The following is a 72,089-nucleotide window of genomic DNA, read 5'->3' on the forward strand; positions in this document are numbered from 1 at the left end:
GCTTTTCAATTCATTATGTTGTTGACTTTGGTATCTTTTCCTTCCTGTTGTGAAAGGTACTTTACAAAATTAACTATCATTTGTTGAAATAATATATAGGTTTTTTTGTGGTAATGTGTTTCGGTTAAAGTGATGCTTTTTTCCTTCTAACATATTACGTTAACTCGATATGTATTTTTAAAAAGAAATTTAATCATTTTATGTTTAAAAAAAAAGGTTTGTGCAACTCGGATCTTGTCTATTCTGTAAACCAGCCGCGGTAGATTATAATACATGAGAATTATCTGCTGTAATCCGGTCACTTATTGATCGGCCTGATGCAGGATAATTTTTGCACAATTATCGATCAATATGTTTGTCGTTCCTAATGATTTAAACAATTGTTAATATAAATCCAAACTTAAAACTCGTTTCAGTTTATTCCGTTAAGGCTCATTACGGGCCGCCAGAAGGCGGTCCGTTATTTGATATACATTTAGATATTGTAACTGCGTTTCTGCGGGATAGTTATTTTTTTCGTAGAATTAATATCATGCTTATTTTTTTATGAATTAAAATAAATTTGCATGTAGAAATGTGTTTTATGCCTTTAAAAAATATAACATATTTTTTGTTCACTTGTAAATGTAAAGTGGTCATAAACTGTCGTTTTCGAGACTCTAATATATTCGGAAAATTTCGGAGTTTGTCATTCTATCGGGATCAGTGTACGGGACATACTAAAAACCTGAAACACTAAAGAGCTGAATGACGTGAACTATTATACAAATGATATATTTGGATTTCTATGTTCTGCGTCAAATAAAATGGCTCTTGTGTGTATTTGTTATATTTCCATGTGAAATGTGGTAGAAAAATATCATGAAATGACATCCATAACAATATTATTTACTCAAAAATATGATAAATCTGAAAATTGTAGCTGACCTGATTTATTTTTAATTCCTTTGAGAACCTCATGCAATTAAATAACCATGATTACCTTCATAAACTAAAGTGTAAATAAGATTTGTAATTCCATCTGGGGAAAAAATATCCGGTTTATTTTTTACTTTGAATTGTGCAGTTCTAACGGATGAGCACGATTTTACATGTACCTTTAACATAATACATTTCTATTTTATTATGTGGTCTCTTGAAATCATATTAACTGATGCATTAAGTTTTTATTTAATACAATGCAACACAAAAAGTGGTTTAATACATTATCTTCATGAAAATAATGATGAGTTGAACTTTGTATTTGAATAATGTACAAATCTATTAAAATTTACCTCCAAAATTAGTACTGTATAACAACCAACTCGTTATTCTTTGTGGTGTGTGTTAATGTAAACAACTAATGATGATTCATACAACAATCATTTGACGCTTGCGGCCAATTTGACGCTTGCGGCAATTATGTCTTCTAGTTATAAATACATACACATTTTTAAGCCAAAGTTAAATCAAAAGGACGTTGCGTATTTTACTTCACCCCGAATTGTTTCGGGCCGTGATTCTGGATACCGCGAGAGTAAGACTGCCGATATTGTTTGTAATGCGTGTTGTATGGTTACACTAAATGCTCCATTTTTTAATCAAATTTTCCTTCATTTGATATTTATCAATTGTTCCCTGCATCAGAAGAGTTCTCGCAATTATGAATGTACATCGGACTTTTCGTGCTGGAACTTCCGGACTTTGAAAAGTGTTCACGTTGTTCTCTTGAAACTCCGAGATTCGGTTTAAATTAGAATACCATATACACTTTTTCCAGTACAACTTGTCGATTTTTTCATTAGTGTTGGAGTTTTGATTCAGCGGTTACTTGGGTGAATATAAGAAATTGTTTTTTAGTCTGAATTCATCATATACATTTTGAAAACATATACATTACAATTAACAATATAAATCAAACATAACAAACGATCGAGAATGCTGGGTAGTATTTTTGTAGAATTACCATATCCATCTTACCGGGTGAACTACAATTTCACAGATAAAATATCAAGCTTAAACTTTAATGATAAAAGGTTTTTTTGGAACCGTAAGTGTCCTAAAATAAAATCAGCGTATCTATTCCCAGCAACATGAAAATAAGCATTCTACTATTCTTAGTTTTTCAGTACTTCGAGATTGTTTTATTTAAGCGTCGCCAATTTGTTGCAGTAACTTCATCTAAAACGTTCATCAACTTTCATCAAATCAAACTTAGTTATACATGTATTGTCAATTTCTTTTCATTTTTTTTTCTCAATTCAAAATCAATTTCAAATTCAAAAAAAAAAAGTTTAACTAATTTCAAGTGCAACAGGGTTATAATTCTCTTTGCGTAATGTTTTATAATTATCCCACTGTGGTAACCACTTGAATCTTACCATTACTAGTATGATATCGTATTTTTTTTTAAATTATGCCAACGTTATATTTTGATCAATTTGATCTTCTTCATAATATTAAAACAGTTGATTAAAACATCTTAATTTACTGACGGTATTTAATGGACATATTTTATTTGGTTGTATGAAATGCATTCATTTAGAAAGAGATTAACAAAACAAAATAAGACCAAACCACAATAAATAATTGCATAAAAAATACCCTGATAATCAATAACAAAATACGATTTTGTATATATATGACCAGAATAACTGAAGTAATGGAAAAAAAAAACCATGTATACAAACGTCATTGGTTTGTCATTTAACCTCATTTAACTCATAGGCCACATCGCTCACCTGAGGAACAATATTCTTATGTTTATTATCATTAGTCCCTTTTTTAAAGATTTACTCTATACATTCCTATTTAAAATTAAAATCCGACCCCCCCCCCCCACCTATTGTGGTCCCACCCTACCCTTGGAGGTCATCATTTTCACAAATTTGAATCTTCACTACCTGAGCATGCTTCAACAGAAGTTTCAACTTTCCTAGCTGATAAGATTTTAAGAAGATTTACTCTCCATATTCCTTTGAAAATTTTACCGCCCCGCTACAATTGTGGTTCCACCCTAATTCCGGTGATCATGATTTTCAGAACTTTGAATATGCAATACCAGAGGATGATTCCACACAATTGTCTTCTATCCTTGCTGATAAGATTCTGATAAGAAGATTTTCAAAGAAATTACTATATTTATTTCTATGTAATATGTTACCCCCCCCCCCCCATTGTGGCTACACCCTACCCCGGGGGTTATGATTGTCATAACTTTGTATATACACTTTCTGAGAAAACTCACACATACATTGTACCTTTCAGCTTTTCTTGCTGAATATTTTCTGAGAATATTTTTAAAGATGTATTTTATATTTCTATGTAAAATGTTGACACCCTCACTTCCCCTCATTGTAGGCCCATCCTACCATGGGGGTCATGATTTTCAGAACTTTGAATCTACAGTACGTGAGGATGCTTTCACACTTTCAGCTTTCCTGGCAAAATGGTTGTTGATAAAACAGATGTTTTTTTAAATATGTCTAAATTGTTTTTCAATAATTCGTTGTAATCTTCCCTTTTAAAAAAGCGCGATCCTAAATTTTCACAATTCCCTTAACCTACGAATGCTTTTTACAAAGTTTAATAAAATTGGCCCAGTAGTTTTTTCAGAATATGTTGGAAATGTAAAAGGTTTACAGACAGACGGACGGACGACAGACAAAATGTAATATAAACAACGCACAGTATCATAAAATAAAACACATAAAAATACAGAGAATATGAACAGAAAAGTGATGTTTAATCACAAAACAGTTTAATCATAAAAACTGTTTTCATTATTCATTTACCGTTAAATTGCAAGTTCCTTTAAAAAAACTTATTTCTTTTTGACTGGTCAGTTAATCTGATTTGAAATCATATTATATAATTACATATTACTATATAAAAATATTAATACATCTAAAGTAATGTCAATGAATGTAAACAAACTACATTATCTTAAATTTGATTTCCTCTAAAAAAAAGCTCCTCTTTAGGTTCAATATATCTTTAAATCTCTAATACACAAGTTACCATCAGATAAAACAAAGGGTTGTTTCTTATTAGAAGGGTTGTGTTTAAGGGTGCACAAGACACAAGAGCAAATTCGACCAGTTTAAATATAATTTATCACGAAACATGTCATTGAGTACTCTGAAATTTCCACCTGATTTGGACATTTGTAAAGACAATTTGGTAGACTTATGCCTGCAAAACATAAGTACGATAAAATACAAATACTAACATTTACATTCATTTAAAAAAATCAATTGCTATATATGCTTACAAAATGTATTATTATCTTCATTTCTCTTTTATTTTGCGGCAAACGTTCCAGAAAAAAAAATAAAGTATTTAAAAGGATTCATCAACATATAGCTATTATGATCATACGAAACAGTTTCATAATTATTTGTAGCGTTAACATTTTTGTAACCATACAACTGCTAGATTAAAATTTGCTGAATATCAAATGCGATTGCATGTCATATGTTTCTTTAGATGTCCCTAAATGAACTCAGTACTTTTGAATGACGTCAGTATGATTCTTTTTGCTCGGGGGGTTTATGAACTAGTCTTCTTTGGGCTTTGTCGAGGAATTATAACCTTGGACTTTCCATCTGCATTAGACCATAGTAGAGATATATCGGTATTGTTATTCTTGCATGGCATACGTACACTTATCAAAAAGCAAACACATACTGACACATACAATTTAAAGAAACATAAATATAGGTATATACTACACAATTTATAAAAAATCTCAATTGTCTTTTTTTTTTCTTTCGCCGTAAAAGTTCCATTTAATTTGTTATTCGTATTGCTCTTTTTCTAAGTAAATTATATATAATGTTCTTTTTTCGAAACACTATTATTCTCAGTAACTTACTTGCTATTCTTTATATGGTAGTTACTTCTTAGGATTCCTTAAAACAACGTTTTCATATCTTCACATATATAAGACACCTGGTCTCCCTGTAAGCAAATTGCAAAATGTGTCAGGTAAGAAAGAGGAAATGATCACTGTTCCTATAATTAGGTTAGATTAAATTATGATTCTTGTTTAAGATATATTACGGTTAATGATAAAATCAGAAGATTTCATTTTTGTAAAAAAAAAAAAGCCATTACCATCCGGATCCAAAAATATTTCCTCCGATTCAGACGATCTATGCTTTTATATCAGATCTTATATCAGTGAATATATTTCTCTCATGTTCCGGTCACTCAGACTATTTAAGTACATATTAACATTTATCCATAATTGATAATTTTCAAAATAGACCATTACTGCATATAGCATTATTTCTCACTCATGAAATAATTAACCTCTATCCGTTCAAAATTGAAGTACATATTAACATTTTTATTTTCAAGACAAAAGACAAAATTTGGAGAAAAGGAAATGATTCACATAAATGTGAACACTCGTTATTGCTGTTACAGAAGATCGTTCAAATACCTACTATTGTCAACAAATTCATCTGAGAAAAAAGAATAGATAACAATAATTTGAAGTCTATGGTAAAAGTGGTAATTGATGCATTGGGGGGAATTTACACTAGTTACGCAGTACGCTTAAATCCGCTAAAAAGATGTAGACTGGGTCAAAGCAAATACTATCAATTAAACAATACCATCCTTAATTGTCAACAAGTCACATTTGATATCACATTATAAAGGTATCCTCACTGTCTAATATGTACCGAACATATCAATTTTGGTTTTGTTTTGTTACCTTTGACAACCTACGTTTTAGTCATAGTCTGTACAGTGCTCAAAATGATATTTTATACGTGCGTATGTGCATCTTTCAAAATCCCTTTTAATTATCAACATATAATATCATTCCTTCCCAAGTATCACTTTCTATCTGATCATGCTGAGAAAAACATCACTTACCATACATTTCCACTAACTGCCATCATTCAAATGATATCAGCTAATCTGTTGTTAATTGTTACATTGCGCATTACATGCACCATTCACGGTCTTCTCCTCCTTTTTTTGCTTTTTAATTGTACACGAAATATACAGTACGGTTTGCAAAAACATCTTAAAATAATGAATACCGTAAGTTAAATTGATTCGTATATCAGCGACATGAAGTAAGATCGGATTAGAGATTGTAAACATTCATTTATATCATATACGTACTTACCTGCTTTGAGGACGATAGATAGTTTATATTTCCCCAAATCAGAAACTAATTCACCCGGCGACGTCGAGAAAAATAATTGCTATCGAGGGATACATTAACTATCCATTGTCCGGATAGTCAGAAAATATGTCGTTTTTATTTATTATGAAGATAACTTTATTTGTCATCGTTTCATGTTTATATATTAAACAAATAAGAGTAATCGAACTTTGAATTCAATAAAGCAACTTGAATTACACCAGGCGTGTTCGTATATTAAAATCTAGAGAAATCAAATGTTGTGGGCGTAAAGTTTCGATAACTATACACCATGGGCAGAGAGCATGGAAACTTTTTATGATTAGATCAAGTAGCAGTTTTTTTTTCCTCGTAATTTTTCGTAAAGAACATTCACAAAGATTGAATGGATATTAATGAGTCAAATCACTCAACCCTGCAATACAAGTGGTGTTGATAAAGTGTTGAAATCTAACATTAAAAAAACACACAGTATAACTCGTTATAATCCAAATACGATAAAACCAATGGTGTGCAACTTACGTTGTTTGATTTTGTTTTGTTTTTGTGACCTTGATAAAGGTATATTACCCAAAACAAACACTACAGATACATGTATCATGTAAATTTCCGTTCTATTCGACTTACCTTGATTTCTCTGCACCTTCTTCCTTTTCTATTGACAATTTGAAATTTACATAAGTATTAACAATGCGGTGTAAAACATATAAATAATCTATCTATCTATCTATCTCTCTCTCTCTCTCTCTCTCTCTATCTATCTATCTATCTATGCATACTTTCAGAGATATTCTATGTACTCACGTATGTTACACAATTCTCTTCGATAACATTTTGTCTCATACAGTAAAGCATGTTCCATTTATACGGAAGTACTGACTTACGCTATTACAATGTATGTTTGCCGCAAGTAAAACGTAAATATTTTTATGGCTTTACTACTCGTTTGTAATCGCATCGCGTAATTCCAAAAAAAAAATACCAAATTTTTTGTTTTAGTATGATTTTTAAAGTAATCTGTTCATATAAATACGTTGCTAGTTTCGTCTGTGCCTTTGTGTTTGTCTACTCACGTGATTTACATAAGTCCCCATTAAAACCAGCATCACATCCAGTCAAGCAAGAGCCATTGACATTGGAGCATTGTTTTACATCACGACAGTGTCCGCATGTTTCATTACATTCAAAACCATACGATCCTTTGTCACATTCTTAAACGGTAAAAAGGAATATAAAGATATTACTGAGAATATTGTTGGAACAATGCCTGATGGCACACAAACAGTATCTTGGGTTTAATGTTCCGTAATGCATACAATGGTCATTATGTACATGTACTATGTGATTTTATGCGTTGCTATAGAATTATCATGATATGCTATGGAAAATGCTTTGATAAATTGAATTAAGAACGACGAACCAAATTCACGTTTACAATGGTGATTTTCACAAAAATCGTATATAAGTTAGAAATTCTACAGATTTATTAAAATAACATAAAAATCTAACTAGATTTTCTTATAGGGACCATTTCAAAACTGTGTGTGTCTTTTTCATTTAAACACAATGGGAAAAAGCGTTCTTGAGGGAGAAAATATATTCTTTTAAGAATTATTCAATAGATTTTCTATTCAAATTAAATTATTGTTACGTGATATTGAGATTTCAATGTTCGTTATAATCATACCTTTTAGCTGTGTGATATATCTGCGCAAATATAATTGGTTCGTCGTATTTAAATACCCAATGACACTCGATGCTATTATATGCAACCATATTTAACCAAAAACACTTTCGATTACAAAGTTTTAAACATTTCCAGGTAAATCTTTAAAATAAATTAACATTAATCTGCAATTAAAAAAAAACTATTTTTTGGAAACATCCAAAAATGAAAAAAAAAGTTTACCAAAGTGGTAATGAAAAATGACAATAACAAACCATGAACCATCTCAAAAATCCATTAAACAAAATACAAATTCAAAGCAGAGGAACACGAACCTCCAAATAGATAGAGGTAGGATTAGGTACCTAGTGTTTCTTGTGTTACCTCTCTTTTTCAATTGAACATAATGGGAAAAAGGTTCTTGTGAGAGAAAAAATATTCTTTAAAGTTGTAAATGATACATAACATGTGTTTTGATGCAAATAATTTCTTCCAAATATACCAGTGTGGTCAATTATTATCAACATGTTATCTGTTCTTATAAATGAAGACATTTTCAAATAAAATTGGAAAATGTCTGCACTAGAGTAACTACTTTACATGTGGTATTTCAACACGAACTATAACTGAATTATAATTGATGGGTGATGATTGTTAAATCAATTTAAAAAAAAAACATTCAAACTTAAATAACACAACCTTAAAAAGCAAAAATGCGAGTAAAGTGGTGACTATCCTTCGGAACACAGTCAATAGGGGTTTGTTACAAAAGTGTATGCTTGCAATGGAATAATGTCGTATAACAACGTTAAGTATTAATATATTAAGCATGGATTCATTTAACGTATACCATGAATAAAGATTTGACAATTTTAAAATAAAGGCCAATGCGGGTTTTTAATGTAGCTTTTTCTTATGTACAAAAATATAATGATAAATCTGTCTAAAAAGAATATTGTATAGTGGATATAGAGCGAGAGTGAATAGAGGAGTAGGATATGTTGCATGATATGGAATATAGAAAAGGATAGTGGTTTTTTTTTTTCAATTTTGTTATGTCAGCATTTAGCTGTGGATTTCTTTTCCGATCCCATTGTGAATGCAGTTACTACCTGTTTTAGTAATTTGCCCTACGGCATGTATTATTCTGATCAATACCTTTATTGCAGAAATATCCTATCCAGCCAGGTATACAACCATAGTCACACAGACCATTGACATCATTACATCCATTGCATGTGTCGATGCATTTCTCAGAGCAGTCTCGTCCAAAAAATCCACGTTGGCAACCTGGAGAAAACGAATAAAAGCATTTTTGTTTGACAGTAATAACATACTAATTACATTTGATCTTTTTTATGTATCCTGTTTTTTTACTTGTCCATTTACACATTAGTATATATGATTGATTTATAGTTACATTTGTACTCACGTTTTTGACACATATCCCCCATATAACCAGACACACATCCAGTTAAGCATGTACCATTAGTGTGGTCACATTGTTTTAAATCATGACAGTTTCCGCATGTCTTTTTGCATGAAACGCCAAAAAATCCTGTATGACACTCTGAAATGAGTATTGTTCTAAAATTTACATGAGTTGTATATGTGAAATTTTTTGTTCAAATTGTTTATAAGTTCCTTGAACGATCCAAAAAAACCAACACTCGTATTCTAGATATGACACATTTACCAACAACAAATCGTAAAAAAAAACCACATATGTAAAAAAAAAAAGGTTTAATTTATGATTTTCAAAATTTTAGTGAACAAAAACGAATGGTGCTTAAAAAAATGTTATGTATAAAAATGGAATAAACACAGTTTTGTATACGTCATTGTGACTTGTGTGCTACAGTGTAAAGAAATGTTTCAACTATAATTGAATAAAAAAATAAAAATAAAAAAATAAATAAATAAAAACCTTTATATTTAGTAGCATTTATTTTCAAAGTTTGTTCATTAAGAAATAAATAACTGATTGCTGAAATTAATTTAAGCAACTGACAATATGCAGCTATCGGAAATGTTTTACATGCATAGTTGTATTTAGCTTAAGCGAAACAAATATTGAAGACAGCGAAAAACTAGAAAACTGACCAGTCAGGAAGGGCCCCGCTATGACAATTAATATAGAAAAGTGAAAAAAAAAACTTTGAATTCCATCCTCTTTATATTAACAATGCCCGGCATAAGATGTAAAGAACTGCAAGATCTCATGATTTGTAGTTGGATATGATTTTCATCCAACAATTAAAGTGTTTTTTTCTTGAGCCTTAGTGAGGGGATAAAACACACAAGTTGGATAACAATCATATTATACTACAAATCATATGAGATTCTATTTATCCCATGTTTTATACACCACAATCAATGTTTACACTGTTTAGAAAACTCCACATTATTTTACTTCATTATGCCTACGCAAATCCCGTTGTAAAGTCACAACTGTGGGATATAAAAAAAATCCAATGAGTCATATCCATGGGATAAAGGGGGTTAACATGGGATGAAATAAAATTTGTTATAAAAACAAGAATTGATACCAATGCAAGGCTTTGCCTCAACTTCAAACAAACATCACTTGCAGACACAGGTGTACTGTAATACATATAACAGATAAAGACAGACCTTAGATTTTTTGAAACAGGCAAGATAATTAATCTCAGGGGATTAGTTATCCTGCTCTCATCCATTTATTGAATTTAATCAGGGCCTACAGAAGGAACATTTTCAGGTACTATTCTTAAGTTTCCTTTAATATAAACATAGCAACCAAAAAGAACAACACCAAAACATCCATTAAAAAGAAAAAAAAGAATAAAAAAACTGATATCTAATAAAAAAAAAATTGTAATTTATTGTTATTCATATTTTTATTTTTTTTTTTACAGAATATAAGTATTTGGACTAGAATGAAATATATTTTTTATCAAATACCATCCTTTAAACTGAGGGGTAAAAATATTGGGGTGCAGCTCATGGAATGAGAGTTTAATTTGCTTCAAAACAAACATCAGTGCAGACAAAGGTGTTCCTTAATCTTGATATGACAGAGATAGAGAAAAGCCTCTAAATTTTCTGCAGCAGGCAAGATAATTAATCCCAGGGGATTAATTGTTCTGCTCTCTCATCCTTTTCTTCTAAATTTACAATAAGATTTTATTTCATAAATGACAGAATTTGGTTATTATCTGATTACCTGTTAAAATTAACAGCATTAAGGCAGAAAAAAATAAAATAAATAATTAAAAAATGAAAAAGTGTGGAAGGTTAATTAATCCCAAAGGACAAATATTGCACAGCCTTCCATGTATACAATGGTAACATTCTCAGCAGTTATCTCTTTTTGCCCATTCATTCTCAGCAGTTATCTCTCTTTGCCCATTCATTCTTATGCATAGTTAGGAATCTACCCCACCACCCCACCTCCAAACTAGAAGACATAGAGAACCAAACTTAGCATCAAAATATGTATTTCTGCCTAATGAACTACCATACAAAATTTGAATTTGATTGGGCAACCATAAAAAAGTTATTAGAAAAAAACATGAAATTTGTGGACGGAAGACTGACAGACGGACGGACAGAAGGGCGGACGGACAGAGTGGTTACTATAGGGCACCCGCAAATCCTTGCGGGGCCCGAATAAAATCAACAGTTAGTAAATTCAAAAAATGTACCTTTATCGCAAAAGTTTCCTATCCAGCCCGGAAGACACCCAGCAGCACATAAACCATTGACATTAATACACCCTAGACACGTTTCCGTGCATTTCTTAATGCAGTCTTTTCCAAAAAAACCAAGTGGGCAAGCTGGTGTTAGAAAAAAAAAACAAATCAGTAATTGATCATACCTATAATTGTTCATTGAAACGTTCACCAACTTCTTTAATGTTAACGTTACTCGTTATCATCTATAAACTTTGTTTGGTTTCATATTGATTTATGCATACATGTACTTGTACTCACGTGTTTTACACAAGTCTCCCTGGTAACCATCAGCACATCCAGTTAAGCATGTTCCGTTTGTATGAAAGCATTGGTCAATATCACGACAGTTTCCACAAATGTCTTTGCAGTCAACGCCGTATAAACCGCTGGCACAGCCTTTTTTAATTACAGTAATGAATTGTTTTATAAATATTGATGATAACGTATAAAAATGTTACATGTATATAATATATCACAAGAAACACGCAAATGCATTTATTATTTACCAGATCGTGTAATTCAAACTAAGAAGTGTTCTTCAGCTACTTCAGCGTTTACTTTGACATTGCATGCTTACTTGTTCTACATAAGTTTCCTTCAAAACCAGCATCACATCCGGTCAAACAAGTTCCATTGAAATTTGAACACTCCTTTACATCGCGGCAGTTTCCACATGTTTCATTACAGCGAGTGCCATACGATCCTTTTACACATTCTGAAACGGTTGAAAAGTATGTGATGCAAATTACATTGACATCTCATAATTTGCGTTCAGTTGAACTGGTACAGACAATTTTTTTTACCGATACCTTGCCGGAGAAACGATTTTTATACAGTATATTTTCCTATTTGATAGAAACATGAAATATCGCAAAAATGAATATTGTAAAAGTAGAGAAAAAAGTGATAAAAACATGAAATTTCCAGGGACAGACAATAGCAAAAAAGATCCGGACTCTATTTTGATTATTATGGGTTTTATTTCAGGAATTGGTGTTAAGTTTTATTCAAGAAACCCGATATAACTATTCATGTAGGATAAAGTCAAATATTCACCCTAGTTAAAATTGCAATAGTGCACAAACTTGCTGAGAAAATGCTTTGTTTTATAAACATTGCTTTAATCATACTATTAATCCTGATTCTAATTACATGTAAACAGTCTTTATTGATGCCTTAAAGTTGATTTGGAGTATATAAGGAATTGGAAGTCTTATGATTAATCAAAATACGCCTCCAATTTAAAAGACTTGTACAGGCATTAGCAAGATGCTAACTTTGCGATTATTAGAGTAATAATTTAAAAAGAAATATGTATATGCAAACTTCAACAATGGAATTTACGAGAAATCATAATAATAATAAAGAACTCATACATCAGTATCAATATTTCTGTATATCTTGAATTTTGTTTATTTCCTAATTACATGTTGATATCAATACAATGATCATGCTTCATGGCATGCGGATATATTACAAATAAAAAAAACCAAGTGGGCAAGCTGGTGTTAGAAAAAAAAACAAATCAGTAATTGATCATACCTATAATTGTTCATTGAAACGTTCACCAACTTCTTTATGTTAACGTTACTCGTTATCATCTATAAACTTTGTTTGGTTTCATATTGATTTATGCATACATGTACTTGTACTCACGTGTTTTACACAAGTCTCCCTGGTAACCATCAGCACATCCAGTTAAGCATGTTCCGTTTGTATGAAAGCATTGGTAAATATCACGACAGTTTCCACAAATGTCTTTGCAGTCAACGCCGTATAAACCGCTGGCACAGCCTTTTTTAATTACAGTAATGAATTGTTTTATAAATATTGATGATAACGTATAAAAATGTTACATGTATATAATATATCACAAGAAACACGCAAATGCATTTATTATTTACCAGATCGTGTAATTCAAACTAAGAAGTGTTCTTCAGCTACTTCAGCGTTTACTTTGACATTGCATGCTTACTTGTTCTACATAAGTTTCCTTCAAAACCAGCATCACATCCGGTCAAACAAGTTCCATTGAAATTTGAACACTCCTTTACATCGCGGCAGTTTCCACATGTTTCATTACAGCGAGTGCCATACGATCCTTTTACACATTCTGAAACGGTTGAAAAGTATGTGATGCAAATTACATTGACATCTCATAATTTGCGTTCAGTTGAACTGGTACAGACAATTTTTTTTACCGATACCTTGCCGGAGAAACGATTTTTATACAGTATATTTTCCTATTTGATAGAAACATGAAATATCGCAAAAATGAATATTGTAAAAGTAGAGAAAAAAGTGATAAAAACATGAAATTTCCAGGGACAGACAATAGCAAAAAAGATCCGGACTCTATTTTGATTATTATGGGTTTTATTTCAGGAATTGGTGTTAAGTTTTATTCAAGAAACCCGATATAACTATTCATGTAGGATAAAGTCAAATATTCACCCTAGTTAAAATTGCAATAGTGCACAAACTTGCTGAGAAAATGCTTTGTTTTATAAACATTGCTTTAATCATACTATTAATCCTGATTCTAATTACATGTAAACAGTCTTTATTGATGCCTTAAAGTTGATTTGGAGTATATAAGGAATTGGAAGTCTTATGATTAATCAAAATACGCCTCCAATTTAAAAGACTTGTACAGGCATTAGCAAGATGCTAACTTTGCGATTATTAGAGTAATAATTTAAAAAGAAATATGTATATGCAAACTTCAACAATGGAATTTACGAGAAATCATAATAATAATAAAGAACTCATACATCAGTATCAATATTTCTGTATATCTTGAATTTTGTTTATTTCCTAATTACATGTTGATATCAATACAATGATCATGCTTCATGGCATGCGGATATATTACAAATAAAAAAAACCAAGTGGGCAAGCTGGTGTTAGAAAAAAAAACAAATCAGTAATTGATCATACCTATAATTGTTCATTGAAACGTTCACCAACTTCTTTATGTTAACGTTACTCGTTATCATCTATAAACTTTGTTTGGTTTCATATTGATTTATGCATACATGTACTTGTACTCACGTGTTTTACACAAGTCTCCCTGGTAACCATCAGCACATCCAGTTAAGCATGTTCCGTTTGTATGAAAGCATTGGTAAATATCACGACAGTTTCCACAAATGTCTTTGCAGTCAACGCCGTATAAACCGCTGGCACAGCCTTTTTTAATTACAGTAATGAATTGTTTTATAAATATTGATGATAACGTATAAAAATGTTACATGTATATAATATATCACAAGAAACACGCAAATGCATTTATTATTTACCAGATCGTGTAATTCAAACTAAGAAGTGTTCTTCAGCTACTTCAGCGTTTACTTTGACATTGCATGCTTACTTGTTCTACATAAGTTTCCTTCAAAACCAGCATCACATCCGGTCAAACAAGTTCCATTGAAATTTGAACACTCGTTTACATCGCGGCAGTTTCCACATGTTTCATTACAGCGAGTGCCATACGATCCTTTTACACATTCTGAAACGGTTGAAAAGCATGTGATGCAAATTACATTGACATCTCATAATTTGCGTTTAGTTGAACTGGCACAGACAATTTTTTTTACCGATACCTTGCCGGAGAAACGATTTTTATACAGTATATTTTCCTATTTGATAGAAACATGAAATATCGCAAAAATGAATATTGTAAAAGTAGAGAAAAAAGTGATAAAAACATGAAATTTCCAGGGACAGACAATAGCAAAAAAGATCCGGACTCTATTTTGATTATTATGGGTTTTATTTCAGGAATTGGTGTCAAGTTTTATTCAAGAAACCCGATATAACTATTCATGTAGGATAAAGTCAAATATTCACCCTAGTTAAAATTTCAATAGTGCACAAACTTGCTGAGAAAATGCTTTGTTTTATAAACATTGCTTTAATCATACTATTAATCCTGATTCTAATTACATGTAAACAGTCTTTATTGATGCCTTAAAGTTGATTTGGAGTATATAAGGAATTGGAAGTTTTATGATTAATCAAAATACGCCTCCAATTTTAAAGACTTGTACAGGCATTAGCAAGATGCTAACTTTGCGATTATTAGAGCAAAAGCATGGACACATTCATATTTTGAAAGAGTTGTTCATCATGTAATTAAAATACTTATAGCTAACTTGTTCTACATTTCAGCTTCTGTATACGTATTGTTTTTCTTCATCACTGCGTAGCAACCCCTGCATTGATGTAATTAAGCCCCGCACATTAGATTCACAATAGCATGTGCATTAAATTCACAAAAGCACGTGCAATTATTTACGTAAACCCATTAAACTGTTCCCCTTATCATTTTAGAAGATGTATATTTCTGCTCATAGACAACAGTTATTCGATGCATCGAAACAGAAAGTCTAACGACAACAAGCGCTGAGCTATCCTAAATAGCATAAATAACATGTGCAAAAAATGAAACCAGAGGGTTCTTTAGACAAAACGATATACTAAGAAGCTCACATAATGTAAATTATCTCATATCTCTACAGTTTGATCTTTCTCTTTTGTGTATCTTTATTTTTGTTAATACAGCACAGATCTGTTATTCTTTATACCCCTTTTTAAATGAAAAAAAAAATGATAAAATTTGTAGATTAAATAGCCTACATGTAATATTGAAGACAAAATGAAAAACAAACTAAAACTAAGCAAAAGAATCACAAAAAACTTAGTTGTATTCTTCAAACACATTTTTTGAAGAAATTGAAACCCGCGGTAAATAAGCTGCTATGAGAAATATCAGCTGAAATGAATGTACTCGAAAATCAGTATGCTCAAAACAAAATCTAATATTCTGATAGAATTGGCCTTTAGTCGTCAATTGGAATGAAATTAGAAAACTCATTTTATAATTTCAAAAGAAATATGTATATGCAAACTTCAACAATGGAATTTACGAGAAATCATAATACTAATAAATAACTCATATATCAGTATCAATATTTCTGTATATCTTGAATTTTGTTTTTTGTTTATTTCCTAATTATTTCCTAAATGTTGATATCAATAAAATGATCATGCTTCATGGCATGCGGATATATTACAAATAAACAAAGAGCTATTGTTAAGGTTGAGGTTGAAGAATACGTGTCCTTATTGAACTATTTCCATTGCTAAAAATCACCCATACTTTTATTGCAGAGGACACCCGTCCAACCAGGGATACATCCAGAGTCACACAAACCATTGACATTATTACATCCTGTACAGGTGTCTTTGCATATATCCGAACAGTTTTGCCCAAAGAATCCAGAAGGACAAGCTGGATTTTGAAAAAGAAACAAACTTACTGTATTTATCTTAATGTTCTTTAATTATATACTTTTAATAAATCATCAATTGTGTCGTTGTCAATATCTTTAATCCTATACCAATGTAAACGTCCATATGCATGTTTATGTTGTAAACTATCTGGTTACAAATTAACGTACGTGTTTTACATAAATCCCCCATATAACCAGCACTACATCCTGTGAAACATGTCCCAGTAACATGGTCACACTGGTTTACGTCACCACAGTATCCACACGTAAAATTGCATGCAGCACCATAGGATCCTGAGGGACACACTGAAATAAATATAAAGAGTATATGGATGCTATTTAAGAGAAGCATGTATCTTGATTTGCCAGTTCCCACTGAAATGGTCATGAAACAATGCATGATTTAGATCATGAAGACGGTCACACAATGTAAACTAACTCATATCTCTACAGATCGTAGTCTTTATTCCCCTTTTATGTATCTTTCTGTTTGTTTTTGCGGCAACTAAATCTTTTTTTCTATATACATATTTATAGTCCTTCCCTTTTATGTATCTTCAGCTTTGTTATTGCAGCAACTAAATCGTTTCTTCTATATACATCTTATATATGAATAAAAAGAAATACTGATGAAAATTGTTGATTAGAAAGCATAAAATGTCAGATATTTTGAATTTAGAAAGAAAAAAGACCCCACCCCCTCCCCCCGAAAAAAAGAAAAAGAAAGGTTAGACTAAACACAAATGCAAAAAAATGCTTAGTGTTATTCTTCACACACACTTTTTTTTAAGAGAAATTGAAACCAGTAGACAATGTGCCATTAGTAATGTCAGCAGTAATGAATGTATTCAACAATGAGTATGCTATATACAAAATATAATATTTTCATAGCATCGGCTTCTAGTTGCAAAGGAAAACATATAAGAAAACCCATTCTATAATTTATAAAAAAAAAAATAATATGCAAACTTTAAAAATGGAATTTACGAAAAATTATCGAAAAAATAAGAAAACATTTATCAGTATAATATATCTGTATAGTTTAAATTTTGTTTTTTTAGTTTATTTCCCAATGTTATGTTGATATTGACTTAATGATAAAATGCGGATATATTACAGATAAAACAACGAACTATATTTAAGGTTGAGGTTGAAGAAGACGCTTCCTTATTGGACAATTTACACTGCTAAAAATCACCAATACCTTTATTGCAGAGGTCACCCATCCAACCAGGGATGCATCCTGAGTCACACAAACCATTGACATTATTGCACCCTGCACAAGTGTCAATGCATTTCTCCGAACAGTCTTTCCCAAACAACAAACGTGGACAGGCTGGATTTTGAAGAAAATAAAAAAACAACAACATATGACTGCACATTTCTTTAACTGATCAATTATTAAGATTTTTGTTTTAAGTAATTAAATGTAAAGAATATCGTGTTTTTGTAAATTCTAACTTCTTACTAAATCAGCATGCATGTAAACATGTACAAGGAACTGGGGTTAAAACAAAATCTGCTTACATATATACTCACATATGTTACATAAATCCCCTATATAACCAGCAACACATCCGGTTAGACATGTTCCATTAACATTGTCACACTTGTTTACGTCACGGCAGTTTTCACACGTTGTATTACATGCAACGCCATAGGTTCCTGAGGGGCACTCTGAAATGATTATAAATATGACAAATACATGAAACATTTTTATCTTAATTGTCGACACGTTCTACGTGTTCAGATTTACATGTACCAGCCAGGTCTTATTATAGCAAATGATACATGTATGTTCTTGTTGTCTGCCCAATGATTTTTCTAAAACTAATATTGATTTTACAATAATTTGCTATATACCTTTTATTTTTGAGATCGTTTATAAATGTAACAGGATATTTTTTTATTGCTATGTCAATTCAATGTTACTTTCTTCAGTCCCAATTTACTTCTTAAATAATTTTTGTGATAATTTTTAACAAAAACACATGTGGTTTTGTTAAAAATGTGCCATATCTTGTAACAAATAAAAGCTTAAATCGATAAATATGAAAAGGTATCTCTATTGACACATTTTCCTTTTTTCACCAAAAAAAGTTCATAGGAACGGAAAAAAGAAAGAGGTTTATAATGGGAAATCAATGTAAACATATTTTCTCCATTCAGAACTTCTCGGAATACATTGTAAAAGTAACGGCAAATGTTCGTACATTTTGAAACCCGAAGCGGTAGAAGAGTTGTTTCGAAACAGATAACCTGGACATTTTTCTTAATAGTTTATGATATTTATTTCAGCACAAACGTCTATCAGTACACAACACATGTAACACATTTTGAAAGAATAACCACATATATTGTTCACGTGATAGTTCATGTATCAAGAAACCACTGTTTCAGATACATGCACATGAACTTATGTGACATTTAATAGTCACTATAAAACGTAATTTCTATTGTTTGTTATTATCTAAATCCCCAGTCAAACGTCACTTAAAGCAGAAATAATTTCATAAAAGCATTTGTTGGTCATATTTGTTTCGATCGCTCATCCACTGCCACTGGGGTGTATATATCAGTTGCGAAAGTAACGGTCGGTTGCTTTCCGATCGAAGCATTCAGGTTACACGGACTATTAAATGCATGAACTAAAATTATGGTAAAATGTTGTAATAAAGATTAAAGGAAACCACAATCAATAAAATACATGCGATCATTGACATTGCTCTCTCTGCCACAGTATTGGGTTTGCTCATGTTTGATGTTATCACATAAACAAGGAAACGGTCTACGATTTTCAAGGATTTTGGAAGTATCTGTGCCCAGATTTCAGTCTGTCTTGTATCGTCATTCAGTGGATATTCCTTGCCAGTGCATTGGTCGTTATACTATTTTTGTTCAAAACGCGTTTCACACGTCTTATTGTCCAAGGTGATGCGTTAAGGTGCATGAAAGACATAAATGCGGTGAAACAGGCATAGTGATATCGGCCTTATATAGGGAGGGGGGGGGGTGTAGCGTTGAGCATGACGATAGAAAAAGACAACTAACATGGCGTTGGTCGGAGATAAAAGGGAAAACAATTGCGTATTTATGAATCAATGTCAGCTTAAACTTGCAAAATATGTATCATTGAAACATCTAATACAAATTAATTTTTATCATCAATATCTGAAACTGCTTATCTGATATATTTGTCATCCTTTTACATATATAATAAGCTATCAAAATAAGACTACATGTATGATCTTTTTGTTAAATATTAGCAAAGGTGAGCCAATATCTAAAATCTAATATGTGATTTGTGTAATCGAGGCTACACAACCATCACTTCGATTATCAATTGATGAGATAGCTATGGAAAACAGGGAGGCCACTTTTTAATAAAGAGAAGATAACACAATATGTAGAGCTTTGCTTGTTACAACAAAGTGAAACATTTTGCAACCTCACCTCTTTATGACCAAATAGGCCCATGACAGGTCGCTACAAAATGTTGCACAGAAACTTTTTTTAAACAACACCTTAGGCGAACACAAGAATTTCTGCAGAAGAATCAACAGCTAGCATTCTAACATTATGAAAACCAAATTTAAAAAAAGAAAAGAAAAAACAAACTGATTGGAGTTTTTTATGGACCGGTTTGTTCTTAATAAAACGCGAATCATTGATTTCAGTTTTATATTTAACTCGATGTCCATAGTATAATAGACAAATTAAGTTGTTTTTGTTTTGATTTTAAATAGATACGTTTTTAAACCTGTTCACTGCAAAATGTGTGTAAGTTAAGTGTATGATACATGGACCCCATGTATTGAAGTCTCTACTGGATATCTTTTCATAACCTCCACAAAATCCATCCAATATACTAAACTCGAGACCTTAAAAGCTGTGCTGGATAATTATGCCAGTGCCAAATTCAAATATGGCATATATTGGACCTTAACTTTAAGAGTTTACAACCACATTTGATATCGTTTTATCTCACCTTTTAGATGGAATATTAACCTTTTTAAAAATTTAATCCTACGGGAGAATAATTCTTGTCTAAAGGAAAAACAATATTCCTTAAAGAAATTAAAATTTCCTATCGGAATACAAAAACTTTCTATACATGTAGGAATTTCAATTTCGATAGGATTTGATAAAATCCGATAACGAATCTGTATTTCCTATAAGAAAATTACCTATTTGAATCAAATCCCTAAAGAAAATGCTATTCTCCTATGGGAAATACAATTTTTATAGGATCTATAAAAATCCTATGGGAATGTCAATATTTCTTGAAGGAGAATCATTTTTCCTATTTGAATTATCATTTTGTCATAGGATATTGATTTTTAAAGGTAAATATCTTACCTGTCAGGGGAGACACACAATAAACAAAAGTGGTTTTATTTTCTCAGGACAATGGTCTATCAGTATGTATGAATTTTTTCTAAATATGCATCTTAAACGGGTGCAAAAATGCCATCTTGGCAATGGCAAAATTAATCGGCACGGTGGTTTAATCATCTTCATTAAAAAATATCGCATTGAACGAACAAACCAGTATAAAAATTATCAACGGATAAAGGAAAAAAATGTATCTTTAGCTTTTCTTACCTAATTCACAGTGATGGCCTCGGTACCCAGGTTTACATCCCTGGCAGGTGTCCGTCTCTATGTGACAGTAATGACAGTTGACATCTGGACATGGAATGGAACAGTTAGATCCGTAAAACCCTGTTGCTGGGCATCCTGTATATCAAATGTTATTACTGACTTATTTTTTGTTTTGATTATATTTAAAATAGTATAATAAAATAATTTTACATGACTTAAGGTATCCGATGTACAATTGAGCACGACAGCTCGGTTTTTTCCGGAATGAACTCGGTAGTTTTCGGAAAGTAGAATAAATTTATATAACGTCAGAATTTTTCTAATCAATCATAATAAACAGTCAATAATAAACTATTGATGCATCAATCAATGTAATAATTTTTTTTCTAAACTCTTACAACAAAATAACTTAATATCCCGTGACGTCGTCATGGTCGTTGTAAACAAAATTTCAATATGGCGGCGGCCACGGTAAAACGAAACAAAAAGGGGCGTTTCAAGAAATCACCTGCAAATAAGGTCATTGTCGATCATAATTATGCTTCTGGACATATTTGCGACGGAGAAAGTTGCGAGGTATGTTTTCCAGGAATGAAAGCGTTAATTGACAGCAGGAAATTCAGTTCTACCGAGTGGCGAAATGGTAGACGAGTCGTAGAGTGGATGTCTGTCATCGAAGGCTTGGAATCTTGCCGGCAATGTAAATGTGGACCCCTCTATTTAACAAAGCAATCTGTGGAGGGAGAAATGAAGCTTGGGCTTGGTGGATATTTATATATTCAGTGTAATTTCTGCCTGGCACTGAACAGAATACCGTATGGGAAGACACACAGAAGAAATCGGGAAGAAGACAAAGGCATGCCGAGTTTCTGTATAAACACAAAAATTGGTGCAGGTATGTTGCTTTATTCATTAATAAATAGAATGTGGTTTTTTTTTTAATGTAAATGAATTTTAATCCGGTATGTATGGTAAAAGGGTGATAACATAATAAAAAAAAAACATTCATTGATTGTAGCCATGATTGACAGTGTTGGGGGCCCCCAGAGGATGTACAACCTCCTTTCCACTCTAGATTTACCAATAATAAACAACAGGAGTTTAAAAACAATGGAGAGGAGAGCAAACAATATAATTGAGCAATATGCAGAGGAAAATATGAAAAAAGAAAGCAAAATGGCTTATGAAAAAGAAATGTTGTAAGCAATACTATGTGTTACACATGCATACATGAATATAAGTATACCGGTAAATGTACACACATGTAAACACACATACATATTTTTTGAAAAGTGTAAATTTTAAGAGCATGACTCAGAGAAAACCATCCAAAGTGGTACATGTACAAATATTAATATTAGTTCAATTGACTCCACATTTTGTGAACTATATGCATGTAATATATTTATGAATAACTATCTGAGTCTTATACCTTTTAAAAAAATTACCAATATTTGTAACCTTTGTTTTTGTAGAGCTATTTCACAGAAAGAAGAAGAAAATTTTAAGGAGGAGTTTGCAGACTTGGGGGTAGCTGTCATTCCTGATGAATTTGTTGGGTAAATTTGATTTTTACTGGTACATATTCATACATGTATGTATCATATTGACAAAAACAATCATGGCTAGCAGCTAATACTTGATTATCAGATTTGATATTATTTCAACTGATTTTGCAGAGATGTGTCCAGATTGCGAGAATCGATTTGTCAAAAAAATGAAAATGGCATTGATGCTTCCTTTGATATCCTTGACCAAAGCCATTGGTAAGTATTAAATTACTCTACATTCACTGTTCAAGTACAAGTGCATATTATAATTGAAATAAATGATATGAAATAAATTATAGATACAATGTATTGAAAATGATCTAGCTTTAGCATGGACATATAGTTTTCCCTTTTCAATATACTATGTACATATACATGTATGTGTAACATACAATGTAACAGCTTTTATTGTAACATTAACTTTGTAGTTCCAGAAAGGTGGGACTTGCACGTGATGAACAGGCATCCACATCACAGAAGCAGCATCCAGCTGTGAAGAAAAAACTTTCCTTTGTTCCAAAGACTCGCCGAGGCATGACAGTGATCATGGGTGACAGAAAAGAGGGTTTGACAGTTTAACAGGTGATTAGAAATGACAGTAAATTAGAAAAATAATTCAGATTAAGTTACGGCTGGGTGTGTACATTTTTCAAAATATCAAATTGCATGCCCCCCCCCCCCCCCCCCCATACATTCATGATGAGCAAAGAGAACAAAGTTTTGAAGACTGTAGTAAAGCACCGCACTTGTGGAACATGTAAGTAGTGGAGGAGAAATAGACCAGGAGTACCTGTCAGGGAGCATCGATGTGTGTGGAATCATGAAGGATCTGCGAGGGCGATGGAGAGTGAAGCTGGCCTACAAGCAATCAAAGATATGATCCAACAAGGTACGCCTGTAGGAATTATTGAGGGTGATGGTGATAACACTCTCGTTGCTCGATTAGAAAGGAGTATGGGATTGACTGTAAAAAAAAAACTTGACAAGAATCATTGCATTAAAAATATTGTCAAACAGTTGTATGATCTGAGAAACAAGAAGGAAGTCAGTATAAGTAACCAGGTAATTCAGCATCTCCATAAATGTATCAAATACACATTTAGCAAAAACAAAGGTGATGTAAATGGGATGCGCGAGAACCTCCAAGCACCTATTCCTCATCAGTTTGGAGATCATAGTCTTTGCCATGCACGCTTCTGTGGATACAAGCGGATGGGGAACTCCGAAAAGTACAGTCATCGAAGTTTGCCATACAAAGCCCCACTCAGTGACTCTGTCCTCCGAGATAAATTTAATGTGCTGTTTTAACCAATTATTGCAAAGACAGCTTTGTATACTGACCTCGGCTCGAGCCAGGCATGTGAGTACGCCAATCGTGCTGCTATGCTCAAGGCCCCCAAACACTTGCATTATGGAGAGAGCGAAAGCCTTTATTTCAGAATTCAGGCAACAGCAGCAAGCATCAATGTTGGACGGAAATATCTCTCAGAGGTCTAGATCTAGTTTGGCATTAGAGTTTAAGGCATTATTTTGTTTTTTGCATTGAGTTTTGAGTTAATTTAGATTCTTAGACTTATTGAATTGCATAATTGAGTGATCTTTTACCATTACTTTGAAAAAAAACATTGCATGCATGTACATTAATTTTGTAGTTATTTACACAATTCATTCAAAATCAGAAAATATTAGTAAAAATCATGATTATCAATGATTATAATGAAAGGAAATCTTAAGGATTCTATTTTCATAAGCTATTTCAAAAAGTACATTAATTATGTTATAATGTTAAAATTGTTCCATCAATTAATTTGCCTCTGGTAATTTTTCAGGCTTTCGGGAAAAATGGTCTCTCCCCGGGGTATTTGAATATGAAGTTCTCCAGCAAGATGGATGGCAACAGAGTAAAGAAAAGGGAAAAGATGAGTCTGCCCGAAACAAAGCGCCGGCGACTTATCCTAAAGCAGGAAAGAGCTAATCAAAAAGATGCATCTGAAGTATCGGAGGGGTCCACCTATCAATCAGGTTGATAATTACTAAGTTTAACTTTAAGAACAATTAAACATTTTATTTTTTATGAAAAACAGATGAGAACAATATTTGCATATTTTTAGAAATTGGCCTTGGGGCAGAGGCTGATATTGAAAAAATACCTGATCCAGTTTCAAAACCAACATTTGGAGCGGTTCAGAAACTGAAGAACACAAGACCATTATTCATTATATTTGATCTTGAAACTACTGGACTTAGTAAGTTGTCACCAAGAATTTTTAAATTTATTCCGTGATATATCGTATACATGTACAACATGTACTATCACTGACACAATAAATACATCTCAAACTTGTTTTGATAGTCAGACAAGGAGCCATGCCTCACATTACACAGATCGGTGCTGTGGAGATGGAGTCTGGAGAAGCATTCTCAACCTATGTTCTACCAAAGATTTCTATAGAGCCAGGAGCTGAGCAGGCAACAGGGAAAGTTTACGATGGAACCTCTGTATTTGCCAATGGATTAAAAGTTGCTGCAGTTCCCATACGTGAGGCGTTGTTAAATTTCCTAAAGTGGCTGAGTACATTAAGGAACTGTGAAGTAGTTCTTGTTGCTCACAATGGTCGAGTATTCGATTTTCGTGTCCTTTCAAATGCGGTTGTTCGCACTGGCTTACAGAAGCAGTTTCTTGATAAGGTGTCTGGATTTACAGACTCATTGTCTTTGATTAGATCAAAACATAAACAACTTGAGAGGTATACACAGATATTTCTTGCTAAGCATTTTTGTAATGAATCTTATTTTGCACATGATGCACTGGAAGATGTGAAAATGCTTTCAAAAATATTATCAAATGCTGTTTCAAATTCTGATTTATGCAATGCTGCATATTATTCCGAAACCCATTTTCTGCAAGAGAAGTTTCATTCTGCAAAGTCTTTGTATCTCCCATCTTTGAATGTCTTAGTGGGAAATGGTGTTTTAAACATGAGCATTGCAGAGAATGTTGCAGGGTCTGGACTTGGCCTGCATCATTTAAAAATTGTTCACAGACGTGCAGGTGAAGATGGTCTGCGAAATGTTTTTTGTGCAAAAAATGTTCACGGCAAACCAAGGGTAACAAATGACTGTAAAATTTTAGACAGAGTAGTACCTAAGCTGTGCAAGTTTTTCTCCTAATAGATATGTAGATTGTTACTGTAGTACTTGTATGTGTATTTTCTTGTACCAGATGTCTCATTTTACTGCCATGCATATATGAAGTTATTTTGCTGTTATATCATATATATATCTTGCAATATTTTTCTGAATTATTTGATTGAAATTGCATTATAATTCATGTTTACATAGGCTAACAAATGCATTAGCTGTATGTAGTCATGAAGCAAATTGAATGTTTTTCACAATGAATGCATGCATGTTATATCACCTTCTTGAAAATGATTTTTTTGTACTGATGTCCCGATCCCTGCCATTGTATCGGTATGTAATAGTTTGCTGTTATTTCATATAAATATCATGTAGTATTGTTCTCAATTATTGAATTTGTATTTCATGTTTACATTGCAAATGAATTATATAGTTTGTAGTCATGGAAATTAAAGTTCATTACGATAGATATGTAGTATTACCTTCTTGGAATTAGTATTTTTTTGCAATGATGTCTCACTGTCATGTTATGTTATTTAGCTGTATATGTAAGCAACTTTAACAAAGTCTTTTTTATTTAAAGTACCGGTAACATCATTTTTATGCCTATAAGTGTGTATATTCATGTTGAAAATTGCATTCAATTTAACAACAGCTAGTAAAATGATAAAAACAAATGGCAAAATAATTTTAACCAAAAACATTGAATAAATTAATATGCAAACATTATTTCTTCATATCTCTTCATGGTTCTTATGATCTGATGGAGGGAAAGGGGGAAGGGTGAGAAATTTGCTCCAAAAATAAATAAATACCAGTAAACAATTAAATTATTAATCAAAGAATGAATTGAATTTCTAGAACTTGAATTATATTTATAATTCTTGTCCATTTTATTCCACTGAATATCATTCATATCTGCAGATTTTGCAGATTGGCCGGGGAAAATGTGGTTTTTCTATGTGTGATTTGCAGTGCAAGAGTTACTTCCCCATAGTAATTTGGCGGGAAAAAATTAAACTACATACCCATACCTATCAAATGATTATATAGAATATATACCTTTCCAGGCATCATTTTTTGGTCAATTGTACATCGGATACCTTAATATATCTGTATATATGAATCTTAATCGAAGTATTTTCCAAATCAATCAGAAACATATTGCAACATTTAGAACAAAATAATTTGACCCCTGAAACTATGTTGCTGGACATCGTTTGAACCAATGCTAAACAATTTGTAATATCTCTTGCAATAGTCATAAATGCCAACTGAGTATCATGCAATGTGTTTACATTTAAAGTTAGTAAAGGCGTATATCTCTGAATTTGTAAAAAAAAAAAGTGTAGGGAAACTTAATGAGATTTTGTGACAACAAGAGGGGTCAATGTGGTTTAACTCTGATTCTTTGTGATTGTTAGTAAGTTCACCATTTGAAATATTCATTTAATAGACAATGTTTCAAATTATTGATAATAATGAATTGATGATTAAAAAAAGAGAACTCAAAACATTTTATATCAGCAGTGTAAGGCAAAACATATCAAAAGACACCGGTATGGTCAACTATTTAACAAAAACCATCCATGTACTTGACAACATAGGGTACGGTTAACTATACGTTTACACAACAACGTTAAAACACCATGTAACCTAAGAAAGGTATAACTTAGCATTAATTTAAAGTATATCAAAGCAATGGTTTCATTTATTTGGCTAGCTAGTAGTAAAGCAGATTAAAACACCCCGACACACTGGTGATGTATGTGTGATAGACCGGTAAGGAGCTCCACCCTCATTAAGCCATTATGGACCGAAAACCCGTGGCTAGCAAAGATGTCATCAACCTAAAAGGGTATTTATGTAATTTAAAATCTTGACACAATGAACAGACAATCATATAATGCATTGATGCTAGAAAAATCAATGCATATCCACTACATCACTAGCATACAACTCCGTCTCTCATACTAGAGAACTTAAACCTCAGAATCATGAATTTTAAAACATGATATAAACAATATCATCCACCATACATTAAACTACGCAAAACATTTATTTGCCGTTTTACTTTAAGTAACACAACATAGGAATTTAGAGATAGAATAAACATATCAAAAAAACAAACCTTACACCAACAGAAATATTTTTAAAAAATCACAACACCACATACCAAATTTTACTACTATACTTTCATAATAAGGTATCCCACTCCTCAATGTTCTTGTATCAAGAATTTCTTGAGAAGTATTCTATTGAAATCTGTAGACAAAACACACTTAAATAATATTAAGATAATGGGAGGTCAGTGTTCATCCCTCTGAGTTATGGTCAATTAAATTTGACCTTGCTGCACCTAAAATGCGATTTCAGCCTGATTAGGATTTGTTGTCAGAATTTTTGATTAAGCAAACTCTTTTCTTAAAATGTTGTTTTCAATTATGTACAATGGTCACACTGAATAGAGGGATTACGAAAAGAAATTTGCATGAAGCTGCATAAATGTTTGTATGACCTTTTGGCACTTAAAATAGACAATATTTATAATAGTTACAATTTGATTTGAAATAAAAACATTTTGAATATCAAGAATTTTAGAAGATTAATCCAGTTTGCCTACATATGTATTCAGTATCATTTTGACATAATAAAACATGGGGGTCAGTGATTTCAAATTTTAGATACATGGCTTCAAAGGTAAAATTATTGCAAAATTTGGCTTAAAAAAATTCAGACATTTTCTATATATTTCCATGATTTTATGCTAAACGTCTATCATTCTCTCAAAATTTAGTTTAGTACATGTCATAGAGAACCTATAGAACATGTCACAAACCTATCAAATGTTAAAAATGAGAATAATCAATAAAGTATAATAAAAAGAAAAGTATATTGAAAATTCATAAAATTGCTTGTTTCTGTCATTTTCGACTAAAAAACCTTCCGCACGAGAAAATAGTTCCCCCCAAAACTTGTTCGTTTCTTGAATTCAAATGGATTTTCTTTACGAATGTTGTGTAATTATGAAATGATGATCTTCTTGTGAGGTTTAAATTAATAAATCATATTCATTTAAAATATAATGAACATCTGCGCAATGAAATCAAAACAGTAGGAGTGATATTCCTTAAATACCGAATTCTGATTTGTTTAGACGCAGTTGATGATCTTTTCTATGACACTCACCGTTAGCAACACATTTGGAAACGGATACATTGCCCTTTTTTAAAGTACAACAACATAGGGTTTTAGAGATAGAATAAACAAATCAAATAAACAATCCTACCACCTACGGAAAAATATTTTTTATTAAATAACATCAAATAACAAATGTTATTACTATACTTTCATGTTAAATACCGAAATATGATTTGTTTATACGCAGTTGATGATCCGTTCTATTACATGTACCATCAGCGTTAGCAACACATTTGGCAACAAGTGCATTGTAACACAACGAATTGTTACACGTATGTAAATAATGCACATACGTTTCGTCGTAGAATGCACGTCATTTCTATATAAAGGTAGTAAACTTTTCTATAAAATTAAGACATTCAGTATAATAAAATAAATAGTGCCTGTTTAGGAGGGTAACAGTTAAATTTGACACCCCTTGAAAACAATTGTCAACCTCCGCTTCGCGTCGGTTAACAATGGTTTTCTCAGGGTATCAATTTCAACTGCTACCCTCGCAAACAGGCACTATTTTATATAATGGTTTATGCAATGTTTTCAGTTATACCATTCGGCCACTTTAACTCCGCCCTAATATGCATGCAACATCAGTTTATTTGATGCCAAATGAACTGCCTGGAATGCTTCATTCCTGTTCTTAATCATCTTTATATTGATTACATTGCAAAAGGTTTCCTTGTCCTAGTTTTTATAATTCACATCGATATAAAAAGTGCGATGCATTACATCTTACAATGTACAACGTTTTTCTTTTCTTTTCTTTTGTTTACATTAAAGGTAACCATGTGACCATATAATAACAAAAATATTAAAACATTTTCAAATGTTTTAAAATTATAGAGAGCACTCACCATACACCTCTACTTCACAGAGTTGAATCTGTACATAATGATAATAATCGACAGGGTAGACAACTCTCGATAGTCTTTCGTTGTAGTAGATGACATATTGTCCATGAACGGAACAGTTTGTTGTGAAGACAGGAGATATTGTGTTTATTGTGAAGTTGTCGTCCTTGAAACACAACGTTCCATGTGATCTTTCCGTGGTATTGGAGACATAGACGGAAAATCCAAGTACCCTACTTGCTAGGTTATTTCGAAACCAAGAATCTGGACAAAACGTTATCGATGCAGTGAAAAACAATTTAATATGATTTTTTACAAATAATATCAATTACAACATTGCTAAATATCAACTATACTGATGCACTATAGCTGCAACATATTACACATTTTCCATGCACCCATCGATTAAAATAGCTATACAGTTTACCGCACACTTACATTGAATACATATGCATGTTTCATATATTTGTCGTTTAAGATAACAACACCACCATCATTTATTATAATATCAAATATAATGCTGGGGGGGGGGGGGGGGGGGGGGGTGGGTAATCTCTGAGAATTCTCTGAGAAAAAAATAGTTACGTATTATTAAACCATTTCTATATATAAACAAACTTATGATACCGAATTCTGAATATTTTAACTGTTATTTTTTTCTAACAACACTAGTCGTATACCATTGTGAATTAAAAATAATGGGCAAAGATTTAATATCAAGAGTGGTATAAAATGTCCAGCAGCTAACGTATATGATTGTCGTTAGAAAGAAATAAATAATTCAAACTTCCTTGTTTAAAACTATATACGTTTTTAGGTCATAGCGATACGATCGTGCTAACAAATTGGATTTCAGTCAGTGTCGTATATTGCATGAGAGAGTGTGTGGCGAGAAGGGCTGTCTGAACCTTCTTTTCAAAACTTAGCACGCTTAATCCAAACAGTAAAGAACACAAAAAGGCACCTAACGCCTTCTTGTTTAACAAAATATCACTTGAACCGCAAAAAAACCTTACTATACACTAGTAAATATAGTATAATTGATAACCATTGTGGGAAGATAACATGAAATATTTTTCAAGTTAATCTAAAATTCCTAATCCCTTTAATATCTGACCCTGAAAAAACTTCATATGATTAATATGAGCTATACGTACATACGACGGTTTCTGTATCGTGCTAGCACCTTCATTAACACAATATATTATATTGGAAATATAAGGTTTGTTTTAATAAACAGGATATTTATGTCACAGAGATCATTTTCAAGGATAACATATACCTAATTGTCGCTCATAATTCGAAAACATACTATGCTATTCTGACAATTCAATTCAAGTGTCACCCTAAAACACGCAAGAAGTATATCGTGATTGTAAGAATCATCTCTTTTCATACAGTAATTTTATTAGGTCGCCATGTTAGTCATGAATAGATGTTGGAGATTGTTTGTGTTAATCTGCATTTAGGGGGTTAAAGTATACCTAAGTACAATCTGGAAAAAAAGGTTAACACGAAGATTATCGTTTGATTTCTATGTTGTCTACCACAGGTGCTTGAGGACAGAATCGACCCCCCCCCCCCCCCCTTCCAAACCCCCCTCTACACCCCATTCCCACATATAGACTCCCGGGGCTTTATTTTTCTTTTTTATTACATTATCCTTTTATGACATATTTCTGACTAATTCATTCATCGATTACCCATAATTACATAAAACAAACATTTTTGAAAAAAAATCAGACCCTCTGTACATATAATACAAGAAGGTTGCTGACTTCGTCCATCTAGAACCAAATGGAAGTAAGGGTTTATCGCAAGAAAGATAACTCGTAACATTTTTAGTTAATTTTCTCTTTTATGTCTTCCATTGTAATAGACTAAGTATGAGTGCTTTGTTTTAGATTTTCCAGTTCCCAAGACGATAAAATAGTTGTTGCGGCTTTATTAGAATTGATACTCCTTATGAATTGTACTTTTTTCAAGTTTGCCATGTAATTTCATAAATCTCTCGGAGTTGTCTTCCTTGCGATACAACCTCACTTCCGTTGGTTCTAGATGGATCGTTCCAAAACTTGCAATTTGTCGATGAAAATTGTCCAATTTATCTAATAAATGTATTTACACGGGCATGGTATGCAGATATTCAGTGAAATGAATTATCGGGCTACGACAGGAGGTCACCGTTTTTACTGGTATATGTAGTTTAATAGTACATTCAACATATATTCATCGGCAGTGCCTCTCGGCTGGCAGACGAAGTTAGCAACCTTCTTGTATTATATATGTAGAGAGTCTGATTTTTTAAAAATATTTGTTTTAGGTAATTTTAGGTAATATGGGACAATGAATGTAAAAATTAGATTAGAAATATGTCATAAAAGGATAATTAAATAAAAAAAATAATAATAACGTCCCGGGGGTATATTATCTTGGGGGAGGGGGTGATCCTGTCCCCAAGCACCTGTGTTGTCTTCCTGCTATGAATCGATAAATTGCGGTTTTAGATGATAGACAAGTCTGCTTTGTTATAACTTTGCGCGAACTGTTGTCGTATAATTTAGAAAGCATTGAACATTTTTTGTTATACACAATCTTTATTCATGAAAACTCTATACCATTTATACCGTTACTTGTTTTCCTATGGTCTTGCGTTGATGTATTGGCATCAATTTAAGATTGAAAATTAGTTAATTGTGATTCAGAACCTTAAGGTCAGGTTTGCAGCTTACAGTTTTAAGGTATTGTACATTTCGTTTTGTTTGCTATACTAAAATCTGTTATAAACTTCAAATTAATTCTGTCGGACGAGTGTTATAAACACAAGAAGGTCAAATTCCATTATTTCAAAGTGCCATTTTAAGGAAACGTGAATTACTTTTTTTTAAAAATATGTACATTTTATATGGTGTGCTGCTAAAACGCGGAAAGGAAAACGGAACGGAAAGCGGAACGAAACGTATACAGAAAAGTCTTATCTAATCTTATTTACTTGATATATTTGTTAATCATGTCCAAAAAGATAGAATTTTATGTAACTTTTATAATTTCTTTTTCTTTTGAAAGATTAGCAATATTGGATTTATTTTTTAAGAATAATTATTTCCTCAAAATTAACAGTACATGCATTGGCCACTATATTCTGTCCCAAAATATCCTCAATTCACATTTTGCTGAATAACTCAATATGTATATACCCCTCAGGGTTCAAGCGGTTTTCTTTCAAAAGCATGAACAATTCTCATTTTTCCTTCGTTAAAACGTCCATCCTCTCTAGCTCATCCGCTGCCTTCAATACACCGCTAAAAATAAAGAAGTCTACAGGGTTTTGCATTTCAACAGACCCAGATGATAACGTTGAAAAATTGTGCAAGGTCTTCCGAGTGACCTCCAAATAAAGGAAAGGCGTCAACATTTCCAATTATAAATCTCCGTAAGAAATCTGGTTTCGATCCTGTGGATTTTTCCGATTAAAATTGATAATGGGCCAGTGAAGTTTACTTGGATATTTCCCGTTCATCAATATCAATTACTTCGTTAACTGGTATGTGGGGTTTTTTTTTAAATCGTCCAAATGTGCTGTTTGAGGATTTTGTGATCGACAGACTACAGTCTTAATTTATGATCGGGAAATCAGACCAGGCAATGTCTAGAGGTCTCTATCATATGTTTATTGCTGCAGGAATGAACAACTGCCAATTAATGTAAACGTAAACAAAATTGCATTGCTAAAATACTAGTTTCACTAAGTACCGGGTATTATAATGTTCATTGTATGTTAATTTAGAATGTCGTTGTTCGTACGTGTTTTTTTTTTTATCTCAGTGATACTGTATAGTCTGTATAATTTAAGATCGTACAGAAAACAGAAAACTCAATGTCGATATAAAGATATACATCATATTCGAAATATGAAAATACTCATAAAACAAATGAAACGCTCTCACTAATTGCGAACGTTACACTGATATGCCAGCAATACCATACAAGCAAAATAAGTAAACATATATATCCAATTTACTCGTTTAATCATGTAAATATTAGACAATTCGTATACATTTGATTTTTTCCGTCTGGTACCCAACTAACGCCAATTGAATATAATGCTACATATACATTTGATAGACAAGGATATCAATAAGACCGCCACATGTTGATAATCATTCATTAGATATGAATAAATAATACAAAGTAAATTGTTTCTGGCCAGTCTTACCCTTTTAAAGCAATAAACGCGATATTATATTCTCTGTTTTCCGTTCCGTTTCCCGTTCCGCGTTTTAGCAACAACCATTCTCTATGTCACGACTATAAGGTTTTTTTAATACCTAAAATGTTTGAAAATAATGTCATTATTTATATCATGATTCGTATCTATTAATTGCTTATGAACTATTTGAAAATAAAATGCAACAATAGTAAACATTTAGGACTACTATGATGTGAACGAAAACACCTTTATTAGATTTCAGGGAAAATAACTTATCTAAGTATATGTGTAATCCGGTGTTTTAAAACCCCTTTTCAAATCATATGTTGCTGACCTCGTTTCTGTAAACATTAAAAAAAATGCTTGCGACCTGTTATTTTCCAACTGTAAACAGCAAAACCCCGCAATATAAGAAAAAAAATGAAATCAATTACGAATTATTTCATTTAAATCTTCACGTCATATCTAACACAAGAGGCCCATGGGTCACATCGCTCACCTGAGCAACAATAGACATGATAAAATCAGCTGAATGGAGTCATAATGCAAAATATCTGGAAAAGGTGATATTCATGTAATGCATGTATATCCTTTATTACATATAGCAAAAATCTTTTGTTTACCCCCTATATATTCCTGTGTTTATAATCAAGTCCATTTTTAGAACAGGATGATTTCAAGATCAGATCACATTCTGAGCATTGCAGTGTTAAAAAAGAGCCTAAAGAAGTGCGTGTATATTAGATATAAATCTACATCAAATTTTGAACCCCTTGTGAGACCCACTAATCAGGTGCTAGAGTCTAAACAATTTTAAAGAATCAGGAATATGTCAAAATCCTTGCATATTAGTAAAACCATATGTGATAACATTTCAGTTTTCGTGAATAATTAAAATATTTTCCTTGTACAATTGGATCCCAAATGGAGCCCCACCCTACTCCTCAAAATGTTGATTTTAATGAATTTAAATCTACACTATCTGAAGCTGTTTCAACAAAAGTTAAAGCTTTTCTAAGTAAATTATTTTTAGAATAAGATTTTGAAAAATCCCTTTGCAAAAATTTACACCCCACGCTGTGACCCCATTCTAATCCCCGGGGGTCATGATTTTCACAACTTTGAATCTACAGTACCTGAGGATGCTTCCACTTAACTTTCAGCTTTTTTAACCAATTAGTTTTAAAGAAGATTTTCTAGATTTCAAAGTGTTTAATCAATATATTCCAATGTAAAAATTTAACCTCCATTGTGGCCCCACCCTACCACCAGGGGTCATTATTTTCACAACTTTGAATAAACACTACTAGAGGATGCTTCAAAACAAGTTTCAACTTTCTTGGCTGATTGGATTTTTGGAAGAATTTTTTTTAAAAAACTTTCTCTATATATTCCTATAAAAAATCCACCCCCCCCCCCCCCCCCATTTTGGCCCCATCCTACCTCAGGGGGCATGATTTTCACAAATTTGAATATACACTACCTAAGGAAGACGATTTTTAAAGACTGTTCTCTAAAATAATCCTATAAAAAATTCCAACCCCTCATTGTGGTCCCACCCTACTACACTACCTGAAGATGCTTCTACGTAAGTTTCAGTTTTCCTGATTGATTGATTTTTGAGAAGATATTCAAAAGATTAACTCTTTATACACTACTGTAATGAAAAAAAAAAACCTGAGACTATCAAAAAACCTTGAGGAAACCCTGGATGGCACTGAAAAAAACCTGAGAGACATTGAGGTCGGCACTCAGGGTACTGAGGAAACCCTGAGGCACCCTGAGATCGGCACTAAGGGTATTGAGGAAACCCTGAGGGACCCTAAGGTCGGCACTAAGGGTATTGAGGAAACCCTGAGGGACCCTAAGGTCGGCACTCAGGATACTGAGGAAACCCTGAGGGACCCCGATGTTTGCACTGAAGATACTGAGGAAGCCCTGAGATACCCTGGTGTTTGCACTGAGGGTACTGAGGGACCCTGAGGTTTGCACTGAGGGACTCTTAGGCTTGCACTAAGGGTACTGATGAAGCCATGAGAGACCCTGAGACCGGCACTGAGGGTACTGAGAGACCCTGATGTCACTTTAAGTAGAAAAACGATCTAAATTATTCGATTAAAATATAAAATTATAAAAGCTTTTATAATGAATTTTTAGTACTGTGTTTATTAAACGATGCATATTATCTTCTACTAACACATCCGTTGTGTATATCATTTGCTAATTCTATTGTTTCCCATGATCAGAAAAACACTGGAACTAACACAGAATATACACGATATACGAGGGTTGTACAAAAATTATTAAGACAATTCGAATATTTCCCTTATTTAGTGACAAATTTTGGTGAAAATTGGCATAAACATTAAACATACCCCAACAAGTAATTAAACAAAGAAATTTTTTTTAAAAAGTTTAATATTTTGTTTACAACGGTAGATAAACAAGTCAGTGGTCTGGCTACCCGGCGCAGGCATGACATCGGAGATTGACAAAACTTAAACATTTACTTTCTAAGTGTCCGTAGACTTGCAGTTTATGATAAAAGAAATCAAACAAAATGGGTTCACTTTGCTATTTTTGCGACTAACCTTTGATCAAGTTTCACTTATGTTCCAGATGAAATACGGATATGGTAAAAACTTAATTACCAGGCAATAGAAATCTGACAACGACTTTACATTGAATGTTGACGTGAAGGCGGTGCAGCGAATTTACATCAAATTGGTTGAAATTTCATTAGAAGACCTTTTAAGGCCTTGCAATTGTTTGAAAAAATTATACGATTACAAAGGATAAAGAGCCTAAGTTTATCAATTTTTTGTCACTGATTGTTTAACGAGAATTAGGCAAAGGGACTAAATAGCAAGTACTATAATAATCATTATTTCCGTTCGTTTGTTTTAAATTGTTCAAAACACAGGAGCAATGAGAAGCATAAAATGACGTTGCGAAAATTTTGCGGTTGTGCCGGGTCACAGAACGAAGGCACTTCGATCAGCTTACCGGGAATAATATAATCATGCCATGGACAAGAAACTTTTTACATTGATAAACTCTATCCTTATTTACGTCCTGGTAAAATTTCAAGGGTTTGTCTCTACTTCTTAAAGAATAAGAGAAAATGTCTTAATAGTTTCCGAACAACCCTCGTTCACCCGCCATTGCTGAATGTAATGAACAGATGCCCGAGGCAGTATTGGAAAATTAAATTTGGGAAATTGTTGCGAATTGATTCAACTGAAATGTAAGTTGTGTATATCAATATGTAAAAAAAAATCATGGTAAAAGAAAAACTATAAAGTAGCAAACAATACCAAAGTTTTATCACAAAATATTGTTACATGTAGTGTTACAGGTGCCCGAGGCAATGTTTGAACTATCTCACAATTTTAGAATAATTTGTAGTTAATTTCATATACATTAATTCAATAACATCTATAAAGATACATCCACGTATTAAATGAATTTTATTAGCTAAAACGTGTATCATAAATTAGGATTATCTAGCTAAGCGATAGGTTTACGTAATATTGTATAGTGTTTGTGTAAATTAGTACCTCTTTTTTAAAAATTGAAATTTGATATCAGTTTGAGAGTTCTTTTAATTGAGTTAAATTAACTTTAAAAAAAACAAAAACAAAACAAACAGAAAAAGAAAACAAAGAAAAACTACACTTATATATGTACCCGAGTCCGGTATTATGATAATTTTAAAGATAACCGTTCCTTGGTTTGACACGTAATCAAAGTGAAGAACTATCTGTCTCGTCTATATCACAGCACTGAAAACAAAACTGAATCGTACAGATGATGTGAACTACCTACTGCAGGAATGTACACGTGGCATTTTCAGTCTAAGAAAGATGTTTGTGTAGTGTAACGTCAAAGAAAATCTATTGTACAGTGTAGTAGGTTTTAAACACAACTTCATCTACCCATTAAGTTTCGACTTGTTCTTTCATCTACCCATTAAGTTTCGACTTGTTCTTTCAATCTTAATTACTAATAAAGGCCACAAATTTAAGTATAATTTCTTATTACTATTATTCATTCACATACAGGCTTAAACACGAACGAAATTAACAATGAAAATGTGTAATAAATTGATAAATAGACCCAGTGCAGACCCCCCCCCCCCTCCGCACACACACACACACACACACACACACACACACACACACACACACACACACACACACACTCTTAGCAATAGATATAATTTTCACGATTTTGAAAAGTTGTATTATACTCCATGTTGTCAAGATTCCTTTTGAATAAAATAAACAGTTTTTTCTTCTATACATCCAGCACTAATAACAAAAACTTGCATTGTTTTTCTTAAGATCCATGCAAGTAGAAATCCAGAAGGCTTTTTTTTTCAAAATGTTGAACTTTCGGGATTTAGAAATATTTTCCACCCGATTGAATTTTGATATTTCTTGTTACCGGAAATGCCGAGACAGGTTAAGGGAGATTCCGAGGTTTGTCTGTCTTGTATGATTTTAATGAAAACCCTGTAGTTATCGATTTGAAATCTAATTTTTAACATCTCTTTTGATAGAGCCTATATACCTTTGAGTAATGTTCTGGCAAATCAAAATTAACAAGTACACAAGTCAATTGGTATGAAGCCTCATATTAAATTTTGCCTCTGATGCCGAGGAGGAGATAATTGTATTACGGCTTTGACATTGCTTTTAATAGAGTCTAAACACCTACAAGTAATGTTCAGGCAAATAAAAAATAAACAAGTACACAAGTCAGATGGTTTCATTTAAAATCAAGACTTTGTTTTATAATAGCGTACATGTATTATTTAAATCTAAAATATATGTTATTTTTTACAGAACTCAAACCAGAGTTTTACATATAGCCATGACATGCAGCACCTGAATGAGTATCTTAAGATAATTGGTGAAAGAGAAATCTCAGATGATGGAAGATACCAGTGGGACTCTTACTCTACGTCAGCTAAATCTTACTACACCAAACGATTTAGAAACATCTTGACAAAATTGATCACCATTTTTTCCCCAAAGAATGTTGAAGAAGTGGTGAAGAATCTTCTAGTGTCAGAAGAAAATCAAAAAATGACACCAAGTATCATACCTGAAGGAACATTTGGACCACTCGTTCATGCATATCAAACTTCAGAAACATGGCATCACAGACGGCAAATTCTCTCTTTTTTTACGCAAACTTTATCATTCAAAGAAGCAAAATCCCTTTTACCAAACATAACAGAATCAAAGTACTATGCTGCTAAGAATCATGCAAAGAATGTTGGCCCTGGTCTTCCTGTAGGTACAACTTCTACAAGAAAAAGAATGGATCCAGTGAAGTTGGACAGTTTTCTGGATATCATTACTTCTCCTCATGTTATTCGAGATCTACCATATGGAGAAAGAAAGATTAAATTGTCAGACGGAACAGTATATGAAATGCCAAACGTGATTTGTTGCATGGGATCCAGTGATGTTATTCAACAGTATAAAGCCTACTGCTCTGAAAATAACATTTCTCCTCTTGGTAAGTTAAAATACAAATTTCAGATACTGATTAAGTAAGCTGTTACCCAAGTAATTAATATAATTGTATCAATTATAACTATATTATTGTACTAGTGCTTTAGATAAGAATCTTATTAAATGTAGACACCTTGTATATAAAAGAAAAAAATATATGTATCATATGTTTACTACAAAAAATTACTTAATATGTTTTGGACATTTTACCAGGTAATAGTACAATGTATAGGGTCCTGTCTGAGTGTTGGGCGCAAATAAGAACCAGTCTCGAGGGTATTGACTACTTCATTGCTGAGGGAGGTCGTGCATTCCGCACCATTTTGGACGCTTTGGAGGAACTCCTGAAGTTTCAAGTTTTAAACCAACAGGAGAAAAAAGACTTCTCTGCCCTCTTTCTCCAGTGTAAACAGTATCTTCGTGCAGATTTCAAGGTATGTTTGAATGAATGTATGTTTGTATTTACGACTTATAACAGCGAATTACAGAAGACTGATAGAATTTTCAAGTAAGAAAAAGATTACTAGATATAACTCACTTAACACGTATTGATGTCATACTTGAATAATCACATGACTACATATAAACCTTGCTGACCCTGTTGAGCAATCTGACAAGCTATTGAAAACTCTACCAGTGTTCTGTAAATCACTGTAAAACAAAACAAGGGCCAATCAATTTGAAATTGCATATTTCAGCACATGTTGGTTTGTCAGAACACAGAATGTAAATAGAGTCAGTAGTTAATCTTTGGAACTTTAGATAGACAGAAAACATATTTGTGTACATGGTGGTAGGATGCCCTTGACTTTAAAATTTGCTTTGGTTGAGATGACATCACAAATTATGCATTATTTTTAAACTCCTATAAAAGTGTGGGCCCTTATTGATACATATCGACCTATACCAAAGTCTGTACCGGTAGTTCTCTGTTTTTGCACAGTGGAGGTTTAGCTTCATATAGATGATTTTTTGTTTTTTGCTTTAGGTACACATCTCCCCAGACAGCAAGGTAGCAGATCATTGTCAGACCTTTGCCCTCAGTGATCCACTTCATCCCGAATTTGCTGTCACTTGCCAACATCACCATGATCTAGTTTGCGTGACGTGTGAACAAATGAAGGATGCGATCTCTTCTTTAATGAAGACTATCCAGTGTTCATGCAACCATGGACTGACTGATTCATTTCGCGACTTACAGTTCAAACTCCAAAATGATACGCAAAGTATCACAAATTTGAAACGTCATCTCATTCGGTGCAGAAACCAGGACTCAGCAAAATCTGATCTCTTTGACACGATGCAACATAATGAAGTGCTTTTGATCTGTGACTGGTCCATGAAATACCTCCCACGAAAGTATAGAGAAGACCAAAGTGATTGGTTTGGGAAGCGTGGTTTACCATGGCACATCACAATGGCATTCCACAAGACAGAAACTTGTATTGAGAGCCTAGGCTTTGTCCACATCTTTCAGAGCCAGGTATCACAGGACAGCATAACTACTGCAGCCATCATCGTTAATGTTATGGAAAACATTCAGTCAATTGATGCATCAATATCCTCTTTCCATGTCTGGTCAGACAATGCTGGTTGCTACAAGTCGACAGAGATGATGGCCCTCCTCAAATCACATGGCCTGGTTAGATCCTTCAACTTCTGTGAGGCACAGAATGGAAAAGGGCCATGCGACAGAACTGGAGCGACTCTAAAGTCAGCTATCCGACGCTTTGTTAACCAAGGACATGATGTTCTTACAGCACATTCAATGAAAGAGATATGGTATTTAGATCATTTATATCATTTTCTAAACTTAAAAAAAAAAAGTCATGTTTGCTGAAAATCCTTATACTGTTTTATCTTTAACAATATGTACAGCACAAGGGGAGATAAGAGTTTTTTTTTTTTTAGAGAAACACAGATGCACTATCGCTTTTAAGAAAGAAATAGAAAATCATAAATTCAAATTGATTTATCTTTTTGATTTAGGCAATTGAGAAAACTGCAAAAAATGTGAAGTACAGGGTTAGCGTTTCAGAAGTTGCTTCACAAAAGACATCCTTCAAGCCAATTTCTGCCATCAGCTCCTATTCAAACTTTGTATTTGAGGAAGAAGGCATACGTGTTTGGAAAGCATATGGTATTGGTACAGGTAAGTAAGCTGTTTGAATATGTACAGTTATGTGTAAAAGCAAGAATTTTTTTACATTGATTTTTGAGATACATGTACATGGAACATTCTATGCATTTGTGTACACAAAAGTGTCATTCAAATCAACATTTTAGTTATTTAGTGGGAAAAAACCCTACAAATCTAAACATCATTGAAAGTTCATTATCTTAAAACAGTAAAACATATGACAACAAACCACATCTGTGTAAAAAATTTTTCCTGACAATCCTTATACTTGGATTCAACTATAAAAATTGTAGGTTTATTGATCCCAAATACTGCCATTCCAAGTATAAAGCACCTGCCATTAACCATTTTGGAGCAACCAGAGGACATTGGTTTCCATATGATAAAAGTCAACACAACTACAGAAACAGAAAAGACCTTCCATTGCCCAAATGAGGGTTGCGTTGCAGCTTTTGGCTCAAGTGAGGATTTATCCAACCATCTTCTTTTTGAAAAGTGTAACCTTGAATTGGGACTAAGTTCAAGTTCCATAGCAGATCTTACAAAAAGAAAGTATGTAACAACTAGTAGACTAATTGTTCACGGAACAATTAGAGGCCTTTCCACCTTCTATAATGATTCAAAAAAAATTCCCGAAAATGTTGATAATTATTGAGTAATTAGAGAAAAATCAATTTACGAAGAAAAAAAAAGTAAAAAAAAAATGGGTTCCGCACAGTGGTATCGATCCGAGTACCCTTAGATTCGTAGGCGAGAGTGTTGCCATTACGCTATTTCGCTTGTTATCTGATAGAAGGTAAAACTTGTTGAGTTGTGTAGTGAATTTGGATGATGATAGAAAGAAGAGACGAAGCGTTCTTCTGTCCATCTAAAATTGATACCCAACGCTGAGGAACCTTTAGAATAGATAGGGGCTTAGCGATTGGTTGGGAGGGCAGTATTTGTTCACCAGTTTATTCATAAAAATCAGTGCTGCTTGTAAACAATGTGGCCGGATAGCGTTGACTAAGAAATCAACAGGTCAGGTCAAACTCTGGTCGCCGGCGGGTATTTGAAGGTGTGGGAACGTCACTTTTGCTCAGCTGATGCGAATTCTCCCTGTGATTTGAAATGCACGTGCTTATAAATCTACTAACTGTCATGCATTCGTGGATTACAAGTACGGAAAATCGGAACTTTTTTAAAAAGGCCAGTCATGTATTTCAGCCAAGTCGGGAAATAAACAAACTGAAAGAAAATGTAAATTTAATTCATCTAAAATCGGGGTCTGGGAAGGAAGAGTTATCTTTCGTTGCACTTCAACACAAGTCGTCACAGGTTGCCGATAGAAATGTAAACAAAGATTTTCAGTGAAATTTGAGCATGAATTTATTAGATACAAATATCGAAGCGTTGAAATCTCGTTTCTCGGGACCATGGTTCGATGCCGCTGAGGTGGATAACTTTCTTCAATAGGGTTCATTTCGTTTGAAATTTGGCAGGCAATTAGATTCAGGTGTGAGGAACAGTCCCATGAATTTTCGCCAAGTTCTACAGAGTTTTACTGGAGCTGGAATTTTTATTTGGAGGCGTAGTCTAAAACGCGGTCTGGAGTCAAATGGCAGGCAGTTTTTCACCTTTTTAAAAAATTCTGACAAACGGTTGTAACGCTTTTTTAGGTTTTATTTTAAAAAGGAATATTAAATTTCAAGTTCAAATATCGAGGGTCATGTTCATATAAGAATTCAATCCTTGTATAAAAGAAGGGGGGGGGGGCAAATTGTTCATAAAACTGAATCCGATATATATGTTGCATACACTTATTACTCATAAGTTCTAAGAGGTCAAAGGTCAAGGTCAAAGGTCAAGGTCAAAGGTCAAGGTCAAACCTAAAAATAAGGGGTTGGTTGTTTTAAAGAGCTTATTGCACATATGAATGAATCTGAAATGTATATGTTAAATATACTTGTAACGCATCAGTCCTTTAATGTCAAGGTCAAAGGTCAAGGTCAGATCAAAGGTCAAGGTCAAACCTAAAAATAAAAGGGGGGGGGGGTGAATTTGTGTTTGAAAGAGCTATTCGTACATATAAATGAATCTGATATTACAGATGTTGCAGATACTTATAACACACCAGTCCTAAGAGGTCAAAGGTCAAGGTCAAGGTCAAAGGTCAAGGTCAAACATTAATATAAAAAAAAGGGGGGGGGGGTGTTTATTTCTAATGTGTTTGTGAAATCAATGAAATTGAAAGGGGAATTACTGCCAGAAAGGGACGTTGGACCCTTTTGGGATCAATAGATTGAAGAAACTTCTAAGTTTAATGAAGACATTGGTAAACGTTTCAAGTCTCTACCTGTTATGGTTTCAGAGGAGTAGCGATAACAAGCATTTCGTACAAAAGGGGCAATTACTCACTAACTATTACAAGATGGGAGCTGAAGGGCTACATTTTGAAATGTCTTAAGACGTCCTACTACATCCTTGATCAAATTTCTCTATATCACCCTAAACAAAAGAGATACGAAAACTCATGAATACACAGATTTTCAGATGACCTTGACCATTGACCCTTACGTCATTTTGATCGGCCATGGAAGACGCTTCCATCCCAAGTGGTCCGAAGTCTCTGTGACAAATAGTAAAAAAGTTGGAAGTGATTTTATGGAAATTGAAATACTTTCAGGGGCAATAACTGATAGAAGGGGGTCTCGGAACCTTTCGGTATGAATAGATTGAAAGAGCGTCTAAGTGTACTACAGACGTTAGTAAATGTTTCAAGTCTCTATCTCTTATGGTTTCAGAGGAGTAGCGATAACAATCACTTCGTACACAAAGGGCAATCACTTTGTAAGTTCTGGGAGTGATCAACCAAAGGGTCATTTGGTACCATAACTTTTAATGGTCAATCACATAAAGAAAACATTGCTTCAATATCTCTAGAAATAAAAAAGCTGTCCCTGGAAAAAAAGAGAAGAAAAAAAATAAAAAACAGAAGAAAAACAAAAGGTCTTTCACCTGAAAGGTGGAAAGACCTAAAAACAAAAGGTCTTTCACCTGAAAGGTGGAAAGACCTAATAAAAAGAAACAGAACAATATCAATAGGCCTTTACACTGTGGTGTAAAGACCTAATAAAGAAGACGCGAGATCATCAATTTAGCCAAAATCTGAGTACGCATGCTAAACCGAGCATTTTGGCACAAATTGTTTTTACGTCGAAGGTCAAGGTCATCCGTTACCCCAAAAAGTGAAAAAAGGGGGTTTACGGACAAGTCGCACAAGATATAATCTTGGAGTTCGTGTCGAATGGTTCTTTATTGCCAGAGGTCAAGGTCAAAGGTCAAGATCAAAGGTCAAGGTCAACTTTAATGGGATAGACCAGCGCCTGAAGATCACACACTTCTGCAATTTGACACTTTACCGATCCTAGTTGACCTTGACCTTTGACCTTGACCTTTGCTGCAGCCAAAATTGTTGTCGAAGCCATCGCAAGTGGTTTCGTGGCTCTACCTTGAGTTGTGTCAATTTTTTTGATTTTTCGTAAAAATAAAAAAAATTGAGAGACAGTCGTTCTAAGAGGATACTGCGAAACCTTTCGTCTTTCGGAGATCTGCAACTACCCTTCAGGCCGACACCATCCGTGAAGGTTTCGAACCTGCAAGTTGCAAGGCTTCCGAGGAGTAGCGATAACAAACTTTTACGTGCACGGGTCAATAGTAACGGAACGCAAGGTGTTTTCAAGACGCAGGGTCAAATGCCCTCATAATTTTCCGAAAGAAGTACGGCGTGAATGAGAGTGTTTCGATAAGTCGCAAAACAAAAATTTCACTTCGCTTACGGAAGAAAAATAATAAGAATAAAAAGAAACAGAACAATATCAATAGGCCTTTACACTGTGGTGTAAAGACCTAATAAAGAAGACGCGAGATCATCAATTTAGCCAAAATCTGAGTACGCATGCTAAACCGAGCATTTTGGCACAAATTGTTTTTACGTCGAAGGTCAAGGTCATCCGTTACCCCAAAAAGTGAAAAAAGGGGGTTTACGGACAAGTCGCACAAGATATAATTTTGGAGTTCGTGTCGAATGGTTCTTTATTGCCAGAGGTCAAGGTCAAAGGTCAAGATCAAAGGTCAAGGTCAACTTTAATGGGATAGACCAGCGCCTGAAGATCACACACTTCTGCAATTTGACACTTTACCGATCCTAGTTGACCTTGACCTTTGACCTTGACCTTTGCTGCAGCCAAAATTGTTGTCGAAGCCATCGCAAGTGGTTTCGTGGCTCTACCTTGAGTTGTGTCAATTTTTTTGATTTTTCGTAAAAATAAAAAAAATTGAGAGACAGTCGTTCTAAGAGGATACTGCGAAACCTTTCGTCTTTCGGAGATCTGCAACTACCCTTCAGGCCGACACCATCCGTGAAGGTTTCGAACCTGCAAGTTGCAAGGCTTCCGAGGAGTAGCGATAACAAACTTTTACGTGCACGGGTCAATAGTAACGGAACGCAAGGTGTTTTCAAGACGCAGGGTCAAATGCCCTCATAATTTTCCGAAAGAAGTACGGCGTGAATGAGAGTGTTTCGATAAGTCGCAAAACAAAAATTTCACTTCGCTTACGGAAGAAAAATAATAAGAATAAAAAGAAACAGAACAATATCAATAGGCCTTTACACTGTGGTGTAAAGACCTAATAAAGAAGACGCGAGATCATCAATTTAGCCAAAATCTGAGTACGCATGCTAAACCGAGCATTTTGGCACAAATTGTTTTTACGTCAAAGGTCAAGGTCATCCGTTACCCCAAAAAGTGAAAAAAGGGGGTTTACGGACAAGTCGCACAAGATATAATCTTGGAGTTCGTGTCGAATGGTTCTTTATTGCCAGAGGTCAAGGTCAAAGGTCAAGATCAAAGGTCAAGGTCAACTTTAATGGGATAGACCAGCGCCTGAAGATCACACACTTCTGCAATTTGACACTTTACCGATCCTAGTTGACCTTGACCTTTGACCTTGACCTTTGCTGCAGCCAAAATTGTTGTCGAAGCCATCGCAAGTGGTTTCGTGGCTCTACCTTGAGTTGTGTCAATTTTTTTGATTTTTCGTAAAAATAAAAAAAATTGAGAGACAGTCGTTCTAAGAGGATACTGCGAAACCTTTCGTCTTTCGGAGATCTGCAACTACCCTTCAGGCCGACACCATCCGTGAAGGTTTCGAACCTGCAAGTTGCAAGGCTTCCGAGGAGTAGCGATAACAAACTTTTACGTGCACGGGTCAATAGTAACGAAACGCAAGGTGTTTTCAAGACGCAGGGTCAAATGCCCTCATAATTTTCCGAAAGAAGTACGGCGTGAATGAGAGTGTTTCGATAAGTCGCAAAACAAAAATTTCACTTCGCTTACGGAAGAAAAATAATAAGAATAAAGAAAACAAAAGGTCTTTCACCTGAAAGGTGGAAAGACCTAATAAAAAGAAACAGAACAATATCAATAGGCCTTTACACTGTGGTGTAAAGACCTAATAAAGAAGACGCAAGATCATCAATTTAGCCAAAATCTGAGTACGCATGCTAAACCGAGCATTTTGGCACAAATTGTTTTTACGTCGAAGGTCAAGGTCATCCGTTACCCCAAAAAGTGAAAAAAGGGGGTTTACGGACAAGTCGCACAAGATATAATCTTGGAGTTCGTGTCGAATGGTTCTTTATTGCCAGAGGTCAAGGTCAAAGGTCAAGATCAAAGGTCAAGGTCAACTTTAATGGGATAGACCAGCGCCTGAAGATCACACACTTCTGCAATTTGACACTTTACCGATCCTAGTTGACCTTGACCTTTGACCTTGACCTTTGCTGCAGCCAAAATTGTTGTCGATGCCATCGCAAGTGGTTTCGTGGCTCTACCTTGAGTTGTGTCAATTTTTTTGATTTTTCGTAAAAATAAAAAAAATTGAGAGACAGTCGTTCTAAGAGGATACTGCGAAACCTTTCGTCTTTCGGAGATCTGCAACTACCCTTCAGGCCGACACCATCCGTGAAGGTTTCGAACCTGCAAGTTGCAAGGCTTCCGAGGAGTAGCGATAACAAACTTTTACGTGCACGGGTCAATAGTAACGAAACGCAAGGTGTTTTCAAGACGCAGGGTCAAATGCCCTCATAATTTTCCGAAAGAAGTACGGCGTGAATGAGAGTGTTTCGATAAGTCGCAAAACAAAAATTTCACTTCGCTTACGGAAGAAAAATAATAAGAATAAAAAGAAACAGAACAATATCAATAGGCCTTTACACTGTGGTGTAAAGACCTAAAAATAAAAAACAGAAGAAAAACAAAAGGTCTTTCACCTGAAAGGTGGAAAGACCTAAAAATATCTCATTCAGAAAATCTGAATCTGAAGTTATTTGTGACTAAAGACACAGAGACACAAGCAGCAGAGAGTGAATTGACCTCTGGCTGGGCTTTGAAAGATGAGAAACGCTCAAGGAGATTTAATGAAAATCAGAGAGATTTTTTAGTCCAAAAATTTAACGTCGGACTGCAGACAGGAAAGAAAGAGGATCCTTTTATTTTCTCTGAATCCATGATGTATGAAAGAAGGGCAGATGGTACAAGGCGTTTTTCATACGATGAGATACTGTCCATGCAGCAAATTACTTCCTTCTTCTCAAGAATGAGCAAGAAAAACAAGATGGCTGAAGCTGAAAATTGGGAAGCCAAGACGGAAACAGAAATTAGTAAAATAAGAGCAAATATTATTGATGAATAATTCACTAGACATAATCAGCATTGCTATTGTTGTATTTATATTGTTGATTCTTTTTAATAGGAAATGTACCCTGGGATAATATGTGATGAATTTTGAATAGTCACATGTAGTATATATTGGTATGCTTTTATTGTTCTACAATTACATGATTGTATATTTCTGTTCATAGGTAATTAGTTATGCTTTATTGTACATGCAAGAAGTAAATAGAACTGGGAATTATTATGTATTTATTTATAGGATAAATACTTGATGTTATTCATACTTATAACACTTCATGTATCAATTGTTGCAGTCAGTTTGCTATCAAAAGTGAACATGTGGTTCACGTTGTAATTAACATGTTTATGTATTATTATTGCACTCATATCAGCCCGAATGTTGCATGGTTTGACCTCTTGACATTAACTATGGCTTTCTAGAATCCATCAAAAAATGTTTATCCCCTTTGTTTAAGCAAAATGTGAATGGAATTAGTTTAATACCATTTAAGCAAGGGTGAATGGCATTTTTTTTTTAATATGTTAAAATGTAGAGCATAACGTGATTTTGCAGAACAGGATGCGATCCTCTGGCGCAGGTGAAACATACTCGTAACATCGCAAGTCACTGGCGTAGTTGAAATATACTCGTAAACTTGGCCTGCTGCAAAATCTGAGCTTGCTTCTGCAGTAAATATGTTAATGTAAATGTTAATGGGGAGGGTTTTAATGTGTGTTTATATATAGATTTAATTTTTCTTCTTTTGAACAGATTTCAACCATACATGTATCATCATGAGAGATCATAAAACTAAAAAAAAAATTGTCAAAAGACTTTTTTGGGCATTGTATACTTGTGTAAACCCAATGCACATGCAGTGTATATGTTGGTGATATTTGAAATTCAAGATTTTATGCAGTTTGGATTGGAATCTTTAGGTTTAAGAATGATTATAGTAGCCAAATAGTTGAAATGATTGATTAACATCACATGTAATGTGATTTGCATTTGCTATTGTGGTAAAAAAAAAAGTCAACAGTAAAATTCTTCTAACAATTTACATGATGTATATGTTTGCTTATTTTCTTAAGTTTTGAGATGATCATGACCTTATTATACAGGATGACAATAGCTGATATTTTACATTACTCAAGCAAAGGTTTCATCATCAGGCAAGGCCAACTTATCACACGCTAGGAACAGCTCTCAATAAATATATAGGATACTTTACATAAAACCATTTTAACATGACGTTGGACTTGCTATCTATTTCTTGCGTTAAAGCAAGTAAAAAATGTCACTTGTTTCAAGCAAAATATGCACCAATTGCATAAGTCCTCAAAAGCCAAACAAATCTTGTTGATTGCAAAGAGCCATGGATGAGTGGCAGCAATAAAATAGACAGGTCTTTTTCAAATTGCTGTTTGACACAACTATCCAGTTACAAATATAGTTTGTGTACTTTGAAAAAATGATTTTTTAAAATTCACGATTTCTTAGAATGGTTGCCATGGTAACCACTTTTTTGCAGTTATCAACCCAAATGATGATACATTTTCATTTTCATTATTAAATTAAAATAAATGTTAATGTTTTGCTCCCAAAGATGAAATAAACACTACAAATAAGCCACCTATGATAGAATTTTAAAATTTGTATCTGAGAAAATTCGGAATTTTGGGTCATTTTCATTCTGGCATATCCCTTGTTTACTAAAAGACACACTTTAAAAATCTATATGATATGAAAGGTAAAAGTATAATTATTAACAACATGCAAGTCTTTTTGAAAACCTATCTTGGAATATCTAGATATATTGAACTGAAGTTGTTGTAAAATTGGGTATTTTCTACATTTTGAAAAACCACAAAATTCGACATTTTTAAACTTCAATTTGCTTTTTATACTTGAGATAATGAAATAATTTCTTAACTATTCTTAGTTTTGGGGAATTTTCAAAACATTAAATCTAATTTAACAGATAATCACAGTTTGTATTAAAATAAATATGGGAGTTAAAAATGCTATATTTCAGAAAATAGATTCTGTCAAATTGACTATTTATTGGTCAGTTCTGGTTGCCATGGCAACGGCCACCCCAAAAAATAAACTAAGTCGAATTTTACCATCAGACACTTGAGTACACTCCCTATAAAATTTTTTTGCATTTTGGAAGTATTTGTTTGAACGGCATCTTTGGATTCTTTGGTTTTTACAGAGAATGACTCTTAATTAGTCAGCCCGAGGACTGACTAAATACATACTTATCCTTTGTGTTTCTGTATTTTTCCTTTACAATTAATTAAAAATGCTGTATAAATGAGAAAGTCTGATCCTATGCAATTGCATCAGTAAATTATATATTTATACCAAATAAATAAATTGTTAATTATAGCTCTATTTATGATTACCACAATTGTTAAATAATTAAAGATCTTAAAAAAAGTTTCGTATTAAATGCCGACGTTAGGGTCTCTCAGGGATTCTCAGTACCTTCAGTGCCGACCTAAGTGTATCTCAGGGCTTCCTCAGTGTCGACCTCAGGGTCCCTCAGGGTTTTTTTCCTCAGTACCCTCAATGCAAACCTCAGGGTTTCTTTCGTCAGTAATCTCAGTGCCGACCTCGGGGTCTCTCAGGGTTTTTTTCAGTGCCACTCAGGGTTTCCTCAGGTTGTTTTTTATTACAATAGTGGTATACCTATGTCAAAAATTCGATCCCCCATTGTGACCTCTCCTTTGGTCTTGATTTTCACAACTTTGAATTTAAATTACCTGAGGATGTTGATAATAAGTTTTAGCTTTTCTGGCTGTTTTGTTTCAGAGAAGACGATGTTTAAAGACGTTTCTCTATATATTTTTACGTAAAAATGCGACCCTCATTATGGCCCAACACTACCCCTAGAGGTGATCATTTTACTACTTTGAATCAACACCACCTGAGGATGCTTTTAATCATCTTTGCCAAAAAGCGTTTTATGTCAAAAATAGTTTTACTGGCCTAGTGGTCCTGGAGAAAATGTTGAAAATGTGAAAAGTTAACAGATGGACAGACAGACAGACGACAGACCAAGAGTGATCAGAAAAGCATACTTGAGTTTTTAGTTCAGGTGAGATAATACATGTATAAGGTAGTTAGTATTACGTCACTATAAAAGTATGTGTGTAATCTCCCTGTAACCCCAAATCTTACCCCAAAAGCCTCGAGCATATCACCTCATTTTAAACATGAACAAACATATCTATAAATTAAAGTTTGCAATTTTTTGAAATCAATATCTAGTTTTCTCTTTTATTGTAATTTTAATTTAAAAATTATTGATGGATTTGGTCTTTTGTTTCATTTAACATCCATGTTCATTACAGCCATTGCAACAGTTTAATTTTGTCCACGTTCAGTTACATTAAAATCAACATTTTCTCGGTATTGCATCTTCGAAACTAACAAGGAAAATCATAAAAAGATTTATTATTCTGAAAAAACAAAATTGTTAACATGTAAATAAAAAGCGTATAATTATACGTGATGGCAGTTTATACCACAGAGGCCATAATTTCCAAGATACATAATAACAGTGACTATACCGTGATTGTTCGTCCTGAAGTAAATAGTGATGTGATGGATACTGTGGATGCTCCTCAGGTTCACCCACCAGGTGGCGGTTGTTGATAACGATGATACAGCATATTTACCACCGTCCAAGCTCAGGTCAGATTTACGTCCGTCCACAGCATTACTGGCGTCAAATCTGTCGTTACCTGGCATGTAAGGGTACTGCTGGTATGCTGGTTTATTGCGGGCAACGTTAACTGTCAACAAACACACAACACCATATTAACAAGATTATTTACATTTACAAAATTGAGTAGGTTCATTTACACTAACATTTACTTAAGATTGATCTTCAAAGACAATTCAACAGGATTTCATTTGCTTTGTCCGAACAATTATTGTCTTTTCATGTTATAAAATGTCCGATCATATAAATGATTTTTTTTTATAAAAACCTGAATGTTTCAAAACATTATTTATATAAATAACTCTACCGAATCATAATTAATGATGTTATTTTTTTATTCTTATATATTTATCTGAAAAAGTGTTTTAAAGCATTATATTTCGGTCATAAAATGTAAATATGGTTTGTGAAAATACCAAACAAACAGTATTTAGGAAATAAATGAACTAATAATGAAACTTTTATAACATAATAGTGATGAACAATACGAGTAGATAACCGCCTAATTAGAATGTTGTTTATGTAAAAGGGAATATTACATTGTATACTACATGTACCTTTTTAATTAAATTTTAAATGACAATTACATTACATGTATATGCGTGTAAACTCACCATAAGCCTTTGAAATCGCGAACACTACCAACAATAAAAACATGGACAACATGTCTATAGGTAATACATCTAGTGAAGTTTAATTATGCTCTACAACGTATATAATTATGCCGGAATATATTTCACAGTTACACTTTATGCGGAAATTAATGAAAACAATTACCGGATACAAAAACTTCAGATAATATCTAATTAGCATTATAAAAGGATTGGCGAGGGAACATGAACGTTTGAAAAGATTGGCCAAGTCACAACTTGTCTCCGATGATTTAAACTCAAGCGTTATATGCAAACACCCTTGAATATGAAAACTGTACTTCCGACGCTTGTTAACCAAACACGTTCATAGAATCTCTCAAAAACTCGTTTCGATGTGATGTTTTCTTTTGAGTTTTGATTTACGTGCTATAAAAAAAATAAAGGTTCACAATCATCATTCCTAGCACATGATATATGGCTAACGATAACAAAAGCTTTGTAATCAGTGACCCAGTTAAAATATAGGTCGACATAACACAAAACTGAAATACAATAATCAAGCACAAACGAACACGATATGCCTTAAGTGAAATCTATATTTAAACGAAAAGATATAACCAAATGATTTGCAGTCATGCACGTCAATCTTTACAAAATTATCGACGGAGTCTATCTCAGAGGAAATTCTGGCAATGAAGAAAAAACAATGATGGAAATCGAGTGAGTACGACTTGCCCGTAGGAAATGATTTATTTGATATTCATGTGTAAATAATTCTAAATATAAAGAGAGGGGTATCATGGAACAAACAAGTGAATCAAATTAGAAAGTTATGGAAAAAAAGTTTTTTGAAACGATCGCAGGATGAACCAATGAGCAATTTACTTTGTAAATATCATGAATATAATTATGTTTAGCTTCTCTTAGAGCATATAATGCAAATATTAGACATAAGTCGGTGAGTATCATCTGAATACGGAATTGTAATGCTAACTAGAACAACAATGAGAAGAAGGACGACGTGTTGAAGGAGATTGGACTTGGTCGGAAAGGTTTAAGGCTGAAAGAATTGATGTGTTTATGATCAGTTCACTCTCCGACTAATAACTTGCAAGTTTGGGAGTTGACACAATCGAGGACAAACATATGCTGAGGAGGCTGTGTACTCAGAAGAATGTACAGTGGATGATTCTGCTACCCATATAATAATAAGGGAACGTAATATGTATAGTGTTTTTACACCTATATCATAAGTGGGTTGCCCCGAACTTACCGATACATAGCTGATTTGGTCTGTATTGGAATACGGCTTGTTCTCGTTTAGGCTGCAGTCCAAAGTGATCGGGGTCTTCACCATGAGCTCCCGCCAGGTGACGTCACAGCCCGTCATCATAGGTAACTCGTCCTTGGAGTAGTCGACAACCACTACACTCCCCTCCGTTTTCTTCGAAGGGACTCGGCCCACACTACCAGTAGGCCGGCTCCGTCCACTCCACTAAGCTGGACTTACAACCAACACATCACCAGGGGGCGCATAACGCCCATCCCAATCAATACTGGGATCAACATCCCAATCTATACTGGGATCAACAGCCCTCACTTTTACGAGTTCAGAATATGGGCAGATGGGGCCATACAAGACATGATGGCCTCCGCCCAATAGAAAACGCCAACTAACCGTCCAGGAAACAGGGTCTGGGGGGACATAGGAGGGCGCGTACCTACCACTCCTCCAGGATCAAGATGTGGACCCGGCGGGTTCTAGCATACCCGCGAGGATAGTCTACTGCTATGTACCCTCCTGTCGCAGTCCCAGGTGGCGGGCGGGGGAACTCCGGAGAGAACTCTACTCCCCTCGCTCTTCCTGCAACCCAGGGGTCCCAGGGCTCCAAGGCGCCCACCAGCTCATCCTCGGACGAGGTCGGGTCTGGGCCATAGTCCTCCGGCTCCTCCTCGGGCGGGGTCGCTGCTTCATCTACTTCGGTCTCCTCCCGTCTGAAGCTCTCGAGGGGTAGTGGCTTCATCGTCCTCGGACTCCTCCTGTCTGAAGCTCTCTGGAGGGGTAGTGGCGTCATCGTCCTCGGACTCCTCCAGGCAGATGCTCCCCAGAACTGGGGGATCAGGGGCATCCCAATCCTCATGGCAAGGACCCGGGGGCGGGGGTGGCAAGAGCCTAAACATCCCGTACTGCGACAATGGGTGCCCGCTGACTGTCTCGTTGCTCCACAGCTCCCGGTAGGCCCTCCTTAGGTCCGGGCCCAACCGGGAAACTAGATGTGCCTGTACCCTCCAATGTAACAGGAGAGCGGGATGTAGCCGACCGAACAGGGCAAATCGGTGAGGGGGGTCCTCCCCCACAAACCGGCACAGTGCCTCCATGGCCCGATTCAAATCGGTGGGAACACCGGCGGCGGGCTTCTGGAACACTTCGCCTGTTGGGACGTCCCTCGCCAGGTCCTCTGGAGTGGCTCCTTCCCCCAGCAGGTGGTGAGCCATCCACATAAGCACGCGGTACCGGAGGCTGGCCCCCGCCTCAGGGGGCACAGACCTCCGGAACACTGGATGTAGGTGGGCCACTGTCACATGAGTTCTCATGGTGCGGGTCCGCACCAGGCACCCCAGGAACGGGCAAGTCGAACTTGGCCCTCTCGAACCTCTCCTCCTCGCGGCCCCCGATGGTGGGGGGGGGGGGGCTGCGGGGCCTCTTCTTCATCGTAATCATCGTCATCTCTGTAAAATAAAAAGACCCTATTAATAATAATAGATATTCCCCCCATACACGTCGGACACACGAACTTGTCCATAGTGGTGGCGTCCTCCGGCGAGACACCCACACACAAGCCGTGGTACCAGCAGTCGCACTGGTCACACTGGACCATTAGTTTTCCGTCATCAGGACGATGACAGAGGCAATAAAGCTCGGTATCTGTGGATGTTTCTGGTGACTTTTCTGTGGTATCAGAGGATGACTGGCTGGGCCTCGGGGGTCGGTCTCCTCCTCGATAGGGTTCCTCAGGAGTCTTACCCAGCTTCCGAGGACGTCCTCTGCGGCGAGCGGGTTGAGGCCGACAGTCATCACCCTTAACTGGGCCCTCGAGTGCTCTTTTTCCCCGAGAGGTCGAACGTTGCGCCTCGGAATCTTCATCAGATCTTACATCACATGGTGAACCACTCACGAACTTCTCCCGATATCGGGCCAGCCACAAGGGAATATCCCTGTCGTTACACTTCTTAAGGCGGTCGTGGTTTGCCACCATCACAGCTGTCTTAGTCTTCACACGGTAAAGGTAAGGTGACAGCCTCTTGAGGATGATTCCTGGGCCCTTCCAGGATGGGCTCAACTTCCGGCACTTGCCCTTAACAGTCGCCGTATCTAGCAGGTATACCAAGTCACCCTCCTCAAAGGGGCGGGTGGCTGCCTTAATGTCAAAATCCCTCTTCATCCGCTCTTCCGAGGTGTTCAAGCGTCTACGGGTGGTCTCATGCGCCGACTGTATCCTCTCCTCTAGATCTGTCACATAAGTACAAACATTCACCGGATCCTCTTGAAGGGGAGGCCTGTACATTAAGCTGGCTGGTGTGTTAACTTCCCTGCCCAACATCAGTTTATTGGCGGTGAAACCAGAGTTACGGTTCACTGCAGAGCGCAGAGCCCCGGCTATCTGTGCAAGATGCTCATCCCAACAATCTTGGGCCTTGTCAATGTAGCATCTGACAGCATCCATAAGAGTCCGATTATAACGTTCAACCTGTCCGTTAGCCGACGAGCGATAAGGGGTGGTACGAGCCTTGTGGATCTCCAAGAGTTCACACACCGCCGTGAACAGCTTGCTCTCAAAATTACGCCCTTGGTCTGTGAAGATCTGGAATGGGCACCCAAACCTAACGAAGAACTCATTTACCGCGGCTGTAGCTGTAACCTCGGCCGTCTGTGAAGGGAGGGGAATGCATTCCACCCATTTTGTGAACTGGTCTACCATGACCAAGACATACTCATTTCCCCTCGGAGTCCGTGGAAGTGGTCCTAAGAAGTCCAGGTGCACCCTCTCCATGGGTGCCCCAGCATGGTACTTAATCATCTCCGCCCTGGCGTGGCGCTGGGGACGTTTGTTTCTACTACAAGGGCAACAAGTACTGACAAAGTTCTCAGCCTCTCTCATCATTCTGTACCAAAAGAAGTGCTCCCTCAGCCTGGCTTTAGTTCGTTCGATTCCCTGGTGTCCAGCTGCCGGCACCTCGTGGCAAAGGCGCAGTACCTCTCGTCTCAGGTCACGGGGCACAATCAAAACTCTTTTCCTCTCTCCCCCCTCCTCTATCTCTTTCCAGAGGACTTTGTCACTATCCAGATATAACATATTCCTGTTGATGTAGTAGTGTTTCACAGCCGGGCTGGTCAGAAACAATTCGCCCTCGTCTGGTCCCAGTTCTCCCTCCAACCAATCCAAGATCAAGCCTAACTCTGGGTCATTAGAGTGGCTAAGACTCATCTCCTTAAGGGTGAGGCCTACAAGTGACGTCGGGCCTTCGAGGTCCGCCGGAGAGACTCCCATCACGCAAGCGAACTGAGGGTACCTGCTGATCCGGATATGGGTCCTACAAGGTCCATCCGGGCTACTCTCGCCCTCAGAGTCAATCTCAGGATAGGAAAACCGCCAGTCCGTCCCAGAATTCCTCCGGATACATATCCGAGGGCTATCTCACTGACCGATGGCTGGGCTTCTCCGGATGCACGGCCGTCTACTGTCCCCTCGAGCTCGTCCTCCAGCAAAGGAGAGTAAATCCAACTTCCTGGCCTAGCAAGCGGGGCTACATCGTCTACCTCATCAGTAAATACATTCCACAATTGATGGGCTCTGGTGCACTTACGACATCCACCGCAGGGCAAGTCACTAAGGTTCACAGCGAAGTCCACCCCCTGACATCTGGAAGACATGGTTGGTCGAGAAAGCGCGTCAGCATTCACGTGACGCTTACCGGGCCGATGTTGGATGACCATATTGTACTGGCTGAGCTCCTCCAACCAACGAGCTAGTTGATCCTGGGGGTACCTAAAGTTCAGCAACCAGATGAGACTATGGTGGTCCGTACGTACAATAAATCTCCGGCCTAGTAGATAATGGCGATACATGCGTGTGAACCGGATGACGGCCAGGAGCTCTTTCCGAGTAGTACAGTATTTTTTCTGCTCCGCGGACAAGGTGAGGCTCCCGTAGGCTATGGTTCGCTCCTGCCCCTCTTGGACTTGGCACAGCTCGGCTCCTATGGCTTCTGCAGACGCATCTGTGTCCAGCACAAACTGATAATTGGCTGTAGGCAGAGCTAGTACCGGGGGTGAAGTGAGGGCTCTCCGGAGGTTCTCAAAGGCTGTCTGCTGCTCAGGCCCCCAAACAAAGGGTTTCTTGCCAGTGATGTTATACAGCGGATGCGCCATCTGAGCAAAGCCAGCAATAAACCCTCTATGGTAATTGGCGAAGCCTAGGAACCGCTCCACCTCCTTAACATTAGTGGGAGTCTCCCAATGCTTCACGGCCTCTATGTATTCATCACCCATCTCTACTCCCGTCCCGCTGACCTGCCTTCCCAGAAACTCTACTCGGCGCCGGAACAGCTCACACTTCTTGGGCTTGAACTTCAAGTCATAATCTCGGAATCGCTTGAACACTTGTCTCAAGATAGCCAGGTGGTAATCAAAATCACTCCCCAGCACCAGGGCGTCATCCAAGAAGGCCAGTACGATACTCCAGGTCAGCCCGCGTAACACTAAATTCATTGCCCGGGAGAAGGTAGCAGGGGCATTACAGAGACCAAACCCCATTCTCCGGAACTCAAATAGGCCATACCGGGTAATGGAGGCAGTTTTTTTTCTGTCCTTGGGGCTGATCATAATTTGATGAAATGCGGAGTTAGCGTCTAGCTTCGAGAACCACACATTTCCCGAGAGGGTATCAAGGCACTCATCAATGAGGGGAAGGGGAAAAACATCCTTCCGGGTGACATTGTTCAACCGGCGGTAGCCGAGACACCACCTGACTTGTCCGTCCTTCTTACGGATGAGGACTGGCGCTGAAGCCCACTCGGACATGGAGGGCTGGATCACTCCAGCGTCAAGCATCTTTTTGAGGTGCGCCTCCTCTTCGCCCGCAAAGAATACAGGAGTACGCCGCATCCTCTCCTTGACTGGCGGTGCATCTGCAGTGTCAATCTCATGCTCAAGGGCAGTGAAGTTTCCAAAATCAAACTCACTCCGGGCAAACACATCTTGGAACTCAGACAGCAGGCTAGCAAGTTGGGACCGCTCCTCATCACTCAACTCCGCAGAGGATCGTTCTAGCAGGTCCTGCAAGTGGGTGGGTACTTCCGGTGGTGTGCCCTCGGTCCCACTCTCAGCCATGTTACGCACCTCCCTCATCAAATAGGGCACCGGCACGTATGGCTCCGCCTCGACTGCCTCACCGATAACACTGCCCTCCTCTAAGGACACATCCTTTCCAGATGCATGAACTAAGCAAGCCAGGGACGCCTCTCCCGCAGCGTGATACGTATGTGGCATGATTAAGGCATCCGACAAGTCCTCAATCCTTGGCACAACCAGGTAATCTGACAGTCTTCTCTCTAGCCTAAGAGGGCACATGACTACAGAGCCTGCAGGAACTCGAACCTTCCTCACCAAAGTCACATTGGCCTCCGTCCGAGCATTCCCCCGTCCATAGGTCATCTGAATTGTCTCACCGCCGAGAATCAGTATCCCATGCCTCAGGTCAAGCTGAGCACCGTGGTCTCTCATGATGTCCATCCCCAGTAGCATCTGGTCCTTGAGAGGAGCAACATACAGGTCAACCTTAAGTGTGCGCTGGCCCACACGAAAATCAAATGGTCCTGCTACAAAACCCTTAAGTCTCGCTCCGTGTCCTGCCTGCAGCAAGGTAACATGCCTTTTAATAGGGGGCTTTTGTTCTAGCTGGTCATAAAACATCTTCCCTAGGACACTTACCTCTGCCCCGGTGTCCGCCACGGCCTCTATAGATAACCCTTGGATCCTCAATGGAACCGAGTAACTGGTTTGTGGGCGTACCTGCCCCACCACCACACACAGGTCCTCTACCTCGCCGGCCGTCTCACTGGACTGGGGCATCCAGTCCTCTTCAATGTCCTCCATGACCTCAACCTCAGTCTCCCTAAACTCGGCAATCTCTACACTGAAATCCGCCACACGCTCCGGACTCTGGTCGGTTGGAGTTGAGAATCCCCTCCCCGGAACCACAGGTTCATCATCAGAAAACAGATCGGGTGACTTGGACCGCTCAAATCTCACCTTCAGCCCACTACGTGCCTTCCCGCTCTTCATGCAAGAGCGGGCCTCAGCTGCTTGCTTGTCACAACTTGACTTCTCCGTAGGTTGTCCCTGAACTCTATCATCTACTGGGTGCCTTCCTGCCTCCGTATTTCTATCCGGGGTCAGCATGCGCACGGCTCCTGAAGGCCGATTCTCACTGGAGGATCTATTCCTGAACCTAGGTCCTCCGCGGTTCCCCTCTGCTGGGTTGGCACCTCGATTGGGTGGGGGGTGTCTCTCTGCCCCACCTACCCCTCCATCTGACCTACGCCTATTATCCAAAGGGCACTCCCGACGGAAGTGTCTTCTTTCACCGCACCTGTAGCACAAACTTTCCCTGGGACCCCCACTCTTACTCATAGGTGATGGGGTGGCCTCAAGCTTCCCTCCGGCCTCCCTCAGGGCCATCTCCAGTTGATACACCCGTCCTCTCAAGTCCTGCACCTCTTTACTCTCTGACAAGGCGGGGGTGTCTCTCTTCTCCCTCAGGGCTTCTTCTAGCTTCTCATCATTAGACTTCCTGTCTGCCTCCACTTCCTCTGACCAAGCGACCTCCTCTGTCAACTCCCTCACTGTCTTATGCCGGTGAGGCTTGCTGCGGCGCGAGTGTTGGTAATACTGCATTCTGTCCAATGCCTCCTCGACCGTCTTAGGGCTGCCATCCAGCGCATGCAGGCCAGCGTCAACATCTTCCGCACCATAGCATAGGCGGGGGATAGCCTGGGTGTGAATGTCTGGCAACTGGGGGAAAGCTCGTGTGGCTAATGTGAGCACACGATCTGCCCACTCTCTCAGGGACTCACCGCTGTTCTGCGTTGCCGACTGGAAATTGAGTTGGTGGGTGAGATCCGGAGCCGAGGTACCAAAGCGCTTGTCAAACTTCTTGAGGATGTCCTTAAACCGTGGACGGGGACAGACTTCCAGTAGGAGAGTATAATACTCGCTGGCTGCGCCCTCCAGGAAAAAGCAGAACTGGTCATGTTGCTCGACCTTGGTCCATTGCTGGCTGCGCGAGAGCCTCACGAACTTATGAAGGAACGCCTTCCAGCTGGATTTGCCATCATACCGCAGGTCCTTGTACTTCGGCTTGCTACGGGGCGCAGGTGGCCTGTCGTCGTGACTGCGTAATGTGCGGCGCGAGGTAGTGGTAACAGGGTGGGGCAAGGGCTGGGTAGGTAATGCAAAGGGTGGACGATGTTGCCGGGTCAGCAAACTGGGCGGCCCATCGGGGGCCTGGGTTCTCCCGTAATCAGGTGAAGGGTCCGGTCCCTGGGTGGGGGGCCATTGGGTTGCTGTTGGGCATGAGCATGTATGCTAGGATTAAGAAAGTGTACCCCGGTCTCCCTGGGAGAGGACTCGTTCATTTGTGGGTAAACCTGAGCTACTCTACCTCCCCCCTCCTGTCTAAAATAATAAGGCTGGGGCGGCACCACAGGTGCAGGGGCAGGATAACCAAGGCTGCTAGATGGAGGTACGAACAGGCCCCAGGGGGTGCCATCAGGGCTAACTACAGTTTGATAGCCCGGGAAGGGGTAGGGCGTGGTATGTGCATAGCCTGGGTCGACATGTGACTGGTGTAATTGCCCCGAGGTGGAAGTCCCCCCACTAGATGTCACTACAATCTGTCCCTGGGTCGTAGAGGTCTGCGTTGTAGAGCCCTGCAACTGCAAATCAGTGAGCTGGGCCGAACTAGGAGCTACATAATTGTTCCCCGAAAACGGATTCGTCAGGACTGAGGAGGCCCCCAGGTGACTGGCATGCTGACCCCCCAAGGGCTGGGGTGCGGGGCCTGTGGCCCCAGCAGGAGAGGGGTGGGGCTGCTGACCAGGGGTGGGTGGGGAATCGAAGACCAGGGACTGGGGTGCCAGTACATGACTGGCTGAAGATACCGGCTGAGGCAAAATAACAGGATCCCTGGACTCAAGTGTAGCCTTAGCACTATGGCCTGGTGGGGATTTCCCAGGGGTAGGGGCCACATAAGAACCGCGTGAGATGGGGTCCCCATATATAGCACTGGGTGGGACAAAGTCATAATCCCCCACCGGCGAACTGCATCTTATTACAGACCCCTGACTAACACACGAATGTACTTCACTAGGGACCTGAAACTGTGCTGGCCTAATATAACTGTCACCCTGGGTACTACCAACCCCCCTCCCCTGACGGTTGGGCAACGCAGTTTCACCCCGAAGGTACCCCGTACTACTCACCGGGGGGTGACTTCCTCGCTGTCTGAAGCAGAGTACATGTGCTCTCTCACCGATGATCTAGGAGTGTAAAGGTGCTCATCCTCTTCATCACTTAGCCAACCATAACTATGCTTGCGAGACGAGCGCCCAATTTGAACAGAAGGTTCCCCCATGGGCGTTATGGTGTCATCGCTATCACTTTCGCTAAGCCCTAACGCTGCAAAGGCATTCTCTAAAGAATCGTTCATTTTCAAAATGGCGCACACCGGAGCACGTGGCCAAGACAGAAAAATAGTGCAAAGATAAATGCAAAATATAAAAGTATGATGCAAAAACAACGTTGCCTAAACAAATAAAAGAATCCTACTCTAAGCTAGCAATACTATCATAGAATGCTATATGTTCAATAAGTTTAACCACGCGGAGCCCCCAAAAATGGCGGCTACACACGTTTATTTTGAAAAATTTGACTCAAGAAGAAAAAAATTCTGACAGACTACGGGAAAAAAAATTTCCTTTCACTAAATCGGAGTTCGGGCCTCGAGTTGGGCGCCAATATAGTGTTTTTACACCTATATCATAAGTGGGTTGCCCCGAACTTACCGATACATAGCTGATTTGGTCTGTATTGGAATACGGCTTGTTCTCGTTTAGGCTGCAGTCCAAAGTGATCGGGGTCTTCACCACGGGCTCCCGCCAGGTGACGTCACAGCCCGTCATCATAGGTAACTCGTCCTTGGAGTAGTCGACAACCTCTACATATGTTTCAAATTTGGCCTCAATATATAGCCATTTAAAGAGTTTCAGATACATTTAATTGATATGTTAGTTTTTTTAAAGAGTTGACTGAATAACATATATATATATATATTTCACCTATCTGTTTGACATTTATGGTGCAAGACGTCAGAATAGACGCTCTTTGAATAATGCAATCAATATCAGTCGAATATTATTTTTAGGTCACCTGAGTAGAATGTAAAACCTCTTCTTATAAACTACAAGGCTAATTGTTATCATTTTTGGTTTGAGGTATATCTATGGTAAGGGAATCTAAATTGTGAAATTCAAAAATTTACAAAAATCTTCTTCTCTACTTTCACACAAGAAGGGAAAAACTGGTTGTATGGTTATATTGTCCATGGAACTCTCTACCGAAATGATGAAATTCTTGGCCCCAGGGTCAGGAATTCTAGCTCTAGGATGAGGCCAAAATGGCCATGAAGTAGAAATATAATAGGTCTTAGAACATCTTTTCTACTCCCATATATATTTGTTGAAAACCAAATGCATGGTTATGATGTCCATGAAACCCTCTACAAAAATGGTAAAATTCATGACCCCAGGGTCAGGGGTTCAGACTATATGGCCATATAGTAAAAATGATTATGATGTCCATGAAGCCCTCTACCAAAATTGTGAAACTCATGACCCCTGTGCTATGGTTTCAGGCTCTAGGGTGGGGCCACTATGGTAATACGGTAAACATGTATTATATCTTAAAAACCGTCTTCTTTACTCCCAAACATGTGGGCAAAAAACTGAATACATGGTTATAATGTTCACTTACTTCCTTACCTAAATTGTGGAATTCATGACCCCTGGATCAGGGGTTCAAGACATGAGGGGGGGGGGGGGTCAATATTGGAATATAGTGTTAATACATATAATGTTTTAAAATATTCTCTATTCTCACACATCTGTATGAAAAACTGACTTCATAGTTATGTTTACCAGGAAGTCCTCTACTGAAATTTTGAATTTCGTGTCCCCTGGAGTATGGGTTTTGACTATAAGGCAGGGCCAAAATGGATGTATAGGTGTTCATGCAAATAATGTTTAAAAAATCATCTTCTCTAAAGATTTCAGGCAGAAAAGTGGTCGTCAATACTAATACAAATTTGTCTACTCCAGAATGTTGTTTAAGAATAATTATCAATGGTACTACAATTAACATCAATATAACAATACCACTTTTGCATCAAATTCAACAAACTACAAATCATTCAACATGAATTTACCTTGCATGCGGTATAATTAATAGATAAATGCATCATTAAGATCATATACCCGTTTATCTCAAGGATATCCAATGCATCACTTTAAAATGTCCATCTTTTCAAAAGAAACATATACTAGTATGTGCCCTCAATAACTTTTAAGCAATAAATCTAGCTCATTGAAATAAAATTGTTACTATATGGGTAAAAAATGCAATTATGTAAAAAAGAATGTAATGGCTAGATACTATTCATTATTATTGTTGTTGGGTTTTTTTTATTGCCATCAAATATGTTCACAATTGTTTATAGATATGGGAAAAAATGTGGCTTAAATAGTTGAACACCTATTATGAGCAAACTGTGATACCACGTTACCAATACCAAGTATGTGCAAATGTAAATTTTAAAAGTGTTTATTCTTCTACGGTGCTGTCCTCGCTGTCAGATACGTCTATTGGTTCTGGAACGTTGGCTGCGTCTTGAACATAGACCACCAAGTTCCTAACCTCAATATTCAAAGAGTCCAGTATGTGTCTGGCATACCCGAGATACCACAGGACGGACGCAACGTGAGCACACACACCGACCACTCTCGCCCTGGTGCAGTCTTACACAGACAATACCATGCCGTAACCTGAATCAAAGGGAACAGCAAACAGGCAATAGGTTTTTAAACTCTGTGTGATTCTAATTACTTTACTATCAAATAAACAGTTCACACCATACCACAACTTCGTCGTAAAATATCCACAATACATGTGCTTTTGAAGACATGTGTCTGCTCTGCATCCTAACTTTTAGAAGTTGTGGATCTTCTTTATGAACGAGGATGTCGTGGTTTCCGTCAAGGTGCTCTTGGATGAAGCACCTTGAGAGTTTAAGCTGGGGTAGGAGCCACACGTCATCTCACGTAGCTGTTCCTCGGTCATTTTCGGGAAATCATCGATGGTTGAAGCATCTCTCCACATCGAGGATTTCCTACTGTGCAAGCTCTCTGCCTCCACTCGCTCTTTCAGCTGATTGACCTGACGACTAAGGTGCAACATTTTAGCCGCCACTGCAACATCGTCGTAATGGGCTATTTAGAAACAATCAAAATAATTTAACTGATATGTCACTTTATTACAACGGTGGAAAAGTTCATGTAAAAAAGCATAATGCATATGCGCGAAACCAGAAATTGTTCCCGGGAAGGGGGTGTACAGGGGGAGGGGGGCATACATGGCCAATTTTCCGTTACAAGTACTTTATTGTGTGAATTGAACAAGTCTGAATTTATACAAGGCAATTATAGTTACGCGCCGCACATAATGCATATGTTATTTTAAATACCTGGTGATAGTAGACGTAAGAAATGGCGCAGATAATCTTTATGTAGTCTTCAATGTAAGGGACTGTGTTTGTTGGGAGGACTTTGTCAAGGTACTTCCACCTCTTTATTCGGGCATTCGCCGACTCCACTAGCCATCGCAACTTTAATTGAAAATATAAACAATATTACAATATAACTGTTTAATAATTATGGTCATACATTTTAACACTTTTAATTAAATATGTCATTCATTAACAAAAATAGCCTCATGAATTTAAGAACAACAATCTACCAAAGCTGAATTTTGATACTAGTATAATCTAATCTTAGCAGATTTAAACATAAAAAAAACTTAAGTTACCTTTGTAACCAAACGACTAGCATTAGCATCTTCTGTCGACAGTTGCTTATCCCCTCGTTTCATGAAACATAGCCTTTCTGATTTGATCCCCATATCCTCCAGTACACGTATCAAATACCGATACATGTAGATGTCATCATTTCGCAAATATTTAGGGGCCCAGTATGAACAATTAAATAGTTATTATTCATCGATAAGAATATCAACTTTTAGATTTTACATCTGCGACACATAGTTTATTAAATTACATCTAGCTATTCGTATATTTCATCATTACGGAATCAATTCTGGATAATCACAAAACATTGTGTAACATTTTTAGCTTTATATCAGGACAGGATTACACTGTCGGTTAAGGTAATTAAACTGATTATCATAATATCAAATAGAGTGAGTGGTTTATTAGTTTTCTGCTTGTAATTTTATTCATGTTTGTCAGATATGTCATCTTGTTTTTGAAGAGGCAAACTTTTTGACAAGCAATTAAGGATTCAAATTAATAAAAAAAAAATCACTGATTCACAAAATCCGAATCACCGAAGTGGGGAAGGGGGGGGGGGGGGGGGTTGGTGGTTGCAATACTTGTACTTTCATAAAACATCAAATGCATTGATGCATGCGCGTATCTAGAGTTGGAGGGTCCAGACCCTCCCCTGGAAATTCAAATGTATTGATTTCACTAAAGGGAAATTATCATAAATATGTTTCAGACCCCTTCCACCCCACCCGCGGAAAACAAAGATATCTCCAGAAAAAAAATATGGATTCAGGTAATTTTACTTTCATCACCTTCAGTACAATTATCAAAGTATTGGGGGCACCTTTAAAAATAATTTTACAATATATAGATTTAAAAATAAATATTAACTGCGTGAGAAAGAGGGAAAGCATAGTCTACGCCACTAGCCTAGGCCTGTTATACAATCATAGGAATTTTATTTCAATGAGTTCATTTTGACTTTAATTATATCATAATAGATTTGTAATTTTGTACAATCCGTTTCGGGTTTTTTTTTGTTCCGATTTTTGCCTTTGTTTCGTTTTTTTAGTACATGTAGCCATTTGACATTACCCGGATGTTATATATCGGATATCGGCATTGCTGTGGGGCCAATATGTATACCTTTTGTCAATCAACACCTCGTCTACAATGGACACACATGTTGCATAGTAATTCCAATCCGATATAATAGCAAACTGTTTGATTGCCAATGTGTATGACACCATAGAGTCAGATCGTCGTGATTGCGCAATGTTGAGAACTAGAGAACTGTCTGGAGTGTTTAATTCCAGGCCACCTATGCCTAGATACAATCACACTTGGGATGTAGATATTGTACATAAATATATAATTTCTTTAGGGCTTTGCAAATATTTAGGGTAAAAGTTGTTAACTTTGAAAGTAACCAGCCTTACGGCATTGTCAACAGCTTATAAGTCATCGCAGCTGTACCATTAAGAACTGAAATTTATGCAAATTTCCCCAAACAGAATTGTGTTTAAAATAGTTCAACTGACTAAAACACGAAAAGTGGAAATTTAACCTGTTAAATTGATATTCAAGTAATATGAAAATGAACGACTTGATGTCAAAAAACACCTTATGCAATATTTTAAAATCACAGAACCCAATAAAAATAGAGAAAATAAATTTGCCCCCATAAGCCCGTTAGGTCCTGTACAATTGCTTAATAGTTAAAAACAGTATTGGGAAATGCAGGTATTGATACAAGCATTTTTAAAGCACATTCTACAAGAGGGGCCAGTACTTCTAAAGCAAATAAGCTCGGATTGTCGGTCAAGCAAATTATCGACAAACTGTAAATACATTTTACAATAAACCAATTGAAAACAAGTGAAAGTTTTCTAATTCAGTTCTGAAAGTAAAAGGAAATTTAAATCTAAAACATATCAGGCTTTAAATATACATTGTTATACCTTACTTCAGTTTTATGAGATAAAATTGAAAAAAAAAATTAAGTACGCTTTAGCGCATGCAATGACATTAACATTTTATGAATAAAACTGAAGTAAGGTATAAGCCCCCCACCCTCCTCACCCCAAGGGCTCATGCTTACTTCAGGTGTCGGGTCCTAGTAAGTTTCATGGAAGAGTGTGGCTGATTGATGCCCTTTTCTTCACACCAAATTTTTAATTATTTGTTAATTAGCATAATATTTGAAAATCTGATCCAGTCACAGTTTTTTTCCTTTTCCAGTGAAATGCGTTGACCCTGGTTTCTCCTGTTTTTTGATGTTACAAACATTGCTCCCTCCTTCACAACTAGAGCTTATCAGGTTTGCTAACTCCTGTTTTCTTTAATTATTAAAGTACTATTGAAAAACGTGCCCACACACCCCAAGTATCCACCCCATTGGCCCCTAATCAATTTTAAATAGATATAATGAATCCCACTTTTGTGCGAACATTACATGTATGTAGTCCTACATGTAGATAAATAATAACAATGCCACCTTGCGACATGACTTATTGTAAGAGGAAATGCATTAATTAGAAAAATATATGTAAATTTAAAAGAACAAATTAAATATATGACACAAGTTTTCTTACCACCACCAGAAAGTCAACACAAATAATAATGATAATTTAGATTCATTTAGTGAAATTCATTTTTATGTAAGCATACATAAACGATCCGTATACATCATGACACTTAGCTGAATATCTATCAATCTGTAAACTGCTCTGATGAACAATTCCAGCTGCATGTCGTATGTCAACACATAGTAGTAGATACCCGTAGTTGTTTTTTTTTTCAAATACTACAATATTAGTGTAAGACAGAGAGAGCGAGCGAGAGAGAGAGAGAGAGAGAGAGAGAGATACAAAGAGAGAGGGAGAGAGATATATATATTATAGAAATAGGAAAAATATGAGAGACCAAAAAGAGAGAGAGAGAGAGAGAGCCACAGAGTGACAAAGAGAAATATTTTTAATATCTGTGCTACATGTATCGATACAGTTGCGTGTATGTATTGCAATACTCCTTCTGTTTGATTTGCTACAATGTAATTTAACAAGTTTATATTTAAATTGCAATCATTGTACCATAAAAAAAATGAATTGTATTTAAAGATAGTAAATTATCATCTTTGTATCAAATTTAGCAAGATTCGTGGCTTTAGTACAAGGGTTGGGGGTCAACTACTCTAAATTTTAACTAATTACATGTAGTTTGAAATCGAACGATATTTTAATAAATTACTTACTTACTCCATTTTTGTAATGCAATTAAATCCATTTAATTACTTTGAGACATGGAATTAAATACATATTAATTACCTCATAGTTTTTTTTTTTGTTTTTTTTTTTGCTTTTGTTATTAATTTTAAGAATGAAAACATTTATAAACAGCATCGAGATACACTTGTATACACGGTAATACATTTGAAGGTTTGCTTTCAATTTGACCACCATTTCTTGATTTTGCTATAATATTTCAAGACACGTAATTTTAAATGAACAATAAATTTAACCAGTATCATTAAGTTCAAGTTTTATTCGGAAGTTAACTTTTCTCAAGTAATTGTTTATTCAATATCTTTATCATTGTGTATTACACATTATGTAGAAAGGGTTCATAGCTGAACATAATTAGGCCTTTACGCAATGTCTAAGGTACTTTGAAATACCGTATAAACATATGAAACATTTTTAGACATGTTTTTATTGCAACATCACAAACCGATCTCAAACAGGTATGCAAACGACACATTATTATAAGACACCTTTTCTTCATCCTCTAACTAAAAAAATTAAATTAGGTGTAATCTAAAATTGATTTAAGAAATGTTCACAAATTATATTTTTAGAATGTATTTAAATACATTCAATTTATTGTTATTAAAGGCAAAATCAATTACCATGTAGTATCAATTATATCAAAAAATGTATTATTTATGCTTAATTAGTTTGTTTTTCAAGTACATGTAACCCATCCCTGATATATACGTCAATATTTCCTTATTTTTATTTCAAAAACATTTCACATACTTCACATATTGAAATCGTGTACTTCTAATACACGATAAACAAGGAAACACTTAAAGTTTATGGAAAACAGAAAAGAAAAAACCCTCCGGAAATGAATATGTATAATTTATAATGTTTTCATACAAATTACAGCCAGCAGGAAATTGTTCTATTTAGTTATTGCAAGCAATGACCTTTATACATCACGGAATTTAATAATTAAGTGGCTGCAATTGTGTCATAAGTAATTAATCTCTCTCTCTCTCTCTCTCTCTTTCTCTGCTTGCAGACCTTATTAATATATTCTATTGTTAACTTTAGTGCGGTATCCAATTCTCTCTCTCTCTCTCTCTCTCTCTCTCTCTCTCTCTCTCTCTCTGTCTGCTTGCAGGCCTTCTAAATATATTCTATTGTTAAGAATACCGAAACTATTACCCCTTTATCCCTTTAATTTTTATAGAGGAAGAAATAAATAATATTGCATCTTCTATCTAATAGTTCTAATTACATTTTTTTGACATATGACCTTACGTGCGACATGTTACATGTAAATACGTTTGAATACGCTGAATCCACATGTACTGCATAAAGCTGGTAAATTGTTGCGTCTAAGTAACACATGAAAACGACGTAAAATTAACGTCCACACAGATGAAATCTACTGCGCAAACTTATATATTTGCTGTGAGGAGAGCGGCGAACATCAAGAACTACATGTACATGTCGCTATTTACAGAATCGTTTTGATTTTTCTGTTTACGCACTATATTTCCAATGTAAGCATTTTAAAAGCTAAGAAAATCAGCCAGTGGAATATAAATTTCATGTTACAAGAGACTAGTACAGTACACAATCTATAAAAATACAAAAATATAAATACTGTCAATAATAATATGCAAATGTACCTATATATTTATAACTGTATGTGAGGAGACAAGTGTGTAGCAGTGTACACGTATACAATGGGACGGTGCGCAGTTTGTCTTAAAAAACTGACCGGTTTCATAATTTCTTTTAACTTCTCTAACACGGATTGTCTAGTAATTCCTTCCCAGAATTCCAATTTATGCAATCGCATTTGAGGATTCTGGACAATTTAATGAATCAGCCCGCAGGCTGACTAATCATTACGTAGCAGACATTGCAATGATGTACGTAAGCTCTGTACATTAGATTCACAATAGCCCGTGCAGTCATGTCCGTAAACCCCCGAAAATGGTTCCCCAACCAGTTCAAATGATTTATATTTCTGCTCATAAGGGACAGTTTTTCGATGCACCGGGAGAGAAGCCTAACGACAATAAAGCGCTGAGCTATGCTTAGCGCTTTAAAAAACTCACACACAAAAAACACAAAAAAACACAACAACAATTGAACAAAACAAAAACATACCAAACAAACAAACCAACCAACAAAGAACAGTTCTTAAAACTAATGTGCAGGTAACTGCATATTTACCTACAGGATTTCGGGTCAGAATATATGATTTGACCTTATATGTATTCATAGCTGAGTTTGATCAAAACTGATAATGATGATGGTAACCCAACACCAATTATTACTTGTATCTTACCATAATAGACAATATTTACTTTCACTTCTTTTCCCCAATTAAATTGCATTGACTAATTTGAGAGATATTTACGCATAACAGAGAAGACCCAATAACCAAAAGTAGCTTCATCAAATTACATTATGAAAATATAATTGTGTTTTTAGAATAATATGTAGACCGTTGGACCGAGCGCAGATTTAACACAGTGCAGTTGGATTGTTGAAGAACAAACTTTATTTGGAACGCACAC

The 72,089-nt window shown here is 36.1% G+C and overlaps 3 protein-coding genes and 1 long non-coding RNA gene across 8 annotated transcripts; 3 read left to right on the forward strand and 1 right to left on the reverse strand.

Moving 5' to 3' along the window:
- Positions 1–2,352: 2,352 nt before the first annotated feature.
- On the reverse strand, positions 2,353–53,204 carry LOC136270163 (multiple epidermal growth factor-like domains protein 10). 5 transcript variants are annotated; one of them, XM_066066850.1, is made up of 21 exons: positions 53,115–53,204; positions 52,346–52,570; positions 30,173–30,433; positions 21,430–21,564; positions 18,364–18,501; positions 18,029–18,160; positions 16,993–17,130; positions 16,692–16,823; positions 14,901–15,038; positions 14,582–14,719; positions 13,503–13,640; positions 13,184–13,321; positions 12,105–12,242; positions 11,786–11,923; positions 11,498–11,629; positions 9,244–9,381; positions 8,970–9,101; positions 5,381–7,356; positions 5,098–5,198; positions 4,856–4,941; positions 2,354–4,586 (listed from the first exon to the last, which is right to left on the reverse strand). In XM_066066850.1, the coding sequence occupies exons 1-18, from the start codon at positions 53,164–53,166 to the stop codon at positions 7,211–7,213; spliced, it is 2,589 nt and encodes an 862-aa protein (XP_065922922.1). In that variant the 5' UTR covers positions 53,167–53,204; the 3' UTR covers positions 2,354–4,586; positions 4,856–4,941; positions 5,098–5,198; positions 5,381–7,210. The 5 variants fall into 5 exon arrangements, with proteins under 5 accessions (XP_065922924.1, XP_065922933.1, XP_065922922.1 ...); XM_066066846.1 differs by having other exon boundaries at positions 5,098–7,356; XM_066066852.1 differs by lacking the exon at positions 11,498–11,629 and having other exon boundaries at positions 2,353–4,586; positions 5,098–7,356.
- LOC136273516 (uncharacterized) lies at positions 21,646–23,558 on the forward strand. The gene is made up of 5 exons (XM_066078044.1): positions 21,646–22,324; positions 22,448–22,628; positions 22,905–22,988; positions 23,109–23,195; positions 23,408–23,558. The coding sequence occupies exons 1-5, from the start codon at positions 21,886–21,888 to the stop codon at positions 23,556–23,558; spliced, it is 942 nt and encodes a 313-aa protein (XP_065934116.1). The 5' UTR covers positions 21,646–21,885.
- LOC109621042 (uncharacterized) lies at positions 23,649–26,415 on the forward strand. Its single transcript, XR_010707848.1, has 4 exons — positions 23,649–23,868; positions 24,809–25,001; positions 25,091–25,225; positions 25,333–26,415. It is a non-coding gene; the product is annotated as an uncharacterized lncRNA (long non-coding RNA).
- Positions 38,834–41,747, forward strand: LOC136273518 (uncharacterized). Its single transcript, XM_066078048.1, has 5 exons — positions 38,834–38,863; positions 39,230–39,453; positions 39,687–39,760; positions 40,121–40,341; positions 40,896–41,747. The coding sequence occupies exons 1-5, from the start codon at positions 38,834–38,836 to the stop codon at positions 41,745–41,747; spliced, it is 1,401 nt and encodes a 466-aa protein (XP_065934120.1).
- Positions 53,205–72,089: the final 18,885 nt, after the last annotated feature.

The sequence above is a fragment of the Magallana gigas genome, chromosome 1 (assembly GCF_963853765.1).
Source record: "Magallana gigas chromosome 1, xbMagGiga1.1, whole genome shotgun sequence".
NCBI lineage: Eukaryota > Metazoa > Mollusca > Bivalvia > Ostreida > Ostreidae > Magallana > Magallana gigas.

Bases quoted from the DNA above. Each gene is read 5' to 3' on its own strand.
- LOC136273516 (XM_066078044.1), top strand. From the start codon at position 21,886: ATGGCGGCGGCCACGGTAAAACGAAACAAAAAGGGGCGTTTCAAGAAA. The intron at 22,989-23,108 runs GTAAATTTGATT...CTGATTTTGCAG, and splicing joins ATTCCTGATGAATTTGTTGG to AGATGTGTCCAGATTGCGAG. The intron at 23,196-23,407 runs GTAAGTATTAAA...TTAACTTTGTAG, and splicing joins ATCCTTGACCAAAGCCATTG to TTCCAGAAAGGTGGGACTTG.
- LOC136273518 (XM_066078048.1), top strand. From the start codon at position 38,834: ATGCCGAGACAGGTTAAGGGAGATTCCGAG. The intron at 39,454-39,686 runs GTCAGAAGAAAA...GTCTTCCTGTAG, and splicing joins GTGGTGAAGAATCTTCTAGT to GTACAACTTCTACAAGAAAA. The intron at 40,342-40,895 runs GTATGTTTGAAT...TTTTTGCTTTAG, and splicing joins ATCTTCGTGCAGATTTCAAG to GTACACATCTCCCCAGACAG.
- LOC136270163 (XM_066066850.1), bottom strand. From the start codon at position 53,166: ATGTTGTCCATGTTTTTATTGTTGGTAGTGTTCGCGATTTCAAAGGCT. The intron at 17,131-18,028 runs GTATTGGTGATT...TATTTATTTCAG, and splicing joins GGGTGACCTCTGCAATAAAG to TGTGTCCCTCAGGATCCTAT. The intron at 12,243-13,183 runs GTGAGTACAAGT...CAACCGTTTCAG, and splicing joins GGGAGACTTGTGTAAAACAC to AATGTGTAAAAGGATCGTAT.